Raw genomic sequence first — 72,089 nt, forward strand, 5'->3', positions numbered from 1 at the left:
TCTGACCAGAGTGATAGGCTAGTTCAAACAGTTACTATAGGATAAATTGTAATTCAATTGGCCACCTGTGTGTGGACTGCCATGACTGTGCAACTTTCTGTGTGTGTTACAATCTCATTGGCCACCGGCCCCTATAAAACTGCTACGCCTCTTAGCCTAGGGGTCCAAGTCCCTGCTCCGCTGTGTGGGGTATACTTGGGCCCAAGCTTGAGCTTGCAAGTAAACCCTCGTGCATTTGCATCGGTATCGGCGCCCTTGGTGGTCTCTCGGATTCGAAATCGGGGGCATTGCACTGCCTAAAAAGTCACCTTATCTCTGGATTTGTGTGAGCCAATTATTTCATATTCTTTAAGACAAATGAATATTGAGTCCAGATTTTTTCTGACTTGTCACTAAAAGCACACTAATACATGTAGGTTCAGAGAGAGGGAGAGAGAGGAAGGGGAGGAATTATTTCTCACTTATTTCTGGCTTGTAAGAATGGGAAGTGGCTGACTTGTTCATTTATTATATTCATTTTTGTACTTTTCTACATTTTCCATATTTTTAGTAATGAACATGTACTGCTGTTTTGAATAAAGTGAAAAGTTATTCTTAAGGGCTATAAATAGTATTAAGTGCTAATCTCAGAGGGTTATAAGATCACTGGGAATTGGCATCTTGCTTAGTAAAGTGGTGGGTAGCAGGAAGACTCCTCAGATGCAATTGAATTAATTCCAGAAGAATGAGTATGCTTAGGATAAGTAGGAAGAAGTAAGTCCATGAGTCCTGATTTGGTTGAGGAGAAGAACTGGACGAACACTTTTATCATATTTATTGTTTCCTTTCTTCTCTTCCTGATGCTTTACAAATACATAATTGCCTTTCATCATTGCAATGGTCTTGAAAGCATGTGTTATTGTCTCTGTTTTATAGAGGTAGGAACTGAAGATCTAAAGCTCACAGGATTAACAAATATTGGAACTGAGATTTAAATGCAGATCTCATGTTAAATACCATGTGTCACACCCACATAGATGACCTTTCTGGAGTGAAAAATCACAAAATGTTAGAGCTGAAGAGACCATTCAGACAAAGCATTGTTTTGATGATAAGCATTGTTTTGATGATAAAACCCAACCCAAAGTAGGAGCATAAAACAGAACTGATTGGCTTACGAAGCGAGTAAGGAAGAGAGCAGACCAGCATCACACTTGGTTAGATCCAGGGGCCAAGGCGTCAGCCTGTACAGGAGGTATTAAACCATTTCTTCTACAAAAGGAGAGTGTGTCGCAAGGCTGCAAAGAGGGGGGACATAGGCAATATGCCTCGATAATACCCCTGCAAACCTCCTGTAGTCTCAAAACCTGAGGTCCGAAGGAAGCAACTTCTCAGGGTAAAAGTGGTAGTCAGTCCAAAAATTTGTGGCAAAGATATACATCATTTTGGTTTCTGTTGTTTATATATCATTGTTTTTTGCATATTACTGTTGTCCTTAAAAAAAAATCATATTGTTTAAGAAATCTGGACACAGTGGGGTGCCTGGGTGGCTCAGTCGGTTAAGGGTCTGACTTCGGCTCAGGTCATGATCTCATGGTTCATTGGTTCTAGTCCCTCATCGGGCTCTGTGCTGACAGCTCAGAGCCTGGAGCCTGCATCAGATTCTGCATTCTCCCTCTTTGCCCCTCCCCTGCTCATGCTTTGTCTCTCTCAAAAATAAATGAAAACCTTAAAAAGAAAAAATAAAAGTAAAAGAAATCTGAACAGAGCTACTCGTTCTTTTTTCCCATAGACAGAGGAACCTAACTCTCACTTCCTGTCATCCAGCAGTAAAGAACACCGACCACAGGGTGACCTTTAAGGCTTTAATTAGCATTAGGCTGGATGGACCCTGTTTTCCAACTCAGTACAAAATATATTTTAGAAGCTTCTGATTATACATTTACTACAGGAAAGGAGAGAACCTACTTTCTTTTTCCTCACTTAGTCCCCAGATCAGGAGTGGGTAAATTTTTTCTGTAAAGGGTCCACTAGGAAATATTTCTGGCTTTGCAACCATATGGTTTCTGAAGCAACTACTCCCCTGTGGTCGAAGTGCAAAAGCGCTTGTGGACAATATGTAAACAATGAGCATGGCTGTGTTCCAATACCATTTTATTTTTAAAAACAGGAAGTAGGCCAGATTTACTTGGCAGTTCTTGGTTTGCCAATCCCTGTCTTGGATCACTGTTTTTTGTTTTTTTTTTTTTGTTTTTTTGTTTTTTTTAATTTCTGATTACAGGCATTTTTTTTTCCACACCCATGACAAAGCAAGAGAATTTCACATTTTATATGAGTGTATTCTATGTTAATTATTTTAATGGTTACAAAAGCAATCAGTATGAAATTGGAATTATTTTTTCCTGTTTTGTGCATCTGTTCACTCTAGAAAAGGAATAAACTTTTCAAGGCATGCAGCTTAAAACTTTTAAGTTAATAAAACTACTTCAATAAAAAAATCATTTAATGTTTTAAAACCTTGGATTTCAAATACAAATTTGGTTAAGAAAAAAGAGCTATGCAATCTGAACTGTGAGAAGTAGGCGGGATCATAAATTTGAGGAACCACTAAATTATCTTTTCCTGACTGTGGAAATTAAATGGTATTTCCCTGACTAATGAGATAATACAGTAGCTGCTATTTTTATTTATTTAGATTTTTTTATTCTTAAGAAATCTCTACACCCAATGTGGGTCTCAAACTCACAGCCGTGGGGCGCCTGGGTGGCGCAGTCGGTTAAGCGTCCGACTTCAGCCAGGTCACGATCTCACGGTCCGTGAGTTCGAGCCCCGCGTCAGGTTCTGGGCTGATGGCTCGGAGCCTGGAGCCTGTTTCCGATTCTGTGTCTCCCTCTCTCTCTGCCCCTCCCCCATTCATGCTCTGTCTCTCTCTGTCCCAAAAATAAATAAACGTTGAAAAAAAAAAAAAAAAAACAAAAACTCACAGCCCTGAGATCAAGGGTTGCATGTTCTGTTGACTAAGGCAGCCAGGCTCCCCAGGTAGTTGTTATTTTAAATCTGTAGGAATTCCTGCCAAGTGAACCTGTTGACAGATTGTACTTGACTAGTTTTTGGGGGAAGGAGGGAGCACTTTTTTCTATAAATTAAAAACACCTGGGCTAATAAAATTTGAACATTTATTAACATAAAGCTTTAGATGTACATACCATATTATTGAAACTCAAACTCAGTTTAGTGATAGTTATTATCACTCAAAATATTATTGTCAAAAATAGGAGCCTAACTTACTGTCTTTTTTTTATATAATGTTTATTTGAGAGAGAGAGTGTGTGTGAGCAGTCGAGAGGCAGCCAGAGAGGGAGAGAGAAAGAATCCCAAGCAGGCTCCACACTCAACATGGAGCGTGATGTGGGGCTTGATCCCACCACCCTGGGATCATGAACTGAGCCAAAATCAAGAATCAGATGCTTAACCAACTGAGTCACCCAGTTACTCCTACTCACTATCTTTTACTTTTTTTTTTAATTTTTTAAACGTTTATTTATTTTTGAGACAGAGAGAGACAGAGCGTGAATGGGGGAGGGTCAGAGAGAGAGGGAGACACAGAATCTGAAACAGGCTCCAGGCTCTGAGCTGTCAGCACAGAGCCTGACTTGGGGCTTGAACTCACGGACCACGAGATCATGACCTGAACCGAAGTTGGACGCCCGACCGGCTGAGCCACCCAGCCGCCCCTCTTTACTTTCAAACATAACACAACATGGAGATCAGAGAGGTTACCTGATTCTTCCTAAGTTACATATCTTGTGACCAACAGAGCTAGAACTAGAATCTAGATTTTTGGACTCCAAGTTCATAGTCTTGTACCATATTTACCATACCGTCCTCATAGACATGTAGATTTTCCAGTTCTCAGGATTTAAAACATTGTGAATAAAGGAACAAACTATCAAGTTTTCAGTTGTAACCTAGAACTACTTTTTGAAAATCACAATGAAAAAACTTGCGTTTTGGGCACAGATCACTTAAATATGTAGAATGAAGGGGTAGGAGTATATATGGATTTTGAAGCTGTGCTCTGAATTCCTAGAAGCTCAGGTGAACCTCGGAAGTCAGGGGCATGAATATGCTTAAATCTTCCACCATGGATATGTCTTTGGCCCAATTATGAAAATTTAGACTATACAAGAAGGCAGTGTGCCAGTTTTAATATTTTCTTATGTTAGTGACCTCTGTAGAATTATATTTGAAAACAAAATTGTCTTGCTAAATAATTTACTAGGTTAGATCATTTAGCTAGTTTTTAAAATTTGTGGCACTTTAAGAATGAAATCTAGACCTGAATGTGAAAAATCTGAATGAGGATAGCAGATAATTACACTGTTTTAATAGAAAAGCAATTTCAATTATTCCTATTCATTGATGATTTTAGTAAGATCTATACTGCATCTGACTTATAATCAATAGCTTCCAACTCTTTCAGTTTTAGAGTGACTTAAACTCTTGTGTGTGTTTAATAAACATTAAACATGGGTTGAATGAATGAATGAGTGAGTGAATGACTACAGATTTAAGATCCTGGAAGGGAAAATCCAAAGACCCCACAGCTAAATGTCAAGTAAGAACAGCCAGATATGGCTTTGGAAGCCAGGTGTCCATTCCCACTGCCCAATCTTCTTTCCTTTTATTTATTTATTTTTTATTGTGGCAAAATGTACAGAACACAAAAGTTAGCACTTTAAGTTTTTGTAAGTGTGCATGTCAGTGGCATTAAGTATATAAACATTTGTGCAATCATCACCACATCCATGACCAGAACTTTGGCTTCTTCCCAAACTGAAACATTGTACTTATCAAATAATAACTACATGGACCTCCCTCCCCAGCACTTGGGAACCACCATTCTATTTTCTGTCCCTATGAATGTGACCACTCTAGGTGTCTCATACAAATAATAATACAATGATACAATAATTGTCCTTTTGTGTCTGGCTTATTTCACTCAGCATATTGTCTTCAAGGTTCATCCATGGTATAGTCTGTGGTAGAATTACTTTTTGGAGCTGAATAATATTCCACTTTATGCCATTATACATGTATACCATTCTTTTTATGTCTCCATAATTTTGCTTTTTCCAGAATGTCATATTATTGGCGTTAGACAGCTTGTAGCTTTTTTCAACTAGCACTTATTCACTTAGCATATTCACTTAGCAATATGCATTTAAATTTTTTCCATGTCTTTTAATGGCTTGATAGCTCATTCTTTTTGTGTGGAAATAAGTTTTAAACTCTTTGCTACCAAAGAGTGTGATTCTTAGATCATATGGTAGGAATATGTTTAGTTTTGTAAGAAATTTCCAAACTGTCTTCCAAACTGGCTATACTATTTTGCATTCCTACCAGCAATGAATGACAGTTCCTGTTGTACTTCCTTACCAGCATTTGGTGATATGTATTGGCATCTCATTATTTTAATTTGTGATTCCCTCCTGACATATATGTAGAGCACCTTTTCATATGCTTATATATCTTCTATATATCTTTGGTGAGGTGTCTGTTCAGGTTTTTTTGCCTATTTTTTAACTGGATTGGTTTGTTTTATTAATGTTGATTATTAAGAGTTCTTTGTTCATTTTGGGTAATAGTCCTTTATCAGATAAGTCTTAAGAAATGTTTTTCTCCTAGTCCTTTCATTATCTTGACAGCGTTTTTTAAAAGAGCATTCTCAAGATAATTTTATTTCTGAAAACACATTGTCTTTCTGTACCACTAGATTTTGGTATGGACCAAAATTGGTATTATTACCAAAACTGCTCTTTGTCTTGGAATTCCCTTCTCAGAGATTGTGTTCTTCTTAAACAGACTGAAATACATCATGCCTAGTAATCAGTTTGAATAGCATCAATCTCAGGCCAACCTCTGTGCAGGCACAGAAGTCTCTTGCTATACCCTACCTAGCCCATGACATGGCTGTCTGTACACCCTACGTTTGCCTAAAATGGTCGGAAAGGTCACACAGGACAAAAATCTGACTTAAAATAAAAATTATTAAAAAATACAACACTGAGGGTCATCTGGGTGGGTCAGTTGGTTAAGTGTCCGAGTTCAGCTCAGGTCATGATCTCACAGTTGGTGAATTTGAGCTCCATGCTGGCTCTGCGCGGACAGCTCAGAGCCTAGAGCCTGCTTCAGATTCTGTGTCTCCCTCTCTCTCTGTTCCTCCATGGCTCACGCTCTTTCTCTCAAAAATAAATAAACATTAATATATACATACATATATGGCACTGAAACTGTTCTGTATGATATTTAATAATAGATACATATCAGGTATGTGCATACGTGTTAAATGCTTATTATGCGTTTGGCAAAATGCATAAGATGTACAACACCAAGAATAAACCCTAATGTAAACTATGGACTTTAGTCAATAATAAATGTATCAGTATTGGCCCATCAACTGCAACAAATGTACCACACTACTAATTTGAGATGTTAGGAAAACTGTGTGTGTGTTTGTGTATGTACTGGAGCAGAGTGGTAAATACAAGGGTATATGGGTTTATATATACAAGGGTTTATGCTGGATTTTCTGTAAACCTAAAACTGATCTAAAAATTAAGCCTATTAATTAGGACAAATATACTGCTTCAGATTTCTCAGGTGATTTTATTTACATTACAAATTAGTTGAAATGTATGAAGAACATTTTTTAAAAGGTAAAAACAAAACAAAAGTTAAAGACATCAATTCATAAGGTAGAAAGCTAAGATAATTATTTGGATAATTTAATATGATGTTGAATACACACCTTGACAACTGGCCTTTCCCCTACCCCCTACAATCCTGTTCTTTACTAAAATGACTCAACTAATATAGAAGGAGAAATGTCATCCCCTCCAGTGGAAACTGGAAAGGATTCTTACATGTCTGAGATAGTGAAAGGCAGAACTCTAAGAGGGTTTCCCCCTAAGAGTCCCACCTTCGGTATACATGGCTTGGATAATCCCTACTCTTTTGGAATGTGGAATGAACCTTTGCATATGATGGGTAGTTACTCCCTTGGTTAAATGATGCCATATGGCAAATGGTGATGGAAGAGTCACTCCGTTGATTGCATTACATTTTATAAGGCCCTCTTATAGAGACTGGAAGGAGACTGGAAGTCAGAGAAACGTGCTTCTGAGGGCCTGGAGAAATGCAGATAGCCAGGTTGTGAACTGCCTTTTGGGGCTATGCGACAAGAGACCACAAGGGGCTTTATGAACTGAGAGTGTTTCCCAGCAAGAAAATAGGAACATCAGTCATATGGCTGCAAGGAGGAGAATGATGCCAAAAACTCAACTAAGCTTGCGGGAGGACCGAGAGCCCTATATGAGAACGGCAGTTGTGGCCAACATCGTAATTGTGGCTTTGTGAGACCAGCAGAGGATCCACCTAAGCCATGACCGGAATCCTGACCCATGGAAACTATGAGATAATGGGATGTGTTAATTTAAGGCATTAAGTTTGTGGCAATTTGTTATGTAGTAATAGAAAACTAATACAGAGTTTGCACACGGGAGAGTCAGGTTACAAGAAAGACCATCTGGTTTTGTTCACCTCTCCTATGGGAAGCCTTTGGACTCTGTGGTCAGAAGCATTGTCTAAAGGAGTGCCCTCACTGGTCTGAATCTCTCCAGTTGGCCAGAAGAATAGATCCAATTCCAGTTGTCACCTTGACCCCATTGCTTCCTGTCTTGATAGAAAAGAATCAGCATGCCAGACCAGTTTGCTCTGTACACTTAGAAGGGAAACCACCTGCACCTTGCCGTCATCACCAATCCATCTAACGAAAGGCTCAATGACTCTGATTTGTCAACTCTCAGACCATTTCCTCCTCGGAAATCCCAGAAGCACATTTCTCTGACTTTTAATCTTGCAATCTGCTGTAAGAATTATGAAAGTACCAGAGACTCATACCAGCTAACAATACTAAATAAGCTAGACAATAGCACCAAATCACTAACTACATAAGTAGAATCATCTGGTCAAAAGGAAAGCACCAAGGTGATTGTTTAGAACAAATGAACCTCTATGAAAGAACCAGGAGAGAGTCTGGAAGAAACATTCTTATTCATATTCACAGTGAAACTGGAGAGGATATCACATCAATTACAACAAACAAACCAGGGCACCTGGCTGACTCGGTTGGTAAAGCACACAACTCTTGTTCTCAGGGCTCTTGGTTCAAGCCCCACGTTGGGCATGGAGCCTACATACATACTTACATGCATACATCTATCAAACCAACCACGCTTTCCTGAAAAAGAAACGCTCTGAAATCAAGAAATAATTCTTTGAGAGGCGCTTGGGTGGCTTAGTCATTTAAGCATCAGACTCTTGGTTTCCGCTCAGATCGTGGACTCAGGGTTTGTGAGCTCAAGCCCCGAGTTGGGCTCTGTGCTGACAGTGCGGATCCTGCCTGGTATTCTCTCTCTCTCTCTCTCTCTCTCTCTCTCTCTCTCTGACCCTCCCCTGCTCACACTCTCAAACTCAAAAATAAATAAACTTAAAAAAAAAAAAAAACGTTCTTTGAAAAAAAATTTCAACCATAATTAACAAAATGAAAATCTGAATGACACTGAAGAAACAATTCCAAAAACCAAATGACGTTGACAGAGCACACACATAAGGAGAAAGATCACGAGAAAAGAGGAGCATCTTGGAGAACAGATTTGGAAGTCTAATTTAAAAATAATCAGAGTTCTAAATGCAAGGAAAGGAAGCAAGGGAAAATGAGTAATTAATGAACTAATAAAATATAATTCTTCAGAGCTGGAGAAAGGATTGTGTTTGCAGACTGAAAATGTTCACCAACCAAAGATGGAATTGTTTTTCAAAAGCTCATTTTTAATATCAGGAACTATGAGGGATGCCAGGTTTTACCAGGGCTACAAGTTAACAAGGAAAAGAATTATAATTCAGAATCCTAGATATTCAGAGATTCACAATGTAATAGTATACCAACCAGGTACACTTTTTGGATAAATAAAAACTGAATCACAGTAAAAATCCCAGGAAATAAAAAAGTTACAATATACAAGAAATGGCAGCACTAGGACAAATTCAATAAAACTCAAATCTAAAAAAAAAATTATTATTACATTTTTATTTATTTTTGAGAGAGAGAGGGTGCAAGTGAGCAAGGGGCAGAAAAGGAGAATCCCATGAGGGGCAGAGAGAGAGAGAGAGGATCCCACACAGCCTCCACACCCTCAGCATGGAGCCCAAAATGGGGCTCAAGCTCACCTGATGTGGGGCTCGAACTCACGAACTGTGAGGTCATGACCTGAGCTGAAGTCGGTTGCTTAACTGACTGAGCCACCCAGGTGCTCCAAATCTAAATTTTTGATAAATGAAGTATGTTGCAATTAAAGTAATCTTGAAAAATAAGTCATGCTGTAAAATAATTATTAAAGCATCTGGAAAATTGGGCAGATTATTCAGTAAAGCCTGGTAAAGGAAAATGTAAGGGAGGGAGGGAAAAGTGAAAGCTTGCGAAATGTCCCAATTGAGGTCTCCAAGTAGGAGAGAACATAATTCTGATGTGATGTTAGAATCTGACAGAGAAATGTGGGCCCACATTTCTTTGTTAAAATATAATAATGATTACTAGTAGAATTAAAATAACATGTAGAACTGCCTAGCCAATAAAAAGAGAAAAAGAACACATGAAACCTGGTCTAACAAAGAATCAATCAAGAGAGGAGGAAGCAACGTTAGCGGAGGGGGAATTTCTGCAGTGCTCCCTCGGGTTTACCTGCTGTCAACCATGGCCTTCCTAGCTTCCTCTCCAGAAGAGTTGTCTGTGCCAAATGTACTTGTGGACAGAGGAAGCACTGGCTGTTAGATGAACAAATGGTTGACTTCATCTCATCCACGTTATCTTTTTCCTGCATCTGGTAGGGAACCTGACTCCAGGCCTGAGGAGGCCCTGCCAGCCCTCTCTCTGCATGCTTGTTACTGCTTCAGCACAGTCAGAAAAGCAGGTGGGAACCCCACCATTCAGATTTGGGTGTGAGGAGGGTGGCTCGTGTCTAAACTAGGCTCTGGATACCAACCAGCTTTTCCAGAGTTCTGTATTTAGGTGCTTGTGTAGCAAATAGCAAAGGGAACGCTGTTTTCCATTTGCCTGCTAGGGGAAGCCCATGGAAAGGGAACTGATTGGCTGGATCAGATGATTCATTTGGGGAGGGGTCTTTGATCATAAGAACATAATGCTAAATGGTTAAAATGTCAATCATACCTTAACCAGAATGGCTCCAGGAGCAGAAACAACGGCTACAGAAAACGGACACATACAATGTAGTAGGTGGGTACATGAAATATTTTTGAAGGGAGGAAGAGCAATTGAAACTATAACAGTATTTTTAAAGTGTATAAACTTTGACCCAGAAATTTCTCTTATGTAATTTACCTTTGCGGGGATAGTCAGTCCTGGGTAAGCAAAAATTCAAAGATGTTCACGGCAGCATTTCCCACAACAGGGAAACCACTGAGGGGACTCTTAAAACTTCAAGAGGAGACAGATTAAATACATTGTGGTGTATTCTGTCAATGGCTGCAGTCAATACAAGGAATGGGGTTGATCTATATATATTACTCTATAAAGTTACATAAAATTCATTGCAGAACATTATCTTATGACCATACGGAAATGTACATGCATGTGTGTGGGGGAGTGTGTGTCTATCCTTAGAAAGAGGTCTGGCAGGATATTCTCTCTCTGGTCTCCCAGGAGAGTGGAACTATAAAGTGATACTCACATTTATCTTTGTGCCTTTCTGAATTGTTTAAAATTTCCACAATGAGAATGTTAACTTCTGTTTAAAAAATTAAAGATAGTCTATGTAGTGGAAAAATATTGTTTCAGAGGAAAACATTTTTTTCCTCCCTATTTTATGCAAAAAAGATGCTCACTGGGTGATTATTTGGCTTCCTATGTATGTCACCTTACTCAGTCTTATCAGCAGTTTAGAAGGATTTTTCTAGTTGATTTGCACAGAATAGATACTCCTTTTTTCCCAGCTTTATGGAATCCAAGAATAAACCCATGGGCTCATGCTGGTTATTTAGTATGATGTTTAAACTTCCCATGTGACAGACTTATTATAATCTGATAATCAATATAGCCATATAAATATGTATATGCAACCTGTATATTAATTATTATCACTTGATAATATAACTATATGTAAGTTTTAAAAATGAGAATTTATTGCTTCCAAGGGGTTCAAAAAACCCTAGAGGCATAATTACATATTTTAATAGAGTGCTAAAAAATAAGTAGAGACAGATGTTACGACCATTTTATGAGTGGAAAAGTGAGGTAGTGTGAGGTACGCACATGCTTGCAAAACAGAAGAGTCAGGAACAGACAGACATAAAAGCTTTCTACTCTTTTCCAAACATTCATCCAAAAGTCCTTTCCCTCCTCTTGAGAACATTCTGGTCAAAATCCTTGGTAGTTCTAGTTTTTGGTTTGCCAGTAACTATCACCTCACAAACATCAAAGCCATTACTATACATATTTATAATAAACGTTTGGACTTGCCAGCAAGGTTGTTTTATGGCTATATTTGCATTATTTGTATACGTATAGCAATGCTTCAAAGGCACAGACATTTTGTCGTAGATCATAAGCTGGAATGCTTCTATTTAGAATATTTCTTTTTTTTTTTTTCAATAAAAAGTGAAACGAACATAGGGATAAAGGTAGTAACAATTATCATTTTTAAAAATCAAGGTTGAGCAAAGTCTATCTTTCAAGTTCTCCAGAATTTTAATAACTTTAACTGACTGTTTTATAACTCATGCCAGTTGGATTTCCCTGAGTGCGCTGGCATTTGCAACACTTCCGTTTTCTGATCTGTCTTTTGAATCATCTGCAGACTTAACACGGTTAGTAATCATGTCTGCTGAAGGGCAGATTTCGCCCTGTCCCTCCCAGCAGGCACTCCTACTTAATGCCACTGACTCAGGCTTCTCTGGAGCTCTTTTTTTCACCAGACACTTTTCTCCCTATATATGGTAATACTGCTCACACAGATGATCTTGCCTTGCTAGGAAAGCTGGAAAGTGAAATCACACCAAAACTTGAGACGACCGTAGGCCACGGTAGTTTGTCTTCTAATAACGGTGAGAGTCGGTTACGAAAGCAGGGAGACTGACCCCGAGTTCCCCGGAAAGCCGCGTGCCCCGGCCGCGGTCCCGGGAGGGCGCGCGAACGGCGGGCGGCGGGGCGCGGCCGAGCAGCGCGCGCGCAGGCCGGCCGCACGCCCCGAAGCCGCCTGCTCCTGGGGCCGAGCTGCGCGCCGGATCCAAGCCGGGTCGCGCGAGCTCCGAAGTGTCACAGCGGGCTGGGCGGTTCTCTTCTCAGCGAGCTTGCTGTCACTTCGTGCTGCCTGTTAGTAGGGCCTCATGGCACTGCCTTCATCTAAGAAACAGCCATTCCACTTGAAATAGAGCACAAAGAGGAAGTTCAAAGGGGGACAGCAAGCATGTGGAGGTCCCATTGCGTGCAGGCATAACTTGAAATAACCTGGAGGCTTTTTCCTAGTAGAGTTGGTCAGGAAAAAGCTATTTATTCACAACGACCAGAGATTTTAGGAAACGCGTAGAAATAAGTCTTCAACAGGAGCTTATTAGCTTTAAATAGCTGTCTCTTCCTTGACTTTTTTGGAGGAAAAACTGGATAACTAAAAATATCATAAGGAGCTTTTTCACCCGAATTTTATACTAAATAAAATATTTATTTTACTTTCTAGATACAGTTAGAAAACATGCAGGAGGACGTTGAATGTTCTTCAACTATTGAAAAATATGTAGATGTCTCACAGGCTTCAGTGGATTTTAAGTTCCTTTGGGGTAGATGTGATAGCTACTATACAATGTAAAGGTAGGACTCACTGTATAGTGTGTTGCACAAAATAGACACAAAGGATGTTGACTAAACCTAGTTTTACAAAGGATGTTGACTAAAGCCACTTTTCCAAGTGATTTAAAATTAGTCAGGTTTGAAGTTCACTGTTAGTTTCTTTCTACTAAGTTGATTAAGTACAGTTGTATCCAGGAGCAGAAAGATAACCTAAATATCTCCTTAAAGTAACTTTTGATAATGTTTCTCAACCCTGGGGTGTCTGGGCACTTTTGAATGGCTGGCAAAGGTTCTTTGGTGGTGATGGTGTGTGGCTTTTGGTAATAATCTCATTGCTATTTATCATGATCATGTGTACCTTCCACCTATAAATTCCCACTGTGCCCTTCCTACCCGATCTCCCTCTACCCTGCCCTGCAAAAATTAATAAAATTAATAAATTAATAAAATTAAATAAAATTTTATTAATAAATTAATAAAATTAATAAATTAATAAATAATGCATTATAATCAATATGGTCTCACTTCATAATGTCTTCATTACCACTTTCATTATCTGGTCCCTCCACCATTTCCTACATGGACAAAATAAAACAAAGTTAATTAAACAGAAAACTTGAAAAAACAAAAACAAAAACCACCAAAACCACCAAACCCCAAAAAAGCAAAGCATACTTATTCAGATCTGAGTATACTGAACCCCTCGCTCCCCCAATCACTTTTAGTGGAATGTGGATAGCTGTTATGTATAAAAGTTGAGTTTTCTTATATAAGCTTTGAGGACAAACAGAAATATGTGAGCCATAATGCTTCTTTTTTTCCATACTGTGGCTTTCATTTTTTTTTTTTTAATGGGATGGAGAGAAAGTAGTTATTCTCTGCCATCTAGTGTACTAAGTTGGAATTGTGTTTTGCCACTAAGATCCAGTAACTAAAATTCATAAAGATCGTGTACTGATTCAAAAAAGGATGGATGGATTCTACAAACAATTGTGCTTCCAAGCTTCAGAGATCCACATATTAGGAAAAAACACACAGAAAAAGGACACAATGATAAACATTTATTGCAAAACTGGAGAGCAGGAGTTGATGCTGGAAAGAATAAAAAAACCCCACTTACAGAACCATGTAATGAATAGCTGTTTGTGGTGAGGAAATATTGTTGTAATTGATGAATTGATAGCATTCAGAATTCTCTGTGGAACAATTACTTGAAATGATCCTCCGATAAATTTGTCAGTGTATACTGTCTTTCAAAGACCCATGACTCTGCTGACCACTTGCATGAGCTTTAATCCCTTGTATCTCTATAAGCATGCACCTGTATCCCTTGTATCCAGTCAGCTAGTCTTTCCAGTTTTTTCCTTCATGTTTCCATTACCACTACTAAGAGTGGGTACTAGAATCTTTTCCATATTGCTTTCCATCTTCTTAGCTCTTACCAGCTTACATAATAATTGCTATACAATCTTCCTTAAACACTGGGTCACTGTTGCTTGAAAAGCCCCTGCACCCCTATTTCTCTTTTTGCTTACATACCTCCTTCACCTGGTTGCATTGTTGCGTTAATCAGATCTCTTCCTACCTTGAAATTTCTTTTCCCTTTCTTCTTGAACATTTGTGCCAATCTCTTCATGGTCCCTTGAATAGCCCTGCTCATTGTTCCAGTCTTCACTGGTGCAGTTTCTCTAATGGGGAACGCCTGTCCTTCCTTTCTTTCTCCAGCCAACTTTGCTTCATCTTTCAGGATCCAGCCCAGCCGTAGCCCCTCCATGGATACCCTCCCTTGCCTGTGAAACCTTAGGGGAATTATAGGTTATATTCTGTAACTGAACACTTGTGCAAATACTACGCTATGGTTTACCATTATTTCACAGGTTTTAGTTCCAATTCTTCCAAAATCTATTGTGAAATACTCTGGGCCACGTATTTTCTTAACTCTCTTTAAGCCCCCCTTGGGGTCTACACTTCTGGGAGCATTAGGAGCTCTTGGATACTTGTTGACTGGTTTTCTTCATCCTCAGCACAATTCTACAAGGCAGATGGAGCTGGTATTGTTATTTCCATTTTATGAACGAGGATAGCAAGGCCCAGAACATTTGCAAGACTTGCTCTTGTCAATGATACTGCCAGGACAGGGGCTCTGGGGTCTTCTGTCTAGCACATCTCTTGGCACACTTTGCTGTCATTGGACTGGCAGGGGTAGATGAAGCAATGCACTAAACCCTTCTTTATTTTCAGCTACACATGCTATAGATAACTGTCATGAACTCATATTGTAGGAAGCAACCAAGCAACAGATTATAATCAGGGCGTGTAGTTGTGTCTCCTGCTTGGCAATTTCAGTTCTATCTTGGTGGTTATGCCACATTTTCAGCCCACACCCATTTGTCCTGTTTGAAAACCACAAACTGGTGTCCCGGGGTATATGACATTCTTCCACACAGCCCGAGGATTAAATGATTTGTTGGGACCTTAAAACAACTGTGACTCTGACTGTCTCTTGACATTTCTCACCCAGTGAAAGAAATCCTGGGGCACCCAGTCTCACACTGCTGATGAACAGTTAAAAAAGTCACTACTATTAGTGTCTTAATCAGAGTTGTTAAGGGAATCAGGGAGGATTTCTAGGTAGTTCCAACTCTGGCCACAGGATGGATTCATTTTCCTTGCTGTGTGCACCTTGGGTGACTTGCCAGCACAGCAGCAGAGTCTGCCTCCTTCCACAGACTTACACACAGGGGTCCCTCCACTATGCATTCGTTCTCTCCAGCCTGCTTAGCGTGGTGGGAGGACTCAGTAGCAAAATGAAAATATCATATCTACACGAGTCAAGCAGTTCAGAGGGATGGCATTGATGAAATCTGCCCTCTTAAAGATCTGGAAAATAAATGCTACCTAGATTGTTAAACAGTTCTACCAGTTTAAAGTAACTGTGTATTAATTGAACAAAAAGCAGCAGGAGAAGGTTTAGATTCTGTAAAGAAAGTCTACATTCATAGGTGTAACAAGGGACTTTTATAACTGCATGTCTGAGGAAATGATCAGAACTAATCTAAAAGTGTCATGAAATGCAATATTATTACCTTTATTTTATGATAACACTGTTAACACATGAAGAAGATTGGTTTCTACCTGAGCTATAAAACATTTTCATGATTGTAGTGGTGGGAAATTTTCAGCTAAAAATTAGATCCAGAAGTTTCAGTTTTACAAGATGAATCAGTCCTAGAGATCTACTGTACAGCATGGAGTTTACAGTTAATACTGTATTATATGTTTTAAAAATATTTGTTAAGAAGGTAGATTTTATGTTAAGTGTTCTTATCACATACATGTAGATAAATAAAGAGGGCAGGAGGAAAGTTCTGGAGGTGATGGACATGCTTATGGCATGGATTGTGGTGATGGTTTCATGGGTGTGCACTTATCTTCAAACTCATCAAGTTAGATACATTAACTATGCACACCAATGAAATGGTTAAATTTTTTTAATGTTTATTTTTGTTTTTGAGAGCGAGAGAGAGAGAGAGAGAGAGAGAGAGAGAGAGAGAATGAGTGGGGTAGGGACAGAGAGAGAGGGAGACACAGAATCCACAGCAGGCTCCGGCTCTGAGCTGTCAGCACAGAGCCCAACGTGGGGTTCAACCCATGAGTAGTGAGATCATGACAACTGACTGAGCCACCAGGTACCCACCCCTAACATGTTTTTTTTTTTTTAAGATAATTAGACCCAACTAGGAAACTGGCATATAAAGCATTAGATGCAGAATACTCATGAAGAGCCCAGAATTACCACCACTAACTACCTAAAAAACAATGACATCCCTTCTAACGCACACAAAAGATAAGCACAAACTTCATTGCCATCAGTTCTCCCAGGAGGCATGCGGAAAGGTGGACCAGCTCTTCTGATGCCTGTTTTGCAGGTTTAGAAAGTTAAAAAGCCTCCAGTTCTTACATGTCTCATACTGTGGTGGTGGTGGTGTGGGGTGGGGCTGAGATCTGAAGCCAGGCCTTAAAACTTTTCTTCCATTAACTACCCATATACCAGTGTGTTAAGATATGAACTGCATCAGGATGTCATATTGACTATTCAGCCCTTGGAATATGTTTGCATAGAAGATTATTTTTCTAGTCTTGCGAAAATTTGAGTGTTCCCTGAGCAAATTTCTAATATGGCATCTTGGGGGAGAAAAGCATTACGAAATGCTTGTACTATAAATTTCACTTTGTGAGTCATCTAGATTTTATGAATCTTCCTACCGCTTCACGCAAAACTTTATTAATGAAGAAAAAGAGGATTGGAATCATGCCCATGGTTTCTGACTCTTTTATTGGCCAATGATATCTGCAAAGCCACTTGCTATCATAAGTAACTAGAATCAGAACCCCTAATGCCCAGAATATCTCATCAGTCAACTTCGGACACAGTCCTCACAAAGCAATATAACCCAAGATGTGAGGTTGGACACACACTGGGGGCTATTGCTTGTCTTTGGTTCTTCACAAATTTATCAGAAACTCTATTCCTGAAGTCCTGGATGCAAACCACATCGTTTCCATTTAATGTGACAGATTGGCACTGATAGATGGTGTTGACATCACATGATATATTGAAACACCAGATTTCCTGCTGAGAAAATCCTGGGTAGGTTTGTAGGACCAAGTCAACTTAGTAGAAAATACTGTATTGACTTTTCATGTACTAAGGCTCTAGTTTCTGATTTCTTGAGTGCCTAGGGAAGCTTATTGCCATTGGAAATGAAAGCTTGATTGATTAGAACAGAGATGTGCCTTTTAAAAGATTGAATTGCTCACCTTAAAGGATCAAATTCAACTCTCAAGAGGGAGACTGGCCTTATGATTCTTTTTTCTCCCTAGGCAGTTGTGATTCTTTTTTTTTTTTTTCATGCCTTGAAACAGCAAATTGTGGAAGATCATTCTGTGTGGATAATCTTGTGTAAATTATCCCTCAGGTGTAGGTCTAGAGATTATAATCTATGAGAAGAAAGCTAAAAAAATCCACAAAATACAGGCAAAGCAGGAAATGTTTTCTCACTTCAAATGATGTCTGCAGGAGGGCATTCTCAGTGGGAGTGGACAGTTATAAAATTAAAAATTGAAGAGTACTTAATAATAGCTTCACAGCTTGTCCTGGAGTGCTCCTGGACACATCACCCCTCTGTCTAACTATAACTATGACGTCAATCTGATTTAACTCAGTTTCCTTGTGTCTGATCAGCATGCTCACAAATGATGGGCATTCTCTACCCTTCCCTTGAAGCAGGTGTTAGCTGGTGATCTAGGCCATTTCTATCTAGATGATGGTGACATCTGCGTTCAAGTCCCTTCTAGGTCAAGTTCTAAAAGTGAGTCCAAGGCAAAATAAAATCTTATATTTTAATGGGACACAAGCAAACTGGATACTCAGAGATGTTCTAGGTAGGGAATTATGTTGATGCCCAACCTATTATAAATTGGCACTTGCATAATAGGGTCAACAATTTGGTAATTGATATGATTTTGGTTAGACAGAATCTGCACACATACACCGTTTGGGAAGTGTAGAGGAGTACATGAGAAGTACTCTTCTGGCCTTCATCTTCCACTGACCCAATTTCCCTGTCTGGTCACATCTGTTTTTACAAATTTCCTTGTTCTTCCAAAGATGGTATGTATCTACACTCATACACACATACACAGATTATATGTTATGTGTGCATATAATTTTTGTACAAATGGTTGTGTATTCTATACCTTATTTTTAAACCTAACATTATGATTTTGAAGCTGTGTCAATCTTTCTGTCTGCTGTATAGTATTCCATTTTGTGGTATAATTTATTGAATCAGTTGCCATTAATAAACTTTTAAATTGTTCCCAGGCTTTTGCTGTTACAAACAGCTGTGCAGTAGACATCTCTGTACATACCTCGTTCACATATATATGAATATATTTGGAAGATACATTTCTTAAAGTGGATTTGATGGATCTTATTTTTTGTCATAATTAATGATACACTTCTGTTTTTTTATTGACCTTTTTATTTCTACATTTCACTATGTGGTCTGTGTTTTTTCTTGCTTTTTGCTGATTATATGAAAAATATAAATTTTTCTCTAGTGGTTTGTTTTAATAAGCATGTGGTATACTTTACTTAAGACCTCTATTTCTTTGATCAACATTCTTTGACTCCTTACCATATTAATGGTGAAATCAGCAATTTCCACTTCTTAGTACTCCTTCTAGTAGCTGATTTTGATTTTTATTACTTTCTTATATTTGTATATTTTAAAAAGTTGTATTAGCTGGTTTGTCAGCTTTGCTGCCTGGCTGTGAAAGTTAAGGAAGTCTCTACTCTTACATTACCTTCCCCCCCCCCTTTTTTTTTCTCTGAACTGTGCTATTTATATAATGTTTCCATTGTTAGGAAATCTCTATCTTGGATATTCAGGACTTCACTACGCTATGTCTTAGTGTTGACAATCTGATGTAACTTTGTATTCCCTTGAATAAGATGTGCCATTTAGGATTTAGAGTCCTCTCTCATTAATTCTGGATCCAATGAATGTGTCTTCTTTATTGATCATTTATCTACATTCCCTTCCAATTCTTGTTTATTGCCATTTCACTTTCTCACTCTTGTCGTCCACTGTCCTTATGTGTTCTCAGCAGTGTCTATTCTCCTTGGTGCTGCTTCCAAAGTAACCCTCATATTTCCCTAAGGGCTTGTTTTTTCCACCTATTATTTCACTTTATCTTCCCTGGGCCCTCATAACCCAATGGAAAAATTCTTATTTCATCAATCAATAGCTTCATTACCTTGTGAATTCTTGGTGATACATGGACTTGATGCTAATTTTTGCCTGGGCTGTAGTGCCACATTTCTGGCATATTTCTGATGCTTTTTAATTTGTCACCACACCACTGCTCCCTAGCCCCCATGCTCTGTCCCTTTCAATCTTTTCTCTTGTAGTATCTTTGTATACTACATCCCAGGATGATTCCATCTGGCTATCATTTCTCTTTAGGACGGGCATTCTGGACCAGCAATTGCAGGTGGTACCTAGGTGGGAGGAAGAGAACCTTGTAAGTCATAGGAAAGATCCTCCCAGCAGAGTCATGTACAAGAGTGAGCTCTTTCAGACTTCTTCATGCCCAACAGAGACTGGCAGCACTGTGTGCCATGCACAGGCCTTCACCTCCATCTTGTCTGATGGATGGATGGGATAACTGTGATTGAGCATTCAGCTCTGCTTCTCATGTTTCTGGAAGACAGAGGAAAGGGGCAGTTATACCTTTATTCTGTCATTTAAATGCTGGAAATCAATTGCTACTTTTTAATTGATATTTAATAATAGATAAAAAGAACAATGGTCCTGAGGCAAAATGAGCCACCTCTGCTGCTTACTGGCTATGCAACTTTGGACAAGTCTTCAAAGCTCTCTGAGCCTGTATTTTGTTATCTGTTAAATAGAGACAGTAATAAAGCCTGTGTAGTTTGACTCATGGGGTTGATACGGAGAACAATGACAAAAAAGATGCGAAAGTACTTCAAATTGAATTCACTATATGTTAGGTGATGTCATGATTAATAATAATGTAATTATTTTGAAAAAAAGAAAATCACCAACTCTTTACGCCCATCTTAGTTAAAAATTTTGCAGGCCTCAGAAGGAGGGAGGTTCAAGAAAGTATTTCACTCACTCTGGATTATCTTTTTATTTCCAAGGGGACATTTCAAATTTTAAAAGGATGTGCCCTTCCAAGGAGTCATCTTAATTTTTCAAGAGCCCCAAATAAATCCCTTATAATTTTTATTATCCACTTTTATCACCCTTCTTTCCTTGCTACTGCAGCTTTAAAGTGAGCTGTCCATTATTTGTAGGAATCTTTTAAGTTCCAAAAATAAATGACCTTAGAACTCATCAACAGTATCTCCAAAAGTCAGCTTGAGGGAATACTCTAAAAATCTCCAAAAGAATTTTATGTCCTTGCTCTGGAATGATGTTCTCAGAAAGCCCCATTACCAGAATCTGAGTCTGTTTCAGGTTTACTGGGTATTTGTCACCAAAGCAACTAATGAAGCATTTCTTACAGTCCCAGATCTCATTCATACTAGAAAACCTGACTCTCCTATTTTGGAAGAGCAAAACATATTGGCCCAAAATATTTATTGGTGGGTTTTAAAATTATCATTCATATCATATACTTCTTCAGTGAAGGTATTTCAAATATAGATCAAGAAAGTATGTCCCTTGTGTTTTATAGGGTATATCACTAGATTCACAAGAACTGGAAAAGTGATTCTGTATTTCATTCACCTTATTTAACTTTATAAAAGCTATACATTTCAATAATCCGTCGTCAATCATTCAACAAATATTGAAGAATGCCAATTCTGTTTCTAGAGCTGTTATAGGTGAATGGGGATATAGAGATGACACCAATGACAGAACTGAACATTTATTTTGAATTTAGGATGTGCCAGCCATTGCATTAAGCATGTGTTATCACATCAAATGCTCAAAACATTCTCATGTATTAACTTCTGTTGTTGTAATACATAATTTTTTTTTGGATTACAACAAAAAATATTGATTTCTGGCTCATATTATATTGAGGTTGGGGGTCAGCTGCAGCACTGCTGGTCTGTTTTGGGTCCTACATGTCTTCTCATTCTGAAAACCAGGTTAAAGCCACTTTCCGAGACAGCGAAAAGACTGATGGAAACTTGCAGTGCTTTTGAAATCATGTTTTCAGTCATGACAAACATCTCATTCATTCTGGTTCCTTTGGCCAAAGCAAATCACATAGCCACACCCAGAGCCAGTGGAGTGAACAAGTGTACTCCATCTACTGAGAAGACTGGCAATGGCAGTGAGAAGACAAATAATTATGAATAATCATGCAGTCTGCCCCAATTTGTTCTTCTGCTCACAAGATGCTTTCACCTCTCCCCAATTTCCCAAAAATACCAGGCATTGGGCTCAGATGTCCAGAATCTGGTGAATATATATCATGTCTGCTGGCTGCTCTTCTTGATTCAGTGACCTATGAGTAAAGTGAAAAGTTGTCAGTCCTCTTATTCTCCTAAACCCAATATAATACAATAGTGAAGTAGGGACACTGTATTAAAAAATTGGAAGAATGGGGGCACCTGCGTGGCTGAGTCAGTTGAGCATCTGACTCTTGATCTCAGCTCAGGTCATGATCTCACAGTTTGTGAGTTCAAACCCTTCGTTGGGCTCTGCACTGACAGCGTGGAACCTGCTTGGAGTTCTCTCTCCCCCCTCTCTCTGCCCCCACCACTCTTGCTCTCTGTCTCTCTCTAAAAATAAATAATTTTTTTAAAAAAATTGGAAGAATTGGAGGTACATACCAGTCACTGGTGAATAACAGTTCTGATATTCCACTGAACAGAAGTTGCAAGTTCCTCTACACTAATGGTAGGGACTGCTCCTTGATTTGCTCCAGTGATATTTTCTGGGAGTCATTTCTTAGTCTGTGTTCTCCACGATGTTTGATTGGACAACTCTTCCTTTTCCGTTATCTTCCTTGGCCTTTTCTGAAGTGAGTATCAGAAAAGATGCCATTTGTGACTGACAGGCTATCTCAGATTGCTTCACACCTGTAGAAGACTAGGGACCCAAGAGTTATTTATGATTTGAATAGTTGTAGTCTCTTCTAATCCAGGCTGGGAGTACTTTGGCAACAGCTCTCTACAAAATTTCTTTTTTCTTTTTAATCAGTTTGATCCCAACAAGTTTCATGTGAGTCAATAACCATACCCATAACTTTTCAAGAAATACCTTCATAGATACTTTGATCTTATCAAGCTTCAGATGGATGCACCTTTAGTGTCTTTTCCCTGAGCCATTTGTCTAACTGAGATCATTTACTAAGGCCATATTAATCTAATCAGTAGACTTGACCAAGGGTGTGTTGGATCTGTGAACAATCTTTGTCTGAATTTTAGATTCTTTAACTTGTTAGAAATAAGAAAGTTTCAATTTTCAATCCTAAAAGTTCTGAAATTTCTGGATATTTGCAGCTCTGCTGGACTCTTCTTGGCAATGCTCCCTGTGTCTTCTCGTTCCCGAACCCAGGATGAAGAAGTAGCCGCTACACGAAACTTGATGGTCTCAGGGTGGAGGTCAGAACACAAGAGCTCATCTAAAAACCTCTGCTCAGATGAGGCAAATGTTCATCTATTTATGGCCCATCTCGGCAAGTCACAAGGCCCTCATATCCAATCAGTGGCATGAGGTGTCTACAGGGAAAACTGGAAAAGATGAAAAGGAAATGGATAATTGTGAACAAATGATACAAATCCATGCCTCATGAGGTAGATACTGCTATAACTCTCTTGATAGAGATGGAAATTGAGGCACAGAGAGCTTGAGGACCTCTCTTGGACCTTGTCCTCTATCTTCTTAGTAGTAGAGCCAAGATTTCATCTTAGGGAGTCTAACTCCATGATGTTGAATCATTTTCTAGACTCTTCCTCTGGGAACTCTCATTTTTGTCGAACAATCTGTATCATCTTGTCTAAATTTTCAGCAGGCTCCAATGAAAACAATTTTCGTGGAAGACTCAAATACAGGAATAATAACGCTTTTTGTAAAAATGCTGTGACAGATTTCTTCAAGAAATAATTCATTAAATTGATGCCAGTTATAACTTGTGAGATCATAAAGCTCAATGCAGGAATATTGAAAACATGACAGTACTCTTAGGGCAGCATATTGAATAATTGGATCTCTTCAGAGAAGCTCTCAGCTCCCTCTCAGAATTGCTATGCTACACTCTCACCTAGACTCTGAGAATATAAAAACTTAAGGTATCAAATAGTGAAATGAGTTCAAATTCCTGAGCATTACACTCAGTTAAGGAAATATTTTGTGACAAATCTTAAAATATTTGTCATTATTAGCCCAAGTCTCTGGATTCAAAAGTTCTTTTAAAATAACATGGTCAGAAAACAGCAATTAAAGCCATATGTTACAAGCCTGTTGTAGCAAGAATTCCAAGTGAGGTGTTTTTGTCCTTGACCCTTCATCCTTTTCCTACTCTCATTTCTTCAGAACTGGCTCAGATTTTCCTGGAAGAAGAATTTTTTGTAAATATCATTCAGGCTCATCTCCAGAGAGGCATGGAGATCAGACCTACTATAGACTGCAGGTCCCAAACACTCCCTAAATAAATATATTTATATACACATTAAACAAAATTAAAATAAAAGCAAGAATGGCCTTGAGGAAAGTCATAAAACACAGCTGATACCCTGAATGACGTGTACAAGATAGGAGGAGCAAGGAGAGAAGTGATTTGGTTTTATGGAACTGGTTCTACCCTGCCTTATGGAGGTAGCCAATCAGGGCGGCAAGAATGAGGTAACCACTGCAAACCTATTGGCAATAAGTTAGAGATAATCTGGGGCTAGACATATGCGCTGGGAGTCCTTCTGGAGAAAAGCGAGCCAGCACCATTGGTATTTATTCATACAGTGGAATATACCATGTGCAAGCAGCTAGTTTTTCCCTGAAAATTTCTTCACCCACTGAATTAGCATAGATTAACACAGGATGGATGATATCCAACTCTTTGTAGCTTTAATGGCATAGAAAGTTTATTTTTCACTGGAATCATAGTCTATTTGGTGGGTGGCCTCCCATGCATCAACTCTGGCACATCCCCCCCATCCTTCCATCTTGTGACTCTGCCATCTTTGGAGTCCCAGAGTTCTCCACCAGAGGTTTCTGGTAGTGGTGTCTTTCGCATTTGCCCACGTGTCATAGAACTCAGTCACATGGCTCCACATAACTGTATGGGACACTGTGCAATTCAGTTTTCCTGGAGGACTAAGAAGCAGGTGTATGAGTTTGAAGGATGTATTACCAAGCCTTGTAGAGGGGAAACCCCCTACAGGTAAGAATTGAGTGATGTCTACTTACCACGAAGAAGAATGCAACTGTTAAGTCAGAGGAGTTCTTTGCTCTTTGGTAAAAGAAATGTTGAGCCCTTGGCATCTGGTACAGAGCTCTTCACGGTTCAGTTCCAACCTACCTAGTTTCACCTCTTGCTGCTCACTGCCCAGCCTCCACCTTCCCTACCACATGCATGTAACACTCCTACCAGATCAGACTAGTGGCTATTCTTTGAATGTGTCACATATCTTCACACCTTTGGGCATTTGCAAGTGTTTCCTGTTTGAAACACCAACTCACCCTACACAGAAGAACAAGCTCAGATAGCTATTTTTCTATGAGACTTTCCTTGAACTCCCTCCTGCAGGCCCAATTAATTACCACCTTCCGGACACTCCCAAAATATCCTATATATTACTTTACCATAACTTACTATGTTGCATCTTTCTTATTTGCTTGCCTACATGTCTTTTCCCTGTGCTGTAAAATGATAACTGAGTGAATCTACACCTGGGAGTCCTGAAGGCTGTCACTGTCTCACTGAAGAAACTCTTAGTGAACATAAGAATCAAACCATAAAAGACTCTTAAATATGGAGAACAGAGCCGGGGTTGCTGGAGAGGAGGTGAGGAGGGATGGGCTAGATGGGTGATGGGCACTTAGGAGGGCACTTCTGGGGAAGAACACTGGGTATCATATGTAAGAGATGAATCACTGGGTTTTTCTCCTGAAACCAGGACTACACTGTATGTTAGCTAACTTGAATTTAAATAGAAGAAAAAAAGAAATAAAAGTAAACAAAGTCATATGAAAATAGAAATGAAAAGAACTTACCTTTATGCTAAACGGATAGATATGACATACCTGATATTATTCTGCATTTTTAAAGATGTACATGTCAAGCTATATGAACAAATTGAGAACTCTTCTTAAAAAAAAAAAAAAAAGGAATCAGCCAAAATTTGGAATCAATAAAAAGACTTGAGTTTTATTGAAGAAAAGTTGTAAGCTGTTTGGAAGTGTGTTCTAGATGCATTATTCATCTCTGGAGAAATATAAAAACTAAAAGTGTAAGTAATGCATTTCTGAGGCCAAGATAATCATGATGTTGTGTTCTTTGCACTGCTCACCACAGTGCTGGTTCAGGTGCATGGAAAAGAATAAAACCGAGCTCAGGGAGAGCCTCTGATGAAATGCAATCTCCACAAATTTTCATGGAGGAAGCCTCAAGTTTTGGAGAAGTGCAGAAAAGAAATAAGCTTATATTAACATTTCATTGCATGATCCCTGCAAAGGGTGCCCTTCCATGGGGGACTGTTCAAAGCTCTGAGCTGAGCCCTGCTGAGACTTACTCGGAATCCTTCTTTCCCAATAAATAGGCCTGAATTTCCACCTTACCAAAGTCAACACAGACAGCTAGAGTTCAAAAGAAAATTTTCCATTACCATAACGGATTGTAATAAAAAGCATTGGCTGAGCCTCTTCCTCTCTCTTTATCTTGGCATTTATGACTTTAGGTTTAGTAACTTTCAGGGTAAAATGAGTTCACTCCTTATTCAGATTTTTTTTTTTTTTATTTTTTGCACTCCTCATTTCATGTGGTTGTATTTATACAAGCTCACAACCTCTCTCCTGGCTCTGATTCCTCAATGCCTCAGGCCAGACCTTCTAAGACAGACTTTCCCAGCAGTCAATGCCGTGGTTATTGCTCCCAGTTTGGTTAAAAATAGACCTTGTACTGCTGCTTCAATCCTTAAAGAATAAGAGGTGAGGTCATTTTCTGCTTGGAGAGTGGATCCAGACTGAGTGATTGGCACTAGCACATTCAATTGCAGAAGAAACAGGTGTTAAAGTGACTTCTCCCATCCTATTAAATATCCTTTTCACACATTGATTCACAGACATGTTTCCATTCTCATGACTGAATAGGCAACGCTGTAATTTGTCCGCTCCATCCATTTTTTCCTACCCCTTGGCATCAGAATCTGCCTAGATAGTCTATTGTCTCCCTAAGTTTCTGCCCAAGGTGAGTGCTAGAGGGATGATCTTATGAAATTAAGCAGCGAAAAGCAACAGGCATGTAATTTGCCAGGGCCAGCAGGCAATTGGTAATGGGCTTCCTCCTACTGCTTTTCATAAGCTTTCTGACAATAGCTCTAAGTTACTAAAACTTCAAGCCACAGAAATGACTCCACCACAAAACTGGGGACAAGGCAGGGGCATGTATAGAAAGAGAGAGAATTCTTAAATGAAAGTACCAGACACTAGAAATAAGGAAAGTATCAATTAGACTTCTTTCAAGTCTTTCAGCTATTGTATAACATATTACGCATAGGATGTGTGGAAACCAACAAAACATGTTTACACTTGAGCAGGCTAGTTGTTTGCAAACCTCCTAGTACAAAAATCAGGGTTAAGAAGACAACTTTAGCTGTAAGTCCCAAAACTGGGCAAATGAGGACAGAATAATAATAAAAAAAAAAGGTAGATTTTAAAGAAAACTGTGTCCTAATGCCAGTTTCAATATTGAACATATCCCTGACTTTGAACAAATTACTTCATTACTTGAGACCTCAGTTTCTTCATGTGCAAATTGAGGAAGTAAAATTAGGTGATCTCCAAGGTCACTTCTGGCTTTAATGTTCTGTGCATGCCACATCTGTATATCATATCATCTGGAAAATCAATTCCATTGTTACTGCTTTTAATTTATGTCACTAGAAAATGGCCATAACTGTGAAATTAATCTCTTGTTGGTTTGTCTTACTATTTTCAATTCTGAAAGAGTCTGTGTCTATGTGTGTATATGCATGTCTAGGATATGTATTTGTGTAGGGTGCTGTATTCAGATTTGAAATCCTTAAAGTAACCAAGTAAAACCATTGTGTTTAGGAGACTAAAAACCAGAGGGTCAGGCTCAGGGAAACTTAGTACTTTTCTTTCTCTCCTTTTTAAAAATTTTCTTCCAGGGGCGCCTGGGTGGCTCAGTCGGTTAAGCGTCCGACTTCAGCTCAGGTCACGATCTCGCGGTCCGTGAGTTTGAGCCCCGCGTCGGGCTCTGGGCTGATGGCTCAGAGCCTGCAGCCTGCTTCCGATTCTGTGTCTCCCTCTCTTTCTGCTCCTCCCCTGTTCATGCTCTGTCTCTCTCTGTCTCAAAAATAAATAAAACGTTAAAAAAAAATTTAAAAATTTTCTTCCAATGACCCATCCCCTTCTCTGGCTTCTCTTTCAGAATCTGAGAAAGTCTCCTGTAGACCACGGTGCTGCTGGAGAGGCCTCTAAGCACCATACTTCTACTGCTGCCTACAAAGATCACGATCATCCACTCAGGGAAGGTTAAGGATAGTTAACAGAAGACCAGGAAGTGTACCAGACTGGAGAGGAAGCTAACTGGGACCAGGGGAAGCTAAGGATAACACCGAAATGGTGAGGAAGCAGTTTTGAATTTTCAGGCCAGTAGACTTTTTGTAGATTCAGAAGTACCCTAAGCAAGATTCTTTGATGACTTCTTGTTCTACAGTTGGAAGTATTTTGGTGTCAGCTGGCTAAAGTGCATAAAGCAAAAATCAGTATTTCTTTGAACATGTGCTTTTGCAAAGTTTAGTCTTCCTCAGCCTGGTTATTTGAACTTGTGCTATAAATTCCTCTGTATGCATGTTTCAAATAACAGACATTATTTCCCTTTATTCTTACTTAAAATGAATATAGACAGGAAAAAAACAGTTTCAAAACAAGAATTAAAAAAATAATAAAATTCCGTGGTACAGATTCAACATAATGCTCCAAATTATTTTGTTTATATAACTGGGCTAAGATAGTTGGCCTAGTGATCTTTAGCTGGATTTTATGTGTGTGTCCAGCAGAGTGCTATTAAAGAAGTTAAAACAGATTCCAGCTTGCTGCTAAGCTGATGCTGGTGCTGGAAATAAGACCTGGCTGGTGAGTGGGTAGGGGGCTCATTAGGTGTCTACTTGTTTGAGGTGCTGAGGGCTCCTGGAAGGAAACCAGCCTAAGGAAAAAGGCAATGGGGTCCAGACTTAACCCAGTAATAAAGCCTTATTACAAGTTGGATGAGGGGAATACTGAGTCTTTCACTCTGTTTTATTCTTGGCTGCTTTCCACTAAATTCATATCCCAGGAAAAATGTTTCCCTACATAAGGACTGTTGTCCTAAAAATTCTCATAAGATGCGGGGGGCACAGGGAACAGATCCAGGGGCCCCAGTGTAATGAGTTGATGATCAGTGGCATGATGACCTTCAGGGAGGGCAGTGAGTGTGCTCAGCAGACATGACGTGAATGATGGTGCAGACAGCGGAGGCAGGTGCCTGTGGATATGCTTCCTGAAGGCAGCATGGGAATGTACGGATGAGGCTGTCTTGGACAGGTATTGCTATGCCCCACAAAGGCTAGACACCACAAAAGGGAAATATTAAAGAACCCTGGAGACACATTCTGAAGGTCCCTAGAAATACCTGAAACAAGGGGACACTGAATGCAGGGAACCAGGCAAGGCCAAAAAGTAGCAAAATTGTAGTGACAGAGGATAAAATTTTTAGTTTGCCCTCTTGGAGCTTATAATCTAGTTGGGAAGACAAGACTATCACACCTGAAAGACTAGGAAATGATAAGAATAGGAAGTGATCAAACACTACTGCATTTTGAGATTACATTTGGCCTAATCATAGTGGCCTTTGTGAAGAGTGTGGAATATGACATGGTCTTAAAGACAGAGTGGGCATTGAGTAGGCAAAGAGTCTTCTAGAAGGGGTGACAACTGCAGTCCAATAACAAAGCCTTCTTACAAGTACACTGAGCCCTTGCCACATGCCATGGAACTCATTAGGAATTTTATGCGGAGCATGACTAATCCTCACAAAAACTGGTAAGGAAGATTTTATTTTCATCACTGTACAGAGGTGAAAAATGGAGGTTTGGCTAAATTAAGTGATTTTCCTTATTTGCAGTTAGCAAGGGGGACAGCTGAGTCAAGAGCGGATCACAGATCCACCTGTTTCCTAAAACAGTGAGAATAAGAATGTGGCACAACAGTTAGGATCCAAGCCAAGCCAAGGTTTGTGTGCTGTTGTGTAAGGAAAGGGGAAGTCGCTGGTGACTTTTTGGTGGTGCTGGGTCGGGGGAAGACCACCATGGTATTAATCATGGTTGGGCTAGTTAATCAGGAATTGAGATAGGAAGAGCTTGAAAATGAAGACAATCTATATAAGGTACACTAAGTGCATGTACATAAATAAAGGTGCATTTAGTAATCTAGACCTTATGGAATTAAAAGGAATGGTGAATTGAACATTTGAAAGGAAGAAACTACAGGCCTTGGTGACTTCCTCTTAATAAGGACCATAAAGCCTAAAGAGAATTGGAAAACTCTCAGGAAATGCTGCCTTCTATTTGGTGGGCCAGGTTCTGGCAAAGCTGGGTCAAACCATAAATCCAGGTCAGAACCAGAGGCCAGAGATCCTCAGACTCATGAAACTGGAACTGAAATCAAGCTCAGGAATTGGTCACAAGACTGGGCCCAGAACCAGGCACTGGGTGGGATGAGAAGGGCTGGTGATAAGGACCCCTCTGATATCCTGAAGTCCTTGTCAGGCCCAATCAAGGGTGTAGGCAAAACAAGAGATTTCTATAGACCAAAACCAGAGTCCCACAGAGTGTAATAAGCACAGAACTGAGATGAAATCAGGAATTTCATTTGTCTTTGTTCCAAGCAAGGAGACCAAGGGAAGCAATCAGCATCCAGCCTTTTAGAATTATAGTTTTAACTGAACTGTATTTTAGCATTGTCTCAATCTTTAAAAGTGGTTAGGTTCTACTTACATACATGATATTCCTCAGCTGAAATAATAAGTTATAGTGCCCTAATTCTCATCCTGGATTGTGTGTGTGTGTGTGTAAAATTGTCTAATGTTAAAATGTATCACTAATTTATTTTCTAGTGTCTAGGTTAGAATATAACTATGAGATATATATCAAATGAATTTCATGGCTATAGTCCAAATGTAACAAATGAATCATTTAAAACTATCCACATATTGGTGATGCCAAATTTTTCATTTTCTTCCATTTTATAAATGCATCATATCTCAGCTCAAAATCAATCTATTAACCTTGAAAACATTTTGAGCTGGAATGAAGGTTAGCAGTGAACTTTGCGACCTTCCACGTGATATTAGTCATATTTAGCAATTATTATTGGCTTTGAGTAATGAGCCAGTTGAGACAGGAACAGTAACATGGCGGTTACCAATAAACTAGACTTCAGAGACCACAGGGAAAATAAAGAGTATGCAAAATCAGGCTTTTTAAGCCTCAAGCTTGTCTGCCCTAAAGCTCCTGCCTTTAAAAAGAAACTGAACATCTTGGCAGCTATTCTGATAAATTACACATAAAATACTCTAGTAAAATCTTTGTTATGAGATAAGGAATTCTGTTCAATGAATTTGAAAGGCACCCGAAGACTAAAACAACGACATGTCTGCCTTCTAAACCTCCATTGGGATGTGTCTGATGGATTTCCCAGGTGCCAGGACTGTTGATCCTGCCATGAGCCTGGAGGAACAATACAGGTATGAGCTGAGCAGCATTATTTTAAAAATTAAAGCCCAAGTAAATGCCTCAACTAAAAATGCCTTAGGAATACATAAATATATTATCCTCTGGATGAATTTTATATTACATTATATTGATTTTAACACAATATAAAATATAACATAGATACTTTTGGATTCATAACGTGAAAGAACAGTTAATGGTTTGCTCATATGGGACATATGAAAATGCTTCCCTTAAATTCTTTTGCCGTGTTTTATGGATATTTGAGTTTCATACAACTAACACAGTTTGGAGACTTGTTGCCATAAATGGAATATTTTTCATCTCTATTATTTGTTAGACATCAAATAAAACAGTGCCATCTTTACTGTAAAAGAGCCCAACTTCACAGAATTTGAAAAGTATGTTAGTTGTATTGTTTTCTTAATTTTAAAATATTTTAGATATAAACAATCTCATTTCATCTGTGGTCCTTAAATATATGTAATTTTATAATATTACTCACAGAGGAAACACTAGATTTACCTTTAATGCCAAATATCAAGTATCTTCTACTTCTAAATTGGATGAAGTTTTTAAAAAGTTAGTTTCCTAGAATCTTTGCCTATGTTAACTTAAAGGTGAAAAACATTAATTTACATTAATTAAAAATTAATATAAAAAGATAGTCAAACCACAACTGTAAGCTGTGAAATTTAGAAATTTGGTACGAAAGATAAACCATCTCTCTTAGAATTGTGGGTAATAGAAAGTCACTTCTGGTAAATAAACTCAATGACCCTTCCAGAGAGAGAAAGAAATTACCAATGGCTGCTGACTCCAGAAATTCTTCCAAGAAACCTAGAATCATGAAAATTCATTCAGTGGAGTTAGGAGACATAGTCCAATTATCTTGGGAACCAGAAAGTTTTCTACCAATTGTTGGGAGATTCTAGCCAAGTTTTTTTTTTTTTTTTCCTTTTCCTGTCTTTTGGTTTTGTTCACTGTTGCATTGTATTAGCTGAAAATGTTCCGAATAGCTATAGCAAAAAGAACGAAAGATGGGTGGACAAACCTGGTATACTTTCGGTTGTATCCCACTACCCGTCTACTACACTACTAGGTTCATTGTAGGTGCTCAATTCTTATTGCATTAAAACTATCCCCACAGAAAATAGAACTCCTCAGAAAATGGAAGCCTCCTCTTCCAGGAAAGATCCAGATACAGATCTTTGGGAGGGATTTCAGAATGAGCAATGGATCTGACCTATTGAGGCCCCAGAATACATTGGTTCCTGGCTAGGAAAAGGATCCAGAGGCCAGGTGAACCAAAACAATTTGCAGATAGATTTGAGTCTTATTGTACAAGACAACTGATTAATTCTGGGGTACTCTAGTGGAGGACTGTGGCTGATACAGGTTTTATCCCTACAATTTTCAGCAATAGACAGCAATAGAGGATTAAATCACAAACTCGTCTTGAAGTTAGTGTTTCACCAAGACCATGTTTGTAAAGACATATTAGAATTTACTTTTAGTCTTTCTTTGTGGCAAGTAACAATGTACGTGTTTTGTTTAACCTCTTCAGATGTTTTGAAATGTTTTGGTTTAACTGGCGTGTACTTTATTAATGGCAGTTCATCTCATAGATCTCTTAATGACTTGGCTTAAGAACAAAATTAAACTTCCTGAATTTGATTTCTCTAAAACATATCCACCAAATGCAATTGCCCTTTCTGTCAAATAAGCCCTTACTGGTTTGTAAGTCTGAAGTGATTTTTTTTCCCTCTCTCATTATGGTTGTTCCAAGACTCTTGACATTCTCTAAATCATCTTTCGCTGAGTACAAGAGGTCCATGAGGAAGTCAAGATCGATGATAGACTTCATCTCTCTTGAATTTTAATGCAAATGTCTGTTCCCCTAATCAAACAAAGGTTAAAAAAGGAAATCAAATTAGCTTATTACAAAAGCCAGCATAACTGAACTGACAAGAAAAATGCTTTCTGTATGAAAAGCCTTTAATCAATACCTTAAATAAGAATGTCACTGGAAAGAAGGGTTCATATGTGGTCAGTTATAATCTGCAAATCAATATGTTCTTTTTAATAAATATTTGACCACAGTAGCTCAATAGGCATTGCCCATAAAAGCTTCTTTCTTTAAACCAAAATGAAACAAAATTACAGCATAAATGTAATGTTCAGGGCATAGCTAAAGCTGTGAGGGAATTCAGGGTTAGGGCTATTTCACCTTTTAATCATTGCATATTAAAAACAGATTTTCTTAGTACCTTGTTTCATGTACCAGTCCCTTACATAATCTATCTGTTCAAAAGTAAAATGATGTTGGAAAAGAAATTACTTATTAGAGATAGATCTAGGTTCAAGTCTCCTATTCTAGGTTTAGTTTGACTATCTCGAAGTATTTAATCAAATACTCTACATGCAATAAAGCTTCAATTTTGGCAGGTTTTTAACTCAAGTCTATAAAAATGAAGCCATGTGGCAGGTGACTTTTTATAAATAAGTATACTTCCATTGTATTCCATCAAACCACAATCAGTGAATATCTAAGCACTTTCTTCATGCATAGTAGCATGTGTACAGGTTGTTTGCATTGTTACCAACATGACTTGGAATCTTCCACTTATTGGATGTGTGATCTTAGGCACATCACTTAATTTTCCATACTAGAAAGTATGTTAACAGGGATGCCCGGGGGGCTCAGTCAGTTAAGCGTCTGACTTCAGCATAGGTCATGATCTCATAGTTCATGGGTTCAAGCCCCACGTTGGGCTGTGTGCTGACAGCTCAGAGCCTGCAGCCTGCCTCTCATTCTGTATCTCTCTCTCTCTCTCTCTCTATTTCTCCCCTGCTTGTACTCTCTCTCTTTCTCTCTCTCAAAAATAAATAAACATTAAAAAAAAGTATATTAACATACTGTCTGGCTCATTATAAATGACAAATTGTAACTCTTACTATGAATTATTATTACTTGAATTCTGATGGTGGACATAGAAAGAAACATAATTTAATGCACAATTTTGGTTTTAACAGCTCAGTAGCATGGAGGAGAATTAAATAAAATATACCTTGGAACAACCCATCGGACCATTGGAGATACCTAACCATAATCTATAATTTTACTTTATGTCTTTAATTTGCTTACTTTCACTTTTGACATCAAATGAGAGAGTGGAAAATATGTTTTTTTACTTCTCTTTATCAGATAGTAATTTAGAAATAACTCATAGCAGCTTATTAGGGAAGTCCAAATCATCTAAGTATGCAAAGGGAATAGAATTGTTCCTAAGTTTCTGCATATAAAGTTACTCTACACGCAGAATACATAGATTTTGTTCTTTTATTCTCCTTTTTTGAAATATAATTTTTTTATTCTTTCATAGGAATTTCTTTCTTAAAGAAGTTTTGCAAAGCAGATTCCCTAAAAAAAAACGTGGATTGCTTAGCAGGATCAGTGAGGATGCAAGATTTATTTCCTCCTACACTTGAAAAAATATGTACCATTCTCGCCTTTCTGAGGTAATTTTGAAGTGGTTGCATAAAGTAAGAGGTCTTTCTCTTGAAGTATCAATGAACCTGACAAGGAAAGTCTAGAGTAAATTTACACATCAAAAGCCTGCTACTTGGCAACATTCGGAAGCCTCTAGCTACTGCTGCTGTGGCTTCTACTGCTCATTTATTTAATTATTCTTAGGTGACCATGTCAAGATTTCTAGACAATCTCCTTGGGAGCTAAATGCTTTGAATGTTTTGAACTATACTGGTAAGTGGAAAATCAGTGTCCTTGAGTATTAGACACAGTGTTCTGATGAATTATAAAGTATATTAATTAAAATAAATGTTTTTTAATGGGACTCTTTCCTGACCTATTAAGGGTACCTAATTTAGGGTCATGCATACATTGACATTATGACTTTTTAAATGAAGAAAAGTGATGATGGTGACCAACATATGTGCAATAATTTCTAGTTTACAAAGTGCTCTATTTAATCATTTCCATATCTGTTATTTAATTTATCTCTCCCAGCTATCCTGTGAGATAGGCATTATTATTCACATTTTACAGAAAAGGAAAATAGATCCTTGAGAGTTCAAGAATATGTCCCAAGTTACACAGCTAGAAAATTGTCAAAATAAGATTTTAATCTAGACCCTTTAGCTCCAAATGATTCCTTCTTTCCTATTACGTAACAGTGATTAACATTTTCCAACTTTTCTCCCTGTGTATTTGAGAAGGCTGAACATACCAGAAGTCCAAGATAGAAATGGTTAATGCAATTGTGTGTTTATGATTTTTCAAGTAATGCTATTTTAAACTCTCACATGTATGATTTTGAAGTCAAATCTATGGTTCAAAGTATTGGTATTTGAGGCCCATAAAAGTTGTAGATGTTGTATTTTGACTTTGAAACTGCAGGGATCAGGATTGTAAATAGAAAAGTTCAAGTTGCTCAGGAGTAAACTTCCTATAAGAAAGTATTTTGTGAGTAATCACGATGTTCAGGACTTCAGCATTTCCAATTGTCTTGTAAATTTAAGATGCTCCCAAGTAATGAAGGGTGACCTATGGAAGCTTGCAGATTAGATATCAAGTAATTAGATTTGTTCAAGAGCTTATCTGCTACGGAGCAAAAATTGCAAGCTTAGTCTCATCTGGGATAATTCCTGTTTGCTTCCTGTCTGCTAATTTGGATAAAGCAAGGTCATTTCACTCAGTCTACCTTCTTTAAAACACATCTACCTTCCTGAAGGGCACTGCTTTCTTTAGTGCAGGGCACAACAAATGAATTATCATTATTTAGGGTTCTCATTATGAGATGCCAGAGAGAAGGCATTACTTATTCATAGATTTGGATAGAAGTGAAGCTGTTCTGATGTCAAGGATAGAATTACATAGCGCTTCAAGTATCTTGGCAGTGGGTGTAATGCTGAGAGAGCAGAGAGAAAAAAAAAATGATCTGACCTCTATCTGGCCTACGGGCTTCCAAATTATGTGACGTGTGGAATTTGTTGAGGGTCTCCATCAATTGATGAATGAAAAATAGCCATTGATTCCCTTGTGTGTACATAACACCATGTTCAAGACTAAGGGAGATGTACATGACAGGACAAAAACTCCTACCTTCTAGGAATGCATAATCTAATTGAGGACATCTCAAAATACTAAAGAGCAGTCAATGATATGTCCCCAATTAATAGTGTTTGAATCCTTGCTTTAGAAGCCAAGGGACAGAAAGAGCAATCCCAATGGGGAAGACTCAGGCAACCATTTACTGAACAAAGTTGTGTGGCATGTGGGTAGGATGTAGAAAAAAGGATAGTCCTGAAGAGGAAATCCACAATGGAAGGAAAATAATTATATGAGTTTGTTTTGGGGGACTGGAGAAAAAAAAGTCTGGGATATTAGGATGAGACCCACTGGGGGAGGGCCTGAAATGATAGCCTGCAAAACCTTCAGTTCACGACATATACAGCAAAGTGCCCTTTTTGAGGGGCAAACATTTTTGAGGGGCAGATGCTCAGATGGAGGTGATGTGTTAGAATGGCTTAGCTGGTGATATCAAGCATGAAAAGGTGGGTGAGTAGGGCCAGTGACTGGAGGTAAGGAAACCTTCCAGAAGATGCAACAACAATTCAAGACCACTTTTGCATTGTTCACATTAATGAAGTCTTAATATGTATCTAAGGAATTTCAGCACAAATTATGTGATGGTCAAGTGACCAAACCATCAAGAAACTTGTCGAGATAAATGATGGTTGATTTCTGTATGGGAAGAATAACAGTTGCATGAATGGTGGCCTGGGGTGGGAGAGGGCCATGGCTATGAATGGGAGAGGTGCTGGGAACAACTTCCTAGTAGTAACTCCTTTCCTTCTCTGGAAGGATCTCTGTCAACCCCATTGCAACCTTGTGGCAAGAAAGCCAGTCTGACGTAGTAAGATTAGTTACGCTAGGATAGCTCAGGAGCCCAGCTGGGAGGGGAAGTCAGTAGATAAGTACAGGAGATTGGCAGGCCTGGGAATTTCCCTACTTCCCCTAAGGGCAAGGTCATTATCACAGACACAGAAGATGGTACGCTACAAATCAGGGCTACAGAGAGCAGATGCTTGGTTGAGTAACTATGAGGTTCCCTTGGAGAATGGTAGGATGCCTGAGGAGAACAGGGGATGTCTGAACTGAAATTACAATTCTAAAGTCTCTTTTTAAAAAAAAATTTTTTTTTTTTTTAGCGTTTATTTATTTTTGACACAGAGAGAGACAGAGCATGAACGGGGGAGGGTCAGAGAGAGGGAGACACAGAATCTGAAACAGGCTCCAGGCTCTGAGCTGTCAGCACAGAGCCTGACGCGGGGTCAAACTCACGGACCGCGAGATCATGACCTGAGCCGAAGTCGGCTGCTTAACCGACTGAGCCACCCAGGCGCCCCTACAATTCTAAAGTCTCTTGGACCTGAGTCTATTCTCATAAGGCAGGAACTAGATCCTAGGTTTTCTTCTCTGGGTAGACACCACTAACTAAAGCAATTGTTAGTCCTAAGAGGAAACAAAATAAAATCATAGGGGAAATTGTCGGGGATTTGACGAGTACAAGCATAATGGAAAAAAGAAAAAAAAGGCAACAAATGGGCAAAATTCTCCCAGAGGAAGCAGAATTAAAAATCTTCTTTCCCTCTTGGCCACTATAGTGAGAGGAGCTGCCGCCATGTCTGCCTACCTGTGATGGATGGTCTCCAGTGGAATTGCTCTGGCTTCCTGATCAAGAGGAATAAGCAGTCATACAGCATGAACCCCAGTCATCTGAAGGCTGCAACTCCTTCGCTACAATGGGCTGATTCACTGTAAGACTGTGGGCGTGGAGTTGGGGCTATGGCAGAGGTGTAGTGGTGGTCAGGATGCAGAGATCTGGCTAGTGAAACCCTGTGACTTCCTGGTGCAGACCACCTTCAACAACACACTGGCCACCCTCAACTTCAGGCATATGACCTAGGAGAACACGTACCACCCAGATCTGTACTTGGCTGCAGTCCACAGAGCCAGTGCCATCCTGTGCAGCCAGAAGCCTGTGATAGTGAAGAGGAAGCTGCCTGCCCCACCAACAGCTCCTGAGTACCTGCCCCCCCCCAACACCTCCAAGGCAATAAAGATGTTAACCACTTAAAAAAAACCTCAAAAACTGATCAAGTACATAAATACAAGTACAAAATAAGTACAATTAACATCACCACAGAGATATGGAAGACTACTGAAAAATGCCACAGGAAGAAGCAATTATAAAGAAGAATCAATTCGAAATTTTGACTTTGAAAATATAATTGTTGAAATAAGGGAATTAGTGGATGGTTGAATAACAGAATTGATACAGCTGAATAAATAAAATTCTCTTAAAAACGTCACAATGGGATAAAAAGATAGATTGAGAAACAAGCGAAGCTATAGAGAAGTAGAAACAAATATCAGGACAAGAGACTCAGAAATAGTGAAAAGGCAAAATAGAGGAGATGAAATATTTGCAGGCATACCGACAAAAGTTTTTCCAAAATTAAATGGTCGACCTGGGATTAAAACTCAGGAAGCTCACCTCTAGTCTTTGGACTTTTGGATACTCGCTTTCTGCTTTGGCAACCATTGGGCAAACTTTGAACTGGTTGAGAATTCAGCGAGCCTCTGGGTAGAAGATGGACAGTGTTGCACCATACCAGCGTTAATCAACTTCAGCATGTAGTGGAGAATAAGACATTACATATAATAGTGACACAAAGTATAACTCAGAATTAACCAGAGAGGAAAAAAACGGACTATTATTGAATGTGAAGAGCTACTTCTTAAAAGGTTTAGCTTGGGAACGGTGCAGTCATTTCCATGGGGCTTAGTCTTGAAAGAGGTTGAAAACATTTGCCAAAATACTGTGAAAAAACCTGTCAACAATGGTTGTCTGAATAAAATCAAATATCTGGCTATTTCCAAATATCTGTCTGAATGATGTTATTGGAGTATCAATTTTTTCATTGTCTCTCTTCATCTGGGAAATGGGCACACATGCAGATTTGTTTTAGTCGTGTTTGTTAAGGCATGGAAGTCAGAGCTAGCAGACATACCTTGTGACCCTTCCCATAATGTTTGGTCATGGAAATCCCCCAAAGACAACCTCTCCTCTAAGGCAGTTGGTGATGCCCTAGTGTGTTAACTTACTGCATGAGAGTATGCAGGGGAAAATATGGCCAAGTACCTGGTGCAAAATGCATAACTGTGTGGATATGCAAATTATGTGCAGACATACCTAGAACTTTAATAAAAGTGTGATGGAGCTCAAATACAATTGACTAGAGGTTCCCACATGTGGTGCATCTGGAGGGAAGCCTAAAGGAGAACTGATCCCTGTGGCTTCTCTTTTCTGTTGTATCATGGACTATGCATCCCATGGAAATGCCTGGCACTCGGATAGTAAGTAATAAAGCATACTTATATTCATCACCTCTTTTATCTTCTTAGCAGCCCTGGACATGATTTATTTCATACTAAAACTTAGAGGGGTAGGGTTTCAAAGTTGGGAGGAACCTCAGAGAGCCCAGAACAATCCCTCCATTTTGTGAGTGAGAAAAGAGTTCCAGAAGAAGTAACTCACTCGTCTGAGTCCACAAGCAAAGGTGGTGGTTGAAGATTGGGGATTATTTGCCACTATAGGGATTCTTCAACTCTCTCCAGAAGCAATGGGAAAATGCAGCTATGACCCTGTAGTGCAGAGCTCCAACAAGCTTTGCAGAGCTGTGGTAGAGAACGAAGTGCTTTGTGAAATTTCAGAGGCTCCTGTCTCAGACACACCCCTGTTAAAGGCAGGAATTCCTGCCAGGGCTCCAAAGGGAGCTGGAACCAGAGTCAGCTGGTAGGCCTCCAGCTTCCTGAGTGCTAGGCAGGGCTTCTACATTCTCACTTCCATTTCCAAGAAAGTTTGTGAAGAAGCTCAGGCCAAGCTTATTAGAAACAGGGTTTAAGGGCAATTTGAGCATCTCGTTCCCAGTCTTGAGGCTGCTGCTAAGGGTGAGTCTGAAGGCTCACAGGTTCATTACCATAGTCTCCTCCCTCAGAGTCTTGCATAGACCTCAGAACAAGTTTAGTGGGGAGCCTGATTGTCATCCCATTTCCTCTGCTCTTGCACAGGGGGGTAAGCAAGAATTGTCTTCTTACCGTTTTTTATACAGTGTCATGCATAACAAATGGGGACATTTTTATGGGGTTGGAGAAAAGTATAAATGGTAGTTGTGCCACTTCATTCAGCAGAAAACTAAATAAATATGTTTTGTGTTTTTTTTTTCAGTGAACTATTCCCATGATCTTTTTTTCTGACTGCAAAACATCAAACATTGTTAAGGAATTATAAATAGCATGCGAATCAATCTGTGGCATTGCCTTACATAGGCTCTTGAAATCTCAGTAATGATTTAATACACAAACATGTTCAGTGCACCTGCCTCAAAGAAATGCAGTGATTTCCCCTGCTGACTGGTGTGTGGTTCCCTCCCTCTGTTCCAACTGTACGTGCTTTCTTTTTTTCTGTCCTTGTTTCTGATCCTACCCAGCTTTCCAGTAGCTTGTGTTTATCTTGTGCATTAGGTATGCCTCCAAAGTGATTTTCTCTTCTGCTTTATTTTGCTGAGGTGGTGTCTGCAAATGTGATTAGGCAAAAGATGAACAGCCTCGCAGAAATGTCCTTCTTTCCAACTGAGCTAGGGTTGGGGGATCTCACCATCTCCCCTTATGAATAAAACACAGGGCCAGTTTTGCTTCTAACGCATAATTCAGGTTTGAATTTATAATGCAGAAATAATTTGTATCTGGTGAATAAAAATCGTGACTGGACTGGGCTCCATATATTTTTTTCTCCTTTCTTGTTCTTTGTGTTAAAAGGCAGAACGCAGGGGGAAAAGTCTTTTAAAAGCAAGCACAAAAACTCTAGGCTTGCTCACTGGGTGGGCTGACATGGGATGCCAGATTTGGGTGATTAGGTACAGAAGGTTTCCATTTTGTTCAGGTTCTGCTCTTTAGAATTAGTTTGGAAACTATTTTAATCAAGTCAGTTGAAATGAGCATGGTTAGGGAAGTGATTCATGAGTCGACTAAATATCCAAGCCTAAGCAGTCTATGAATACATGATGTGGTTAGATTTCCTTTATTACTCAAAGGATGTTGACTGAGCCTCCAGTTTATGCATGAAGAACCTTTAGCCTTCCCAAGGCCAAGGCCATCCCCTAGTGCTGTCTGGCTTGTGTTCTTAAATAAATTCTCCTGTTCTCAGGCAGCATCTTTTTCAGAGCTACTGTACGACTGTTTCAGTTGATCCTGGCTGTTGCTCTGGACACAGTGGTTCTTCATGGCCTGCTCCCGTGCTCTGCCGTGACTCCAGAAGAGACCCTATTCCAAGAATTACTGGTAGGATAGTTTATGCCAGGCTATTATGAGGCACAGAGAGAGCAAAAGGCTTTTGCTCAGTGGCTCAAGTTTAAGCACCACTCCCAAGTCCTTGGTTCCTGTCCCAGAATTTACTTCTTCTTCCTTCAATAATTAACCAGAGAAATATCCACTTCCCTCAGAGAAATCTCACTCCTATGCACAAGGATGTGTAAAGGTTTGATATCGGTATATTCTGAGTTAATAGTTAATTATTAATTAATAACATCATTTAGGAGAGTTGATACTCAGGTCCAAGTTGGACTATGTCAAGCCCAGGCAGAGTTCTTTCCATGGATTCTGTTCTGCTAAGAGGACTGTTTTGTTGGGAAGCACCATTCCTTTCTATCTTTTGCTAGTTCTTCAATCTAGATTCTTTTGCAATCTCCAGACTACATGCAGCAGTGTGTACAATGCCCTCTAAAGTTACACAGAGCTAAGAAACATTCCCAGTACCCTTCCCTCAAAACCCTCAAAAAAGGCAAGAAATCTTAAATGGCTTTGGCTCAGTTGATTCTAGCAATGTTTCGATTCTTCAAACAAAGTGTCTCTCAGTGTTGAACACTGCATTCAGGTCAATGGTCATTTCGAAGTACCAGGAACAATAATAGTGTACCTTCCTTCAGATCCACACAGTTAAAGGGCCATTTAAAGATTTTCCCAAAGCAAAGATCAGTCTTTAAAAAGGTGAATGCACATCTCCAAACCACAGTATAGACAGAAACTCTTTGTATATTAGAATGGTTCCTTCTTCTAGATTCTAACCATCAAGTTCCAAAACCAAATAATAACACAAACTTTAATTGGTAAATCACTATGCAATGAAATTAATAGGAGAAAAAAAATTCATTAGGTTGTTAAACATTTTTTTTCCTACTTGGGTTACTAGAGGAACCGGGATTAAAATAAAAGCCAACAGGTTAGTGTGCCAGGACGAGTCGAGAGGAAAACCTAAACATGTGTTGGACATCTACTACGTTCAGTGCTGAGCTAAGTAATTTACATATGATGTTTTATTATACTTCTCAAACATCATGTGATTTAGCCATTATTGTAGCCACCTGGTGGAAGAGAATATAATACAGACTCAGGGATATTAAATATCTTGTGAAAGGTCACACAGTTGGTTTCTAAGTATGGAGTTTAGATTCAACCAGGTCTGAAAGATTCTAAATCTGTTCTCTTTTCTCATGGCTGCTATAAGTTTAGAGGGTATGTTAATTAAGCTGTGGAAGCCTAATGGGATCCCCTTCTCCATCCTTGTCCTATACTCCATATACTTTGTTTGAGAAAACAAGTGTGACCCTGTACTTTGACTTAAGTAATTCATTCCTTTGAGTCCTTACTTTGCACCACACACTGGGGGTATTGCAGGCGCAGAGGACAGTACTGGTGGGGAAGTCATTTCAGCACAATACATTTCTAACTCTCCTAAATCACACTTCATCCCTGTTGCCCATCCCCCCTCCACACCACGGCCTGAGGAGAGACCTAGGGTTGCAGCCTTGTGTCATTTGGGACATTAAGAGAGCTTGAACTATCTGAAGACTCATTCCCATGATTCTTTGCTGTGATGTCTTTCTGTAACTCTGCATAATTGACTGTGGATTTTTAATTGTTAGGAGGGTAAATTTTTAATCAGGAATAGGATAAAAGTAGGTGATGGAAGAGATTTATGAGGCTTTCAGGAAACTTACAGGAAAATCCCTGAAAAAGTCATCATTTGTTATTCTTAGTATTGACTTGTTAAAAGTGAATCTCATTACCTTTGTTTTATCTGGCATATTTATGGAATATGTTTATTTATTAATGAATTTTTTTAAAGCAAATGTAACAGACACATCAGGGCATTCTCATGATCACTTCACTCTATGGCTGTGTATATTTATTACTAGCCTCTAGAGACTGTTCAGAAATGGAGAGTTCCGGGAAAACAACAAAAAGCATTCAATTCCTTAAAATGCACGCATTCTATGAATCATTTATTCAAAGGATTAAGAAGCAAATATATTTCTGAGTTTGTCTGTGATCACAAATAATCCTCCCCAGCACCCTTCCCAGAATCGTTCAGAACAATTTTCTTTTCCTTCAAGGTGACAGCTGTGGCTCTGAGGTCGCGGTACAAATAGGTGGGTGCACCTGACAAGGGTTTACTACAGAAATTTCTCTCCCAAAGCCTGATCTGGTTAAGCGAGGATGTGGAGGAAGCTGATCCTATTCTCTTCTTCCTTAGATCTTTGCACTCATTCTCCACTGCTTCCACTTTTGCAGGTGTTGGTAGGCATCACAGAAGCCCACAAGTGACACTGGCAGTGATGAGGCAGCCATAGAATCAGAGACTGTCACATCAGGGAGGGATCTGCAAGCCATTTCACAATCAGTTTCCTTGTTCTATAGCTTTGGAAACTGAGGCCAAGGAAGAGTCACTGACTTTTCCATGGTCACCTGATAGTTCCTGGAAAAGCTGAGTCTCCAGCCTGGGGCTTTTCCCCATTCCATACTGACATGTGAGATTTCAGGGGGTTTATCAGATCTAAATTTCCATCCCCTTAAGTCTACAGATGAAAGAGTAGCAACCACATACTTGGCCTGAAAATCTGAGAGTACTCTACACACCTAGAAGGGTGCATCAGTAACACTTTGTCATCAGAAATCCCAGGAAGTGAAGAACACACATTTGAATGAAATATATCCATGGCCAGTAAACAAGCATGTGCACATTAATAATGAAGACCATGTACTGCAACAAGTTCCAAGTAGTATTTCTTACTTGATACAGTAGTTCCCCCTGATTCACAGTTTTAGTTACACATGGTCACTCGTGGCTTGGAAGCAGAATCATTAGAAGGCCAATAGTCATAGTCTAAGACTATGTCACAATGTCCATGCCATTCGCCTCACTTCACCACATTATGTAAGCATTTTATCATCTCACATCATTACAAGAAGGGTGAGTATGGTACAGTAAAATATTTTTTTTAATTTTTTTAAGGTTTATTCATTTTTTAGAGACAGAGACAGAGCATGAGTGGGGGAGGGGCAGAGAGAGAAGGAGACAGAATCCAAAGTAGGCTCCAGGCTCTGAGCTGTCAGCACAGAGCCCGATGCGGGGCTCGAACCCACGAACTGTGAGATCATGACCTGAGCTAAAGTCGGATGCTCAACCGACTGAGCTACCCAGGCACCCCGGTACAGTAAGATATTTTGAGAGAGACCATGTTCTCATAACTTTTGTTATAGTTTTATTTTTTAATTGAAATATAGTTGACATGTAATGTTACATTAGTTTCAGGTGTACAATACAGTGATTCTACAGGACTATAAATTATGCTGTGCTCACCGCAAGTGAAGCCACCATCTGTCACCATACAATGCTTATTACAATGTCATTGACTATATTCCTTATGCTTTGGCTTTCAGCCCCGTGACTTATTCATTCCATAACTGGAATCCTGTGTCTCCTACTCCCCTTCACCCATTTTGCCCATCTTCCCACCCCTCCCCTCTGTCAACCATCAGTTTGTTCTCTGTATTTATGGGTCTGTTTCTGTTTTTTTCATTTGTTCATTTGTTTTTTTTTTTTAGATTCTCCAAATAAGTGAAATCATATGGTATTTGTCTTTCTCTTTCTGACTTATTTCACTTAGCATAACATTGTTTTAATTAGTCTTAGTTATTGTTGTTAATCTGTTACTGTGTCTAATTCATAACTGAAACTTTATCGTGGGTATGAATGTACAAGGAAAAACAGTATACATAGGCTCGTTTCAATACTATCTGCAGTTTCAGGTAACCACTGGGGGTCTTGGAACGTATCCCCTGTGGATGAGGGGGGACCACTGTAATTGCAGGTTGAAGACTTAAGTCAAGTTCTAGGATCCATAACTGTCCTTGAGCTCTGCTTAATTTAGCAATAGCACAAGAAGAGGGTTGTGTTTTCTGGATGCTGGGGTCTGATAGTAGGCCTAACCTGCTCCAAGATGTGATGGTTCTCAATTTTGTTCCTCTCTTTCTTTTTCTTTTCTTTTCTTCTTTCTTTTTCTTTTCTTTCTTTCTTTCTTTCTTTCTTTCTTTCTTTCTTTTTTTTTTTTTTTTTGGATAAGGCCAACAGGATCTTCTCATCAGACTATGTGCTTCTACCTGTGTGTGTGTTTCTGAAATGGCACTTCTCTTCTTCCTTTTTTTAAGTTCTGATAAACTAGCAGTTCAAGTACTTCTGGAATCCATCACCTACTGCCCTGGAAACTAAGGGAGGCTGAAGAGGAGGCAGCAAAATGAGAGTCTTGGGCTGAATGTTTCTGGCAGACATATTCTGTTGGCTCAAACAGTACTTTAAACAATTTGAGGCAATATTTACAAACTGGTGGCTTTGTTTGAAAACCTGGATTTGGGATGTCTCTCTCTCTCTGTCTCTCTCTTTTAACATTTACTTATTTTTGAAAGACAGAGCATGAGTTGGGGAGGAGCAGAGAGAGGGAGACCAAGAATCTGAAGCAGGCTCCAGGCTCTGAGCCATCAGCACAGAGCCCAACCCAGGGATCAAACTCATGAACTGTAAGATCATGACCTGAGCCTAAGTTGGACATTCAATCGACTAAGCCACCCAGGCACCCCTGTGGTATGTCTCTTTAAAAAAAAAAATCAGGGGCACCTGGGTGGCTCAGTCAGTTGAGCATCCGACTTCGGCTCAGGTCATGATCTCACGGTTGGTCAGTTCGAGCCCCATATCGGGCTCTGTGCTGTCAGTGTGGAGCCCTCTTTGGGTCCTCTTCCCCCCCCCCCCACTCTCTGTCTCTCCCCTGCTTACACTCTCTGGTAAATAAATAAACATTAAACTAATAATAATAATAAATAAAACATTAGAAGTGCTGGCCACACACAGGAACCAAATTCCTCATGGCAGAATTGTCAGGGTCTGTGCCTTGTCCACCAGCCATGCATTCTCTTACTGAGCCTCTGGTATTGCAGGGATCTGGGTTTGCAACCTGTATTAAAGAGGAAATAATTAAAGCCACTAAATCGCATCTTCACCACAATTTATTTATTCTTCTATTCACCCACTCACAAATATTTATTGAACTCTGACTCTACGCCAGAGCCTATTCTAACACTGGGGATAGCACAGTGAATATAGACAAGATTCCTGCATTGGAACTTACCATCTAAGAGGGGAAAACAGTGAATGAATAGTAATCAGGAGAAACCCAGCACACCAACCGGCACTATGCAGGGTGATCTGATAGCGACTTCAGATGGGGAACCAGGAAGACTTCTCTGTGGGCTGGTGTGGAAGCGGAGATCCTGAGATCAGAATGCAGGAGAGGGGTTAGCCAGGCAGTCGTCAGGGAGAAGAGGGTTCTAGCAGCTCAGAGGCTCGCTCAAGGATCTGAAAGAAAGTCCATGTAGCTGGACAGAGGGGTCATGCAGAGAGCCACGCGGCACTTTGCAGCTCAGTACGGAGATCAGATTTTATTCTAAGATGGATGAAAACCACTGGAGAACTTTATACAGGGGAGTGGTGTTATCTGCTTCAAATGACTGCTTCAGAATGTGTCATTTTCCATTTCAAAACAGAGAAAATTAAATCCTAGAGGTCTAAAAGAAGTAAGCACTTCTCAAGATGCTTCAGTTTTGCTAAAAGAATGACTTATTCAGTGTAAAAGTATATTAGTTTCCTGGGGCTGCTGTAACAAATTACCACAATTTGGTGGCTTTAAACAACAGAAATATATTCTCTCACAGTTCTGGAGGCTAGAAGTTCAACATCTGCTTCACTGAGCTTAAATCAAGGTGACAGGAGGGCTGTGTTCCCTCCAGAGGCTCTAGGGGAGCCTTGCCTCTTCCAGCTTCTGGTGGCTATAGGCATGCCTTGATTTGTGGCCTCAGAAGCAGACCCCAAGACAAAGATTTGTTGCAGGTAGTTTTACTTAGGAGGTGATTTCAGAAAGCACTGGTAGGGGAGTGGGAAAGTGAGAAAGAGAAGGGAAGGAAGCCAACAAACATGTTTTTGGCCATATTACCACTATGGGCAGCCAGGGCTCCATCCTACTGTGGAATGCTGGAAGACTATGTAGAATGGGCCTTGGGGTTCTCTCATCCTAGAGATGAGGGCTTAGGTATGTATCCTAATTCCCATCAGCCATTGGCTGAGCTGCGAGCTGGTGGCCAGAGAAAGCCTTTATCACATAGTAGAAGGAGCTGTAGGATTGGCAGATGCAGGGGTAGACACAAGTGCTCTGGGCGACGCCTGGACATCTGCTGTAGTAGATGGTGTTTTTAAGATTTCTCTTGGGGGCGCCTGGGTTGCTCAGTCAGTTAAGCGTCTGACTCTTGATTTCGGCTCAGGTCATGATCTCACTGTTTATGGGATTGAGTCACAGCGTTAGGCGCCATGCTGATAGCACAGAGCCTGCTTGGGATTCTCTGTCTTCCTCTCTCTCCTGCTCCTCTCTCCTGCTTCCTCTCTCTCCTGCTCCTCCCCTGCTCATGTTCTCTCTCTCTCTCTCAAAATAAATAAATAAACAACAACAAAAGATTCGTCTTGAGCCTGTTTCATTTTATATTAAAACCAGTGGATGTATTGCCAAAAAGATTTCCTAAAGAGACCAGTGTGAGAAAGTTTATAAATATGCTACTAAATAGATGATTTCTTTCAAATTTACATTTATCTGTGAAAACTGAGAACATTAAATTAAAACTTTTTTAGTAGTTTGACTATTAAGTGTATGTGAGCATGCATCTAGTAGGTTTTTACCTGTTAGATGTATCTAAGCATGCACCTATTAGGTATTAGGTATTGTGAGCATATAAAATAGATTTGGCCCTCTTGCTCAAGGAGTTTATAATCTAGTTGGAAAGACAGAGACACATAAATGATTTTCATAAAAGCCTTCATAGTACAGGTTCATGAAACAACACTCATTCTTTCATTCATGAAATATTCATCGTGTCATACTATTTTAGGTACTGACGGTCCAGGGATAAATGGCAATGAGAGCTCTGCTTTCATGGAACTCACATTTTTGCCTGTGATTCTTTAACATGGTATTTCAGGTTCACTCATGCTATCTCTCCTTTCTCATTTCCGGCCACTTCCTTTAAGGTGCTGATGCTTAAGCCACATGGACAATTCATGAATTGTTTGGTTGAAGTTTACAGAGCTTGTGAACAGCAGAGCCAGGCCGGATGGAGCCTGCATGATCCTTGTGCTGATGCTCTAGGTTCTCATCGCCACACTCACCGAAGGTAGACAACATTATGTCAACGGACAGAAATATTTTCCATGAAAATGAAATATTTTCAGTGTCTTGTTTGCAACATTTCCTTTTTTTGGCAACACCATAGTAGGCTGAATAATATCAACGGCCCAGATGTCTATGATTGAATCCCTGGGACCTGGGAATATGTTGCCTATATGGCAAAAGGGATTTTGAAGATGTGACTAAATTAAGGGTACTGAGATGGAGAGATGGTCCTGGATTATCTGTCTGAACCCCATATAAATGCACAGGCCTTTACAAGAGCAAGGCAGGAGGTCAGGGGGAGAGAAATGTTATGCTCTTGGCTTTAAGGATGAAGGAGGCAGACAACAGCCAGAAGCCTCTGGAAGCTGGGAAGGGAAAGGAAAGGAATTCTTCCCTGGAACTTGCAAAAGGAACCCAGCGCTATGTACATATCATAGACTTCTGACCTCCAGAGCTGTAAGATCATTATCTTATTATTATCACTGTGTTGTTTTAAGTCACTAAGTTTGTGGTTATGTGTTATAGCATCAAGAGGAAATGAATGAAGATGGTGTAGCAGAAAGGTGTCTTCATCTATGAAATGTGAGCTTTGGACCTGTTTACCCCACGGCTCTTTCTGGTTTGCTGTCTATGCCCACCAGGTTTGGATCTTCAGCAGAAGACAGACAGGATCACTCAAGGACCACAGTCCTGCCTGGGAAAGTTTGGAGTTTGAGCACTCAGTCCAAACTAGGAGCCCAGGAGTTAATCTAAGGCACAAATGCTTTCAGTGATCAGTCTAAAATGCAAGCAGCATTTTACTGGCAGCTTCTTAAAAGCGGATGACTCATTCAGAAATATAACATTTGGTCGATGGCTATGTCAGACTTTCAGGTAAATTTAATCAATGGACAACCACTATTTTATTTTTCTCCAAACCAGAATTTCATATTACATTTCATTCCATTAGCCTTGATATAAAGTGGCAGTTGATAGCAAGCCATATTGACAGGCCCTCCTGGGCATAATCTAGTAGTCACCTTAAATCACTTATTCACGCCATGATTCATGGCACGCAGAAGAGCAGGTACTCATTGAATATTTAAATATAAAGCTAAAACAACAGAATGCTCAGAATATTCTATTTAGGTTATTTAATCCACCTTAATTAATTAGGAGGCGTTTGACTACCCCTCAGCATCCCAGTCATAACACATGAAGTGTGTGTTCTTACAATAATAAAGGGAAACAGGCAGGTGGGGGAGGTGGATGGGATGACAGTGTCTGAGTTCCAAAGTTGCTGTCCCCAGGGGCTAGCGCCTGCAGTGGGCTCCCACTAGGGACAGCTGTCTTTCTTTGGTGCAGAGGATGATGAATATCATTGTAGATTACAAACATTTCTTGATCACCTAGTAAATGTCAGGCTAGTCATTAAGGGTTTAAAGATTAATAGGACTCAGATCCTACCCTGCAGGGTCCTCAGTCTCAGAAGGAAGAGCAGAAGTCCTAACCCCGGGAGTTTCTCTGAAGTTTTTGAATTATCTCCCACTGATGAGTAATTTTAGTTTAGCAGTGCTGGTGATGAGAAAGCTAACAGTGACTTAAGAAGCTAGCTTCTAGTGGGTCTTTACTTGCAGGAGGCTAACATGATAGGTTTTGAGGTCGAAGAAAGACACAGACCTGGAGGTTCTTCCCGGTCACTGGAAAGCACTGCAGTGAGATGGATGGTACTGGTGGCAGAACTCTCACCCGAGAATAGGTGACGTCACTTGGAGAATAGTTCTGCGTGGTCTCCTCACAGCATTCAATTCCTGTTGGGCACCATTTAGCTCACAACAACATGTCGTTTGAGAATCTGAGAAAGAATTCAACCAGACCAACAGAAAATCCAGCTATGAACGAAAAGTTCTATGTTGGGCATACATGAGAGTGACATGCAAACCTGCCACAAAGCAAAAGAAAGCAGACCTCTGCTGGCCACAGTGAGAAGAGGGTGCTTGGATCCCGCCAGGTTTTGCTTTCAAGAAGCATGTGATGCTATAAACAATTCAATCCAATCTGATTCTTATAGTATGTGAATGCTTTGGGTTGGTCACAGGAGGATTCTGCCCACGAGGTAGATGTCCAGCAGTAGCGAGAACACGGAGATGTGAACAGATTAAATCCCCCACCCCCATTGTGTCTCTTCTCCTGCCAGGTCTTGTTAGAATCCCAGAGCCATGGCCCGTGCACAGCCTGCAGCCAGGGGGAGCGGCATTCACTGTGTGTGAGCCGAGGTCCTCGGGATTGAGGGGTTGCTGAGATACCAAGCAGGCTCTGCCATAGAAGAGTTTACCATCCATTTAGGGAGATTTGCCCTATCAATGCAAAGATAACATGAGTTGGAAAGTGAAATATTCATCAAAGTTTACAATTTGTCCTGCAAGAATTGAGGGCAAGGGGTTTAGCCTTTTTGGAAAAAGTGGGCATTGGGCGGGATTTTTAAAGTACAAACCAGGAGGCCTTGAGCTGATAAGAGAACCCACACACCTTTTCTTGCATGTAATTTTTACACTAGCTGCTTGTTAGAGGCAGGATGGTGTTGTGGGAAGACCCCAGAGTCTAGTAATAAGATAGGTCTGAATCCAAATCACCACTCCTAACGCTGCCATTTCCTACCTTTGTGGGTGAGGCACTAGAAGTGTCTCTGAGCCTCAGTGTTGCTACTTATAAAACATAATAAGATTTAACTCAACATGTTTTTTAAAAGATTAAATGAAAAATATGTAAGGTGCCTGATTCTGTCTGAATATTATAGTCTGTGAAGGTAATGTTTAAGTGACTTCAACAAAGACTTCCGAAGCTACAAAGACTTAATAGAGATATTCATCTCTTTCTCATGATAATCCATCCCTAATAATGCTTTGATTTGGTAGGGTCCCCTACTCCATGAAGTCCACTGGGGAACCCATGCACCTCTTATCTCAGTCTTCTGTTATTTCCTAGGGTAGGGATCTGCAATTTATGGCCCTTAGGTTGTCTTTGTAAGTAAGTTTTATTGGAACCCATCCATGCCCATTTGTTAACATACCATCTGTAGCTGCTTTCATGGGTAGAGTTGAATAGTTGCAATAAAGACTAAATGGGCCATAGAGGTAAAAAAAAAAAAATTACTATCTGGACCTTTAAGGAAAACATTTGCTGACCCCTGCTATAATCCTCATCTGCATGGTGGAGGCTCAGATATGGCCGTGTCCATGTTCCAGCTCTCTAAGAAAAGAAAAGAAATTTGAGGGCAACAATTTCCTTTTAAGGTGGAAGTTGCACACATCACTTCAGCTCACCTGGTCACATGGTCATATCTGACAGCCAAGTGTGTAGTCTTTAGTTGGGCAACCATATGCCAGGCTGCAACTGCATGACTTTGGAATAAAGGATGAATGAATTTTGGAGGAAAACCAACAATATCTGTCACACTATGAGTTTCTTTTCTTTCCAGGTGTCAGTGTACTCAAAGGATCCCCAGTTCTTGTTCCTCCAATACGATGTCCTATAGCTTCTGTTTCTTGCTTTCCAGAGTGCCTCAATTTTTATTTCTTAACATTAATATCACTCAGTTCTCCTATAATTTTAGAATATCTGGCTGATCCCTTTTAAAAACTGAGAAACTGGGGTTTCTTGGCACTTGACATTTTGAGATGCATAGTTACTTGTTGGCGGGAAGAGGTGTAGGCTGTCCTGGCTACTATAGGATCACAAGCAACATCTCTGTCCTCTATTCAGTAGTACATGCCATTGTCACAACCCAAAATGTCTTCAGACATTGCCATATGTCCCCTGGGGAGGAAAGAGAAACCAAGTCATGTAGCCGCAAACTAGGACATCTACCCTTTACACTTCTGCATGTTTAATGTTCACCAATCTTGTGGTTCCCTCTTGGTTGAGATCGTCCAAGATAATGACTTTTTTTTTTTTTTTTGGATTAGAAAGCAGTGTTATTTGACTACATTTAACATCTTAGGTACTGAGCATCTAATAAGTCCTTATCTTCATGTGTGAAGCCTTTTAACTCTAAAGAGCTCTTGGTAATTATTCCACCCAAGTAATCCCATGGGTGCTAGGATCTCTTCTAGAATATCTGCAAGGATTGGATCAGGACCCTGGGTTAGGGGAGACTTTGAGGCAGTCAGAAAAGAAGCCATTTGAGTTAGTCATCCAAAAGCAGGCTCTGAGGAACAGAAGCTCCCTGAGAAACAGTCAAAGTGGACTTACTAAGTTCTCATACTCATGACAAGAAAACCACTAGCCATGTTACTATGAACCACACAATAGTCTAGACCCCAGACTTTAGGATGCATAAAAAACATCTTGGAGCTTGTTTAAGCTCCTATCTGGGGCAGGCTGGACAGAAAAAAAATATTTTTAATACCTATCCCAGGAGATTCTGATGTTAGTGATCCGATCCATGGACCTCAATTTAAGAAACACTGTGTTAGATCAACTTTTCGGAAATCTTTAAAATAGAAGTCCTTTAGTTTATGTGAGGCCAATGGTTTGGACCAGCCAGGCTCCCCTTGACACCGGACAGGAGATGTTCAGGCCTCCTGTCCCAAGGAGAGAGCGATCCTTTCCCTCCTATCATACCGGCAGTTGAAATCCAGAAAATGCAAGAGAGGAGAAAAGCCACACTTGCAAGGGAACTAGCCTTTAGCATAGCTGTCCTGACCCATGAATATCAGGCTTTCACAAACAAGACCAGTCTCTCCCTCAGGTTCATGCAAGTAAGAGTGTGGGGAAGGGTCTAAACCGTGGATGAGAATTGGCTTCTCTATAGACTAAGTGCAATATGGGATGCTACGGGTAAAAGACTGCCCTTCATCCTCAATTCTCTTCTTTTTGTCCACTTCTCCTCCCATTTCCTTCTTTCCTCCCTGCCTTCCTGTTTCTTTCTTTTCACAAGTCAATTACAAATTCTTCATGAGAAGCACCCTTAAGACAAGGTCAAGGGAGTCCCACCGTTCATATCTCTCCTTCTCTTTAGGTTTTGAGATGACCCCTTCATTCTAACAGACTTTCTGACACAACAACTGGCACTGAGCTGAGCACACAGTTGGAGCTTTGAGAAGGCACAAGGTCAGATGCTGGGCTCAAAGGTGTGCTTCCCAGATGGATAAAGGCTCTGTGGGGATAAAGTAGTTGTCGTCTGATGGCAATACTAAATGCGCTTCCCTTCTCCCATGGCTCCCCTTTCTTTGACCACAGACACACCCTCAGAGTTTCCTTCCTCTGACATTCCTGGCTCTGGCATTTTCTGGGGTTGCCATGTCTGACAGTTATCACAGCCCTAACTACAACTCTACTGCATCCTCCCTACAACGAACCAACTCTTACCTTGTATCCCTCTTAGCCTCTGGAGTTGGCTAGATATTTGCATCTCTGGGTTGAGAGCTGATCTGGTCTTCCCTGGTTACAGGGTTAAAACAGGACACTTATGACAGCTGGTGTGGGGGTGCTCTCTCTCCTTGAGACCAAGGATGGTGTATTAGTTTGCTACAGCTGCCACAACCTGGGTGGCTTAAACAGCAGAAATTTACCATCTTGAAGTTCTGGAGACCAGAAGTCTAGAATCGAGGTGTTAACTGAATTAGTTCCTTCTTAGGACTATAGGGGAGAATCTGTTCCATGCCTCTCTCCTAGCTTCTGGTGCTTTTCTGGCAATCTTTGGTAGAGATGAGCCACCCTACCTCTGCCTTCATGTTCACATGGCATTCTGTGTGTGTGTGTGTGTGTCCAAATGTCCCCTTTTTATAAGGACACCAGTCATACTGGATTAGGGGGTCACTCTACTCCAGTATGATAGCCTCTTAACTACATCTGTAACAATGTTATTTCCAAATAAGTTCACGTTCCAGGGTACTAGAGGTTTGGACTTGAACATTTCTATGTGGGCACAATTCAGCCCATAATAGATGGTGATTTTCCCTGCATGAGTACATATTAGGCTCTTTACCAGACTAGAGGGAAGACTGAGGCACTCAAATAGAGTGCTAAATTTGGGGGATATAAATTAGCTCAGCATTCAAGGTAAATACTACACTGATATATGCTTAAAAATAAAAATTAATCAGGGCATCTGTGTGGCTCAGTCAGTTAAGCATCCGACTTCAGTTCAGGTCATGATCTCACGGTTTGTGGGTTCGAGCCTTGTGTTGGTCTCTGTGCAGACAGTTTAGAGCCTGGAGCCTGCTTCTGATTCTGTGTCTCCCTCTCTCTCTCTGCTCATGCTCTGTCTCTCTCTCAAAAATAAACATTAAAAATTAAAAAAAAATTAATAAAAAAAAAACCCAAGATAAACAAAATATCAAAATTTTAAATAAAAGCAGCATCTGACTCTACAGTCGCCTGCTCCTGACTGTCACTCAGCGGCCATACTGACCTCTGCAGGGAGAGGCCTTGTCTCTCTTTACTCTTGAATATAATTCCACTAAATTAAAAAAAAAATTTAATGTTTATTTTTGAGAGAGAGAGAGAGAGAGAGAGAGAGAGAGCGCGCGCATGAGTAGGGGAGGGGCAGAGAGAGAGGGAGGCAAAGAATCCAAAACAGGCTCCAGACTTTGAGCTGCCAGCACAGAGCCCAATGCAGGGCTTGAACCCAAGGAGGTGAGATCATGACCTGAGTGAAAGTCAGATGCTCAACCCACTGAGACACCCAGGTGCCCCTAATTCCACTAAATTTAGAACACAACCAAAGACATTTTTTGGATTTTAGAAATCAGAAAGCTCATTTAACACTAGGAGTGAACTTTATTAATTTCCTACCTCAGTAATTCTCTGCCAAGTACTTTAACACTTCTTTCAAACTACGTGTTTAATTAGAATACCTTGATTTCTCAGACTCACTTAAACACCTCCTGGAGGGGGGTCTCTCCGTTGCAGTTTGATGTCATTTGGCCCTGTCGATGTTCCCCAGTCTTTGGTATTTTGTTTTGTTTTCTTTAAATACCAAATGGTGGTGTGCACTTAATTGAGCAGGGCTCTCTCTGCACCGCCCTCCCTCCTTGGCCTCCTCTGGCGGTAGACTGGATCTCTCTGGATGCTTATTCCTCCTCACCTTGAGGGCAAGGTCAAATCTGGGGCAAGATTATGAAGTAGCAATTTCCTCAAGACTCATCATACCCACATAATTATAGAAAAACCACCTCAATTCCTGAAAGAAGATTGGCATTAGGGTTTTCACAGGGGTGACCATGAGCTATTTTGCCAAAGTAACAGAGAGAAAGGTAACAATAGCAGGCAGGTAGGCTAGAACTGGTCTTTATATGTTATGGTGAGCAGGACAATGCTTTTGCAGACTATGTAGTTTGTGATCATCTTCCTTATGTTTTCCTTATGATCATCTGGGCAGATGAGGTGACTGGACGCAGGCCCGTTCATTCTCTCTGTGCCTATGCTTTTCCAACTCCCTCCTGGAAAGCTGTTTTTCATTCCCATCACCTGTCAGACCCCCCAGCTTCGTTCTAACTTCACTTCCTATAACACACACACACAACCAGCACACACGTTTACATACCTACACCAAATTCATTGGCCAGCCCCCTAACTCAGTAGCTGAGAATATTTCTTTAAGCCCTTGATTTCTTTTGTGAACTGCAAATATTGACCAGGCTAGTTTCCATGGTTATATCAAGGGGGAAGATATTCTGTGCTGCAGCTTTGTTTTATCGATGTTCCCATCTTTTTCCTATGCCATTCACCAATCTCCTAAATCTCATAGCTTGGAGGAAAATGATAGCTCTCTCACTGCATTAATGTGAACAAAACAGCACAGTCCTTGACACCCAGTTGGAGCCTAATAAATAATAGCTCTAATTATATATCCACTAAGGAAAGTCTAGGAATCAGTTTGTTTCAGAATAAGGAAATTTCACAGGGCAAACATGCTGTATTGCAATATTAAGAAGACCAACATCTAGGAGGCTGCAGAGATTAGGGGAGACAGCCTTTGGCTGGGAATCAGGCTTGCTAAGAGCTAATTGCAGCTTGCTACCGGGGGACTACTTAACAAGTAACCTAACTTCTCTAGGTCTGTTTTCTCATGTGTAAAATGAGAGGATTGGCACAAATGGTGGTGAAGAGCCCTTACCCCTCTGTCTGTGAAAGTGTGATGGCTCCTGTTCCTGGATGAAGGGACACACCCGGAGAAATTGCTTTCTCTGTAAGTCAGCAAACTGGAACGAGAGCACCTTTGATTCTCTGTAAAGGTCGGTGCTGCCGACGGCCACAATTCTCGTGCACTCAATACACTGTGCAATATTCTGGAAACAGCTGCCTCTCAGGAATGGTGTTTAAGTCATCCAATTGGGAAAACAGAGAACAAGAAATAACCGTAAAATGCTTTCAGGGGGACAAAAGATGATGGAAATAGAAGCCGTGCTCTTTATAGAAAGAATCAAAAGCTGTTGAATGACTATTTCTGTGAGCTGTGCCTAAATGAATATCTTTAGTTTTTTGGCTTTGCTTTCTTTTTTTTCTTTTCCTTAAAGAGCCAGGGCAATGAGAAAGGGAGAGATTTCTTTGGAAGTCAAAGAGAAAGATGTGCTTTGCAAGAAAGAGAAGGACCCAGGGAAATGAAGCGAATGAAGTGAATGAGTGAATGAAGGTGGCAGCATGTCTGGGCTTTGCCTCCAGCACCGAGCACACTGCGACCCAATCTTCAAGCTCTGGCAAGCTTGTGGCGAAGATTCTGGTGCTGTCTCTTCCCATTAGTTTCTTTGGAAGCAGGACAGGCTGGGAGAAATCAGCTCAGTAGTGCACCAGTAGTTATGTTACACAACAGCTGTGCAAAATTATTAAGCTACCAGAGAGGCAAATGGCTTGGGAGTGAATAAAGTTAGCAACTCTGGAAATCTCAATAACAGTTCATCATGTTGGTCTTCTGCCTAGATTAAGATCCCAGTTCCTAAATGAGAATCCAAATTACAGTAAACTTTTTACTTTACTCAACTCCCTTTTTTACCCTCTTGTTTTTATTTTGTCAGAGCTCAGAGTACACGGCTTCATCTCATTCCATTTCTTTCCTTTTGGCCTTGAGCCATCCTCTTTGTCCCATCATCCCAAACAGAGTCGTGTTCACTCTCATGTGGTGGTCTCTCTCTCACACCCCTGAACACACTCACCCATGTGCACTCCCTCACACTTACCCACCACACACCTCACATGCACGCACACAACATTTGAACACACTCTCACACATGCACATGCTCACTAATGTGCATTCCTTCATACTCATGCACCACACACACTCCTCACACTCACACATGCAAACACACTAATTTGTGAACACATACAAGCACACATAGTCACCCATGTGCATTCCCTCACACTCGCTCACCACACACTCCTCACACACACTCACATGTGAACACACACTCTGTCACACATTCATGCATGCACACATGTACACACTCTTGCACACATTCATGAGGCTCCATGTCTGGGCTGTGGTCATAAGGCCAGTCTCTGAATTTCTTCCACTCTTCGAGGTAGCTGGAACTGCATGTGTCTACTCCTAAAAGCTGAAAACTTACTGTGTTCATATGTGTAACTGGTTTATTAAATGGTATAAATGTGGTGAGGAACACACATGAAGTGGTTTTATTATTTTTCCAAACACAACCTTTCACCATGCTTTGTCAAACCTCCATTTCCTTCCCTTAATGATAGATCCCACAGCTTCTCAGTTATTGTCAGGCATCCAAAAAACCACAGTCTGGTCTAGATGAAAACATAATATATTATCAGCCTTAGGGCTCATTCACTGCCTTCCCTGAGAGCTGTCCAGGCACCCAGGACCTTGTAGAGAGGAGGAGGGTGCTTGGCATTTTTGTTGCTTTCACCTCTGCTTCTAGCCTCTGTTGGGATGAAGGAGGAGGTATAATTAGAGAAAAGGAGCAAAAGCTTTTATGTAGCTGTTGCCACTGGAGTTTTCTCCTGGCTATTGATGGTCCCTGTATGGAGACTTCAAAGGGCCAGCTCCGGAATGGGGGCAGGTGGGTGCTCTGGCAGGGGGGTGATGTGCTGCCTCCCCCCACAAAAGCTCCTGATGTGGAAATCCAATTGGCTTGATGTTTTTTTCTTTTTAATGTTTATTTATTTTTGAGAGAAAGAGAGAGAGAGAGAGAGAGAAAGAGAAAGTGGGGGAGGGGCAGAGAGGGAGGAAGACACAGAATCTGAAGCAGGCTCCAGGCTCTGAACTGTCAGAACCAGGCCCAACATGGGGCTTGAACCCACAAACAGTGAGATCACGACCTGAGCTGAAGTCAGACACTTAACCAGCTAAGCCACACAGGCGCCCCTGTTTTCTGACTGTGCCCTCAGCTCCTATGCCCTCCAGCACACCTACAGCAAACTGCTTCCTGAATGCCACAGTGGGAAACCCACTCAAAACTGACCACATTCTGCAGTGTTCATGAGCAGCTCACACATCCTGGTGAGGCAAATGATGGGGTGCAACTTTGCTGGTCTGGCCATCCTGCGGTGTCTCTCGGATAGGACTTAAGGGCAGACCAGCATGTCAACTGAAGAATGTCCACCAGTAACTTTTCTTGCATTTGCTCTTATTCTTTACAAGTGAGACTTTGGAGCTCTTGGCTTTTTTTGGAGGGAGTATCTGTCTTGGGCAGTAAGACAGCTCCAAGATCCCAGCCCTGGTGTATACCTTCTGCATTATCCCAAGATTGTGAACATGATGGGTTTTACTTCCATGGTTAGGTCAGGTCATATGGCACTGTTGACTTTAAGAAAGGGAAACTATTGGGGGTGCCCCTGACCTAATAAGGGGAGTGTTTAAGAGGGATCAGGCTCTTCCTGGAAAGAAACTTGAAGTGGGAGAAGGATTGGATATGGGAGTTCTGGTTCTGCCTTTGAAAGTAGAGAGGAACACATGGTGAGGAGTATGGATGGCCTATAAGAGCAACCCCCAGCTGAGAGCAAAGAAACAGGGACCTCAGTCCTACAGCTACAAGGAACCAAATTCCGCCACAACCAGGCAAGGTTGGAGTTGAACACAGAGCATCAGGTGAGATTATAGCCTGCTGACACCTTGATTTCAGCCTGTGAGCCCTTGAACAGAGAACCCGGCTACACTATGCCTGGGCTTCTGACCTACAGAACTGTGAGCTAATGAGCTCCTGCTGTTTTAAGCCATTAAATTTTTGGTGATTTGTGACAAAGCAATAGAAAACTGTTCCTTCTCCTGCTAACAGGGAAGAGGGAGAAGACTCTAGTGGTCTCCAACTAAGTCACCAATTCCCAATTCCAGCTAGTGGGTTTTGTTTGTTTGTTCATTTGTTTTGCACATACAGATTGGAGGTAGATGGTGGGTTGATGGTAGCAGGGTCAAAAGGCCCTTGAGAAAGGTCTGACTGCCACTGGAGTCAGCTCTCTTTAGAATGTAGGGGCGGTTAGCACTATTATTTCCAACTTTGAATTTTAGCTGCAATTCTCAGGCAAAAGAAAAAGACTTGCTCAATATCCTGCCACCCAAGGATGGGGCACCGGTCCAGGTATCTTCATCCCTTTGTAACTATTATGTTGACTAAGTGTGACTCCAGGGTGTAATTGTTAAGTGATTTTATTTTCGCTCCCACCACTCCTTTGTTCCGTGGAACTAATTAGTCTCTTGCTCCTGGATGACCATGACTTTTATGGTCACCTTCAGGTAATAAAAGGTCTTCTAATCAGTAATTAATGTGTCCAATTCAGGGTAATAGCCCAAGCATTCAACTTGGCTCAAGGTTACAGCAGCACCTCTTTCCCAGCTGCTGTGTCGGTTATTTGCAGCATGCAGGGGAGTGGCTGACTTAGTTTTTCTCCAGCTTGTACTTTAATCCACCAGCTCCACTTCCCTTTGGTTTCTCACCTCTGTGAAGTTGAAGGAGAGAAGAGAGGAAAAGAGGAACATTCCAGGCTTGTCTTTACTGTAGATAGAAGATCCCCAATAGAGGGAACACAGAGAGAACCCATGAGAGAATCAATTGTAAACTCTGCCAGGCCAGAGTAAGAGGCCAGCCCAAGACAGACTGGGAACTTTCCCTTCTCTTCCCTTCCCTCCTTGTTTTTTATTTATTTCACCCTGGCTTCCCCTGCTTCTCCAGCTTCAATGTGCCCTTGTCCATCATGTTGCATAATTTCCTTTTCTTCTTCCCCTTTCCGCCCCTCAGGTACGGATGTTTCTCAGTCTTCTGCCTTTGACTTGCTTCTCTTGTTTCTAGTCTGGCCGTTGATTTTCATGCACTCCCAGGGCTTCAACATTTATTTCCTTCTGGATGACTTCCAAAGCTGCATTGCCAGCTCTCTCCACCCTCTGAGCTCTACTTCTGTGTTTCTGAGTACCTGTTGGGAATCTTGACCTGAAGGTCCACAGTCTTGTACAGTTCCCTGTGTTTCAAGATTGGGTCATCTCTCTCCCTCCCCTATTCCTCCTCTCTCTGACTTCCTTGTTTTTATTAACTGCACCACTGTTCTCCACCTAGGCTGCCTATCATCTTTTGCTGCCCCTTCTTCCTTACTCTCTGCATCAAATTCACTGTCAAGCCTTTACACTCTGCCTTCACAATAGCTGTGGGTGGGTCTCCTTCCTCAAAGCTGCTTCTCCTCTACACCTGCTTCTCAGAGGTAATAAATGCTAATATTTTGGTACGTTTTTCCAGCTTTTTTTTCTATCACTATAAGAAGCAAATGAGTAAAGATTATGCACATATTTTTATAAATTAGGATCATACTGTTCACATTGTTCTCTAAACTCATTCTTTTTCACTTAACAATGCATTGTGAAAATCTTTCTAAATCATTTTATATCCATCCACAATATTCTTCAAATGCTATAGTAGTTGAGGATTTGAGGGTTTCTCTTCTATTTTTCAGACAGAGTCCCTATGGCCTTTTTCTCCTCTTCAGTTAATGGTGACCTAAATTCCCATGGAAGAAAGAGGAAAATAAAATTATGCTTCACATGTGGCATAGGCTGTTCCTGGCATACCAAATTCATCAGGAGCAGGGTACAGTGTGAGGTGGGCCTGGATGTTGTCTGACTGTAGAATGAGTGTCTAATGAGTATTTAATTGGGGAAAGGTGGTATGGGAGGCAAGATTAGTTGCAGAGCCTGGCTGATTGACAGATCTATCCCCAGGCCTGACCTGATCAGGGGACCACTCCACAAAGGCCTCGTGGAACTCCCACGGAGACACCCTGCCAGACTCATCTTCCTCTATGCGCTGTGGAGAGGTACTAGGTGATTGTTGACAAACAATTCCAGTCTGGGGCGGGGGGGGCTCCAGGAAGGGAGATTTTCAGTGATAAAAAGGGATAGTCCCAACAAACCAGGACAGATGGTCGCCCTACCCAGTGGGTCCCACCCTGGATTCAAATTCTTCTCGAAGGATGCAGATTGATTCCAGAAACTTTGCAGCCACCACCTCACCTCTGCAGAAAACTTCAGTGTGGTTTCTGAGGGGGAGGGGGGGCTATATCTTCTAGCCAGAATCCTTTTATGAGCAAGAGAAATAAATACCAATTATGTTTTACACCTCTGTTATTTTGTTTTTTTTCAATACATGAAATTTATTGTCAAATTGGTTTCCATACAACACCCAGTGCTCATCCCAAAAGGTGCCCTCCTCAATACCCTCCCCTCCCTCCCACTCCCCATCAACCCTCAGTTTGTTCTCAGTTTTTAAGAGTCTCTTATGCTTTGGCTCTCTCTCCCACTCTAACCTCTTTTTTTTTCCTTCCCCTCCCCCATGGGTTTCTGTTAAGTTTCTCAGGATCCACATAAGAGTGAAAACATATGGTATCTGTCTTTCTCTGTATGGCTTACTTCACTTAGCATCACACTCTCCAGTTCCATCCATGTTGCTACAAAGGGCCATATTTCATTCTTTCTCATTGCCACATAGTACTCCATTGTGTATATAAACCACAATTTCTTTATCCATTCATCAGTGGATGGACATTTAGGCTCTTTCCATAATTTGGCTATTGTTGAGAGTGCTGCTATAAACATTGGGGTACAAGTGCCCCTATGCATCAGTACTCCTGTATCCCTTGGGTAAATTCCTAGCAGTGCTATTGCTGGGTCATAGGGTAGGTCTATTTTTAATTTTCTGAGGAACCTCCACACTGTTTTCCAGAGTGGCTGTACCAATTTGCATTCCCACCAACAGTGCAAGAGGGTTCCCGTTTCTCCACATCCTTGGCAGCATCTATAGTCTCCTGATTTGTTCATTTTGGCCACTTTGACTGGCATGAGGTGATATTTCAGTGTGGTTTTGATTTGTATTTCCCTGATAAGGAGCGATGTTGAGTATCTTTTCATGTGCCTGTTGGCCACCCGGATGTCTTCTTTAGAGAAGGGTCTATTCATGTTTTCTGCCCATTTCTTCACTGGGTTATTTGTTTTTTGGGTGTGGAGTTTGGTGAGCTCTTTATAGATTTTGGATACTAGCCCTTTGTCTGATATGTCATTTGCAAATATCTTTTCCCATTCCTTTGATTGCCTTTTAGTTTTGTTGGTTGTTTCCTTTGCTGTACAGAAGCTTTTTATCTTCATAAGGTCCCAGTAGTTCATTTTTGCTTTTAATTCCCTTGCCTTTGGGGATGTGTCGAGGAAGAGATTGCTACGGCTGAGGTCAGAGAGGTCTTTTCCTGCTTTCTCCTCTAGGGTTTTGATGGTTTCCTGTCTCACATTCAGGTCCTTTATCCATTTTGAGTTTATTTTTGTGAATGGTGTGAGAAAGTGGTCTAGTTTCAATCTTCTGCATGTTGCTGTCCAGTTCTCCCAGCACCATTTGTTAAAGAGACTGTCTTTTTCCCATTGGATGTTCTTTCCTGCTTTGTCAAAGATTAGTTGGCCATACGTTTGTGGGTCTAGTTCTGGGGTTTCTATTCTATTCCATTGGTCTATGTGTCTGTTTTTGTGCCAATACCATGCTGTCTTGATGATTACAGCTTTGTAGTAGAGGCTAAAGTCTGGGATTATGATGCCTCCCCTCCTGCTTTGGTCTTCTTCAAAATTACTTTGGCTATTTGGGGCCTTTTGTGGTTCCATACAAATTTTAGGATTGCTTGTTCTAGTTTCGAGAAGAATGCTGGTGCAATTTTGATTGGGATTGCATTGAATGTGTAGGTAGCTTTGGGTAGTATTGACATTTTGACAATATTTATTCTTCCAACCCATGAGCACAGAATGTTTTCCTTGTATCTTTTTCAATTTCCTTCATAAGCTTTCTATAGTTTTCAGCATACAGATCTTTTACATCTTTGGTTAGATTTGTCCCTAGGTATTTTATGCTTCTTGGTGCAATTGTGAATGGGATCAGTTTCTTTATTTGTCTTTCTGTTGCTTCATTATTAGTGTATAAGAATGCAACTGATTTCTGTACATTGATTTTGTATCCTGCAACTTTGCTAAATTCATGTATCAGTTCTAGACTTTTACACCTCTGTTACTTTGGATACTCTGTTACCAGTAGCCAAACCTAATTCCTACTGATACAACTGTATAAAAGTAATACTAATTAAATTCATTTGCATAAACCCACCAATTTTATTCTTAATTACTGTGACATGCAATAATAATGAAGTATGTACCCCAGAGTACCATTGTAAGTTTTATTTGATTATAGCAGTAAACTTAATTTATAGGTATACTTGCTTTCTTCAATAGTTTGTTGATTAGAGTATAGTCATCCATTGATAACTTAGAATCTAACACAGGAGGACACATATTCCTTTTAGCGTGTGAATGGAGAAGCAGAGCACCAGGCCCCACTATTAAATTGGAATAAACAGTGGAATCTCTTTTGAACAAAGTCTGGGAGACAGCGTTAACATACACCTCATGGTCAAAGTGCATTTTACCCAGGCTTCACAGCATGTAGTTGTTTTTAGAGACATGGTGTGACCTTTAGCATATTTGTATCTGTGAAATAATAAGCCGTTCTTTACATCAAGATTTTGTTGCATTACAGATGCTTGGAGAGGGTTTTCACAATTATTATTCTAGTGCTGGTCTGCTTCCCTTCATCTCTTAAATAATCTGCTTTAGGCATTCAAAGGGTCTCCTCATCCCAGGACATGACTATAGCTAATTTGCTGAGAGCCTCTAAACATACCCCAAGCCTGCTTAGGACATCTGCCGGGAAGTTAAATCATTTTAAGTGGAGGAATTAGGCTAATGTCTCCTGCTAAGAGAAAACCTTGAATCTTGGTATTCTGCACAGGGCTTATAATGGTGGAAACAAATTATGCTGCAGAGATACAAAAGAAAAATAAATCCATCTTATTTTACTAGGAGCTTGACACTTTTATTTAGAAAATTTATACTTCTGAACGCTTCCTTCATACATTACAGATGCATTTCAAATGTGACTCTCTTAGGTTAATAGTCTATGCCTTAAAAACAGATTAGGCTGAAAGTGGGGATTGGAGCCACTTTGAAGTAAGAAAGAAAGGAGAGGATTTATCTAATGATCAGCTGAATTGAAGTGTTTAACAAATCCTTTTCTTGCAAAATCAGGGAAAATCTGAGATGCCTGAAAGATTCAGAATAGAGAAATATTTGCTTGCAAATTGCTTTGGCATCACCACTAACATATCCAAGACATTAACATGGAAACCTAGGTGGGAATTCTGTATAATGGGCCATCATTCACAATCTATCAGTTATGGATGTACACATAGTGTGTGTTTCTACGATGCTGCATTTGTAGGTTCATATTGAATGCTGTTTGCTGTCCACATAGGATAACCGGTGAGTAGAGGTTATTTGCTGTAGGCAACTTCGGGGAATTCTAGCAAAGGGAACAAAAGGCAGTGATGAGGCAGATTCTGACTGGTTTTCAAATAAATGCTACAGTGGGGCTATGATGCTGAGAGAGGTTTGGTTTTGAACTAAATAGGCAGTTACCCTTCCTCATTCACTCCTGGGCCGGAGTGAAAGCCGTTATCTTCACTATGATTCACCTGTATCGACCAACTCCATGCAATCTTTTTTCCTGGGAAATAGCTGGGGAATCATAGGGCACCATCCACCTCCCTCTGGCTGTATACACTGTACCTTGCTCTGTGGAGTTAAAACACAAATAAACAAAAATTAAACCTGTCCTCACTTATTATATTGCTCTTTTCTTTACTATTAGCACTTTTTTTTGAATCTCAGTCTCCTGACATGGAACTTTCTTTCTAGAGAGACATCTGGTAATTGACTTTCTCACATTGCCAAACCACTGTGAGAAGGGGTAGGTGAAGTCTCAACCAGTTTGCTCCTGGATTTTCCAGGCTGTAAGATCTGATTAGCCTCCTAACCATATGCATGGCCAGGAGGCCAAGCCCACAGGTAAGACACCAGTCCTGCTGTGTCAGACTCTGGGATCGCTTAGGGTAACTGGTAGCTCATCTATAAAACAGTGATTTAGAAAGATCGTGAACTGCCAGCTGAATCCTTTGTCATTGTGAATAAGCATCATGTTCTCCCTCCATGCCAGGTAGCATTATTATTTTTCTTAACGTCTAGCTGGGGAAGGATGGTGTCAGGGAAGTTTCAATCTTGCTCTCACAGAGGGCACCCCAGTGTGACAATGAGCTCATTCTTCCAAGGAGGGCCTATCTTAACATTTGTTTCCTGGTCGTGATTCATGGTCCTGAATATCTGTGACCCTGTGATACTCATTCTGGCTGGATTTCTCTGCTTGGCTAATTTAAAATGCAGAATTTCATCTTGCGAGAAAGTTCAACACTTATTGTCCTTTACTCACCCTCCCAGGGGGTGACTGCCAGTGGTGGGGGGGTTGGGTGGGCAGGCAAGCAGACTTCAGTGACTAGAGCCCATTTGCACAACTACTGTGAAGAAGAATAGTAAAATGTGTTTATCCAAAGAAGAGCATAAAATGTGCAACACCCCCAGCCCCCACTGTCTCTCACAAGAGATCTGTCAGAAAAAGTAAACTTCGTATTACCCTTAGAAGGATCTTAAATTGTTTTTGATTTGTTTGTGGTTTCTCATTTCCTGAGATTTTGGGAAAGTTTGACCCTGTTTTTTTTTTCTTCCCTTTTTAATATATTTTATTGGAAGGAGAGAAGGTGATGCTCTTGTCACTAAGCAACATGAATACAGAAGAGAGCCTATGGTTGTTTGTTGTATAAACGGTGTAATAATGAAGATAAAGAACTGAAATCCTGACCTTTTTCTGTTCCTTCATAAACCAGCCTGAAATGCCAGTGCAGTGTCTGAACATGTTAATATAATGGGAGAGACACCATTCACACCCTGAACCTTGACCTTCACAAGCACAGGGAAGAATGCCAGCATGCTAGTTGTTTTATGAGAATGACCAACCTAATTTTTATCAGTAGGCTGGAGGCACAATATACACATAATCTGTACTTCAGATATTCATTCCAGGATTTTGTTTTCTGGCTCAATTTCAAAAGAATCCTTGACCAACTATTCTATGCCTGTAATTGAAAATTTTGTGTGGAGTTGTTTCTCAGCACTTAAAGACTGAGAGGTATGAGGGCCTGTTTTCTTATCTAATAGTTGAAGAAAGGGAGAGGTTAATTGGTTTGCCCAATGTCACCACACTGAACAAGCTCCAGAATTCTGTCACTAGAATTCATTAGTATTGTATACAGAACTTGGAGAGCCTAAATAACAGATTTCCCACAGTGAAGTTTCTTCTCTGAAATGGGTGGTAAATGTGAACATAAGAAGATGGGGGGAAGGCCTTAATCTGATATTCATTCCATAAATACTTATTCAGTGGTCATCATATACTATCTGGTAACTAGTAGCAATAGGATCTTTAAAGATTTTAGCATGGCTTTTGGGGAGAGGACTTCTCTCTGCCTCAACACATAGTAATTTTCATTCACTCATTCATTAAGTCAGTCATGTTCATCCAACATTTACTGGCACATTCCATAGGTTAGGTACTGAGTTGACACCTGAGAATACAAAGGTTCTGAATAGGTTAGTCTCTATGTCAGGGGGTTCAAAACCAAGTGAGGGAGGGACCTATCACTTCAATTGATATGCAACATTAAAACAAAGTGCAAGATGTTCTAGAAGCATAAAAGATGTGTTTCTAATGCTGTGCCAGAATGGGATGGTGGTTTGGGAATGCCTTCCACCAGGGAATGCTTGAAAGAGATGATCTGACTTAGGTCCTAAGAGAAGGAGTTATCTGTGGGGATATTGAAAGAATAGGATATGAAAAGCCCTTCCAGGCTGAGAGCTTAGCATCCACAAGGCTGCCAAGTCAGAAAAGGTGTACTCGTGTGAATATGCACTTGATGTTGGTGTGATAGATTGACTAAGTTGGTGTGGACCTCATGCAGAGATTCTGGTTGAAGAAAGCTCCATCTCTACATTCCAGTGATTGCCAAGGGGGGAAAGGGATAGTGGGAAATTGAATACTGGCTCTTAAATTCTCCACTTGAGAGTGCCAAAGTGCCAATGTTCTTGCTCACATCTCAAGTCGCATGGCCATGCCTAACTTTCAAGGGGGCAGGAAAGCACAATCCTCCAATTTGTGTGGAAGGAGGAGAAATAGAATGGTTGTGTTTACCATGGCAACTCAACTAGTTAGATAATATAAGAACAACTCAAAATTTAAAGCTATTATATTTGATGGGTGTTACCTATTTTTTATCTGGTCCATAATAACTCCCCCACAAAAAGTAATTTCAATTTGCTCCTTGGGTCATATTTCCAAGTAATTTATTTTGGAAGTCAGGCAAAAGAGCAGCCCTATTCAGAATGAAACATTCTTTTGATGTGACTAGTTTGCCTGAGGTGATCATGTGGTTTACCCATTTTGTAAATTGTGTGTGTTTATACAATTTTATTAGTACCTTGGAACCATGCTCTCCCATTTTTTGTGCATTTACAAAAAGCTGTCAATGAATCTCCCGACTTACCTGTAATGGAAGATGGATGTACAGAAAACTACATATTTGCTAGAGAGTGGTTATATTGCCCAATATTTATGAGAAACTCAGTGGATCAAAGTATGCTAAGCCCATTACTTCCCTCAGAAATTAAAAAAATTTTTACTCCCTGGATCAAGTAGTATAGTTGGAAACTGAAGGCTTATATTACACTCTAATGTCCCCCTAAAGAATTGCTTCTTCCAAAGAACATTTTGGTGTAATGCCATACCCACTAGAAGTAGGTTATTATAAAATGTAGCCTTGTGTAACTTACTATGACTTTGCTGTAAGAATGGTGTCCTACTTAGAAGGGCCCCTCCCACTTCCTGAGGAGAAAGTTGTACTTCCTCTAAGCAGTGCTTTGTTTTTAATGTCATGGACACTGTGAATCACCTTTTTGTCATTAACTCTTGGAGAACATAAAGAACTCCCTTGCAGCCCAACAATTGTAAGTGAGGAATTCATCCTGGAATGTACACTGTCACCTCCCCTGGTTCCACCTATATTACTCTTTTTGTTTTCTTTCTTCTATTCTTCCCTTTTAATTTCTGTTACCCTGTATTTTATATTTTTTTCTTTAAATATTTTCTGGAAAAAGGTGGAGCATAAATATGTAATAGAAGGGCAAAATATTCATATTTCTTATAATTGATCTCATTCTTGCTGATGGTGAAAATATAAGCAACTCAATTAAAAATAACAGCCTCTTTTAGTTAAAAATAACATTTCTCTGGTAAATATTTTTTATTTCAAAGTACAGATTTACTCTGAGGAGTATTTTTCCCATCTTAAGTGATTTCTCTCAACCTCCCATCTTTTCTCAGAGAGCACCTGGGTACAGTGAGAGGGTGTGGGAGTGGCTGGGAGTAGGTGTTTACTTTTATTTTTCTATGCATGTGTATTTGTGTGTGGAGGGATAGGTCATATATGTAGACAATAAATTAAGATAGGGGCATATTGAGTTGGAACTGTCTGTGGATAATCCAGGAGGCAGATGGCTGTCTGAGATTATTGTTCAACAAATTCTAATGAGGCCTTATTATCTCGATTTATGAGCTAATATAATTTTGATTATCTTGGGAGTTTACCAATGGAAGCAAGAGGCAGCCATCTTTGTAGTACTAGAATTCATCTTGAAGAGTACTAGGGTTTCTCCAGCTTCCAAATAGACCTCTTTTTCTCTACCTTTGTAGCTCCCATTTTCAGGTCACTGATCCATATCTCAAAGCTTTAGAATAAACTTGTCTATGAAAGTTGTTTTAAAAAATAAAAGTACTTTAAGTTAACACACATTAACAAATCAGCACAGTAAGATATTACTTTCTGGAGAAAACTGACCGAAGTGGATGGCATTTAGTATAGCTAGGGTGGTGGTGGAGACCTGAGTGTCAGGGTGAGTCTGGACACAGGCTTTGATGGTAAGGGGCTGGAGCTCCTTCACAGCCAGAGGTCAGAATTAGTTGAAAAGGGACAATTTGAAAAAAGGAGGAAGGATGTGGAAGGGAAAGGCAAGAATTTCCAACTTTGTTGAGATTCTGAGGATGGTGACAGACCCTAGGAGTTGATTTTTAGGTAAAAATGGAAGGCTTTTTGGAGCAAATGTGTCTCCTCTGTGACAAAGAAAAGAGGGAATTTTATCCCTGAGGGATATGTCACTGTATGAATACCTAACTCTTGGATGCATCCATGTTCCAGCATGTTCTTGAAGGAACCAGACCACCTTCACTTTCAACTCCAGTCTGAGCAAGGCTCAGGAGTAAAATACATGTGAGGAGCTCCACAGAAGCAGGATTGAATGCCTCTGGTCTTTTTGCAAGTTATTTCCACCCAGTTGTAGCAAATATCATGTCGCAAGCCATCATATGACAAGACATTCTGTAAGGAGTTTGCTCATTATTTACTGAGCATGTCAAAGTGTTGGCTGCCTCCAGGGCTCTTGGGAAGCACATACTTGCCATAGTATTTTCATGAGAAATATAAGCAAGAGATAAAATTGCTACTTATTTTTAAGACTGTCACTGAGAACACATATTCTGTCTGTTCCTTCTCTTGCTGAGTCTTCTGGGTACAGAGAAAATACCATTAAGAAATAAATGTAACATAAGCATCCTAGCCTGGGTGCCTACTATGCACTGTGCACCCACCTAAAGTATGCATATGGTCTCTTCTCCTTTGTGTTTTTCAACGAATTACTTCAACCTCTGCATACTGTATCAGTAGGATGCACGGTTGATACACGGTCCTCTTTTTTTTTTAAATATATGAAATTTATTGTCAAATTGGTTTCCATACAACATCCAGTGCTCATCCCAAAAGATGCCCTCTTCAATACCCATCACCCACCCTCCCCTCCCTCCCACCCCCCATCAGCCCTCAGTTTGTTCTCAGTTTTTAAGAGTCTCTTATGCTTTGGCTCTTTCTCCCACTCTAACCTCTTTTGTTTCTTTTTTTTCCTTCCCCTCCCCCATGGGTTTCTGTTAAGTTTCTCATGATCCACATAAGAGTGAAAACATATGGTATCTGTTTTTCTCTGTATGGCTTATTTCACTTAGCATCACACTCTCCAGTTCCATCCACATTGCTACAAAGGGCCAGATTTCATTCTTTCTCATTGCCACGTAGTATTCCATTGTGTATATAAACCACAATTTCTTTATCCATTCATCAGTTGATGGACATTTAGGCTGTTTCCATAATTTGGCTATTGTTGAGAGTGCTGCTATAAACATAGGGGTACAAGTGCCTCTATGCATCAGTACTCCTGTGATACACGGTCCTCTTGAGCTGTTTTCCCCTGAGCCTGAATAGAAAAAAATCTCTGGAGTTTTTGACAGGTCGCCTTTGATTCCCACTGCCAGAAAAGAGTTGCTGTCAAGAGCTTATCCTCTGCAGGATGACTAGTGATGTTGCTTTATTTTGTAGTGACGTCCTGGTGGCACAGATCCCTAAACAGTTTGCCCTGGACCTTCCAGATCCATGATCCCGTATCATACTTCAGCTCTTCATGTTATAATTTTTCCTGTTGGGATCATTGAGTAACCAGCTTCC

The 72,089-nt window shown here is 40.3% G+C and overlaps 1 long non-coding RNA gene across 5 annotated transcripts; it reads right to left on the reverse strand.

The window, feature by feature from the left end:
• Nucleotides 1-16,618: 16,618 nt before the first annotated feature.
• LOC115518304 lies at nucleotides 16,619-38,354 on the reverse strand. Of its 5 annotated transcripts, none has more exons than XR_003970225.1 (4): nucleotides 38,123-38,352; nucleotides 22,284-23,186; nucleotides 21,880-21,955; nucleotides 16,619-19,967 (listed from the first exon to the last, which is right to left on the reverse strand). It is a non-coding gene; the product is annotated as an uncharacterized LOC115518304 (long non-coding RNA). The 5 variants fall into 5 exon arrangements; XR_003970222.1 differs by having other exon boundaries at nucleotides 16,619-20,169; XR_003970223.1 differs by lacking the exon at nucleotides 16,619-19,967 and adding an exon at nucleotides 25,696-25,759 and having other exon boundaries at nucleotides 21,352-21,955; nucleotides 38,123-38,354.
• Between the last annotated feature and the right edge of the window lie 33,735 nt (nucleotides 38,355-72,089).

This window comes from Lynx canadensis, chromosome B4, assembly GCF_007474595.2.
Source record: "Lynx canadensis isolate LIC74 chromosome B4, mLynCan4.pri.v2, whole genome shotgun sequence".
Taxonomy (NCBI): Eukaryota; Metazoa; Chordata; class Mammalia; order Carnivora; family Felidae; genus Lynx; species Lynx canadensis.